General features: G+C 43.6%; 4 protein-coding genes across 4 annotated transcripts; 3 read left to right on the top strand and 1 right to left on the bottom strand.

Moving 5' to 3' along the window:
* Window positions 1–14,793: 14,793 nt before the first annotated feature.
* On the top strand, window positions 14,794–18,603 carry LOC121586032 (nuclear receptor coactivator 7). The gene is made up of 7 exons (XM_045208669.1): window positions 14,794–14,944; window positions 15,482–15,620; window positions 16,986–17,132; window positions 17,497–17,649; window positions 17,777–17,872; window positions 18,103–18,176; window positions 18,337–18,603. The coding sequence occupies exons 1-7, from the start codon at window positions 14,919–14,921 to the stop codon at window positions 18,470–18,472; spliced, it is 771 nt and encodes a 256-aa protein (XP_045064604.1). The 5' UTR covers window positions 14,794–14,918; the 3' UTR covers window positions 18,473–18,603.
* A 2,714-nt stretch (window positions 18,604–21,317) lies between these two features.
* LOC121586033 (histidine triad nucleotide-binding protein 3) lies at window positions 21,318–24,101 on the top strand. The gene is made up of 5 exons (XM_041902453.2): window positions 21,318–21,638; window positions 21,932–22,049; window positions 22,149–22,218; window positions 22,788–22,914; window positions 23,727–24,101. Exons 1-5 carry the CDS (start codon window positions 21,501–21,503, stop codon window positions 23,772–23,774), a joined length of 501 nt encoding a protein of 166 aa, XP_041758387.1. The 5' UTR covers window positions 21,318–21,500; the 3' UTR covers window positions 23,775–24,101.
* Window positions 24,102–24,725: 624 nt separating this feature from the next.
* Window positions 24,726–29,600, bottom strand: LOC121586034 (actin-binding Rho-activating protein). The gene is made up of 2 exons (XM_041902454.2): window positions 29,347–29,600; window positions 24,726–26,779 (listed from the first exon to the last, which is right to left on the bottom strand). The coding sequence occupies exon 2, from the start codon at window positions 26,707–26,709 to the stop codon at window positions 26,194–26,196; it is 516 nt and encodes a 171-aa protein (XP_041758388.1). The 5' UTR covers window positions 26,710–26,779; window positions 29,347–29,600; the 3' UTR covers window positions 24,726–26,193.
* A 384-nt stretch (window positions 29,601–29,984) lies between these two features.
* LOC121586035 (tRNA (guanine(10)-N2)-methyltransferase homolog) lies at window positions 29,985–49,519 on the top strand. Its single transcript, XM_041902455.2, has 13 exons — window positions 29,985–30,095; window positions 30,301–30,366; window positions 30,495–30,568; window positions 30,675–30,756; window positions 30,844–30,936; window positions 31,106–31,240; window positions 31,517–31,673; window positions 31,793–31,873; window positions 32,444–32,608; window positions 32,781–32,862; window positions 33,071–33,205; window positions 44,292–44,412; window positions 48,988–49,519. Exons 1-13 carry the CDS (start codon window positions 30,018–30,020, stop codon window positions 49,138–49,140), a joined length of 1,422 nt encoding a protein of 473 aa, XP_041758389.1. The 5' UTR covers window positions 29,985–30,017; the 3' UTR covers window positions 49,141–49,519.
* The last annotated feature ends 22,365 nt before the right edge of the window (window positions 49,520–71,884 follow it).

The following is a 71,884-nucleotide window of genomic DNA, read 5'->3' as shown; positions in this document are numbered from 1 at the left end:
GTCCTCAACTTAAATAATTTTCACAGCTCTATCGCCATTTCAGTTCGCTATTCAATTTCTTTAACTGTTCTCTCTGATTAGGCCCTATTTAATAAAACAAATACTTGCTATCGTTGATAAGCATACATTTAATTACATTCCTATCATTTGAACTATGTACTGTCTCTCACCCCCCCGCTCCTTCCTACACAACGGGGGAGGCGCGGGGACCTGCCCTAATCATCTTCCTTCTTAGGAAATAATGTCATTCGTACTTGTAACATATTTTCATAGACCTTTCTAGAATACTTCTAAACCTATCTAATTCAACTTTTCACATTTCTTAATCTACGTAATAATCTAGGTCCATAGCCCCAATGCGAAAGCTTTACCCACTGTCCCTACCTGGGTTCGAACCTGGGACCCTCTACATACATTGCCAGTCACAACTACGTCCAGTTCATAGAGCAAGTGACGTCACCAAATGAAAATCGCACTAGCTCTCACCTCATTCAGCAACACAAAAACTCTCTCTCCCTACACCCATTCCCTATTGAATAAGTGAGTCTTTCTATTTAACCCCAACCCCGCTACAAATCTTCCATTCAACATCAACAAACCAAATACTCAGTAGTATCCGGTTACCACCCATACCAGCCGTTGAATTCACTCATACACACAGATTTCACCTTATGCCATTGAAATGCCCAACAAAACATAATAGTTCAATGGAACCCTCTATTGGCTCTCTACTATTTATACATTACTTCTATAACCACATTAGTTATGGTCCGATTACCCATTAAACCTTATCACATGATCAAACAACGGCACAACCTTAAACTCATATGGGGCGGCAGGTAGCCCAGTAACCAAGAGCACCGTGTCAGCAACCGAGAGGTCGCCGGTTCCAATCCCCGAGCCGACCAGGCGAAAAATCTGCCGATATTCCCCCGAGCAAGGCACCCAACCCCAATTGCTCCTGCAAGTCGCTCTGGACAAGAGCGTCTGCTAAATGACCAAAAATGCAAATGTAAATATTCTCTAAGTTCATACGTATATATTGTTAGAAATGTATAGGTACCTCTCAAATAATCGCTTCGTGGTGTTTTTAGCCAATTCTTAATCAACACAAATTACTTCTTCAAACATTTTACCCTGGAACCAAAAAATAGACTGTCATTTCCCGGACACTGCCCTTTCCTTTATCTCTGCAGTCGCGATGGTTATGACCTGTTTTGTTACAGTATTTACACGGGGCCTTACACTCTCTAGCAAAATTCTCTAGTCTTTCCTGACTCTCCAAAAGCCATACTCTCGCTGTGTCTAGCCCCTCCCCTCGCTGTTTCTTCAAATCCGTTCCACAGTTTAGCCTCTAATTTCTCCACATCGGGATGCCCAATAAATCCATACCTCTTCTCCCAAATGGATCCATAAAATATATTTATTCGATCCCTTCCTAACATATACAGTGGGGAGAACAAGTATTTGATACACTGCCGATTGTGCAGGTTTTCCTACTTACGAAGCATGTAGAGGTCTGTAATTTTTATCATAGGTACACTTCAACTGTGAGAGATGGAATCTAAAACAAAAATCCAGAAAATGACATTGTATGATTTTTAAGAAATTAATTTGCATTTTATTGCATGACATAAGTATTTGATCACCTACCAACCAGTAAGAATTCCGGCTCTCACAGACCTGTTAGTTTTTCTTTAAGAAGCCATCCTGTTCTTCACTCATTACCTGTATTAACTGCACCTGTTTGAACTCGTTACCTGTATAAATGACACCTGTCCACACACTCAATCAAACAGACTCCAACCTCTCCACAATGGCCAAGACCAGAGAGCTGTGTAAGGACATCAGGGATAAAATTGTAGACCTGCACAAGGCTGGGATGGGCTACAGGACAATAGGCAAGCAACTTGGTGAGAAGGCAACAACTGTTGGTGCAATTATTAGAAAATGGAAGAAGTTCAAGATGACAGTCAATCACCCTCGGTCTGGGGCTCCATGCAAGATCTCACCTCGTGGGGCATCAATGATCATGAGGAAGGTGAGGCATCAGCCCAGAACTACACGGCAGGACCTGGTCAATGACCTGAAGAGAGCTGGGACCACAGTCTCAAAGAAAACCATTAGTAACACACTACGCCGTCATGGATTAAAATCCTGCAGCGCACGCAAGGTCCCCCTGCTCAAGCCAGCGCATGTCCAGGCCCGTCTGAAGTTTGCCAATGACCATCTGGATGATCCAGAGGAGGAATGGGAGAAGGTCATGTGGTCTGATGAGACAAAAATAGAGCTTTTTGGTCTAAACTCCACTCGCCATGTTTGGTGGAAGAAGAAGGATGAGTACAACCCCAAGAACACCATCCCAACCGTGAAGCATGGAGGTGGAAACATCATTCTTTGGGGATGCTTTTCTGCAAAGGGGACAGGACGACTGCACCGTGTTGAGGGGAGGATGGATGGGGCCATGTATCGCGAGATCTTGGCCAACAACCTCCTTCCCTCAGTAAGAGCATTGAAGATGGGTCATGGCTGGGTCTTCCAGCATGACAACGACCCAAAACACACAGCCAGGGCAACTAAGGAGTGGCTCCGTAAGAAGCATCTCAAGGTCCTGGAGTGGCCTAGCCAGTCTCCAGACCTGAACCCAATAGACAATCTTTGGAGGGAGCTGAAAGTCCGTATTGCCCAGCGACAGCCCCAAAACCTGAAGGATCTGGAGAAGGACTGTATGGAGGAGTGGGCCAAAATCCCTGCTGTAGTGTGTGCAAACCTGGTCAAGACCTACAGGAAACATATGATCTCTGTAATTGCAAACAAAGGTTTCTGTACCAAATATTTAAGTTCTACTTTTCTGATGTATCAAATAGTTATGTCATGCAATAAAATGCTAATTAATTACTTAAAAATCATACAATGTGATTTTCTGGACTTTTGTTTTAGATTCCGTCTCTCACAGTTGAAGTGTACCTATGATAAAAAATTACAGACCTCTACATGCTTTGTAAGTAGGAAAACCTGCAAAATCGGCAGTGTATCAAATACTTGTTCTCCACACTGTATATTTCATCCCCCATAAATTCTCAGACCTCTTTAGAATATTTATTTCCCATGGTAGAAAAATACGAAATCCCCCGTTTAGTAATAAATAATTTTCTCTGGGACTTATTATTTTGGTGCGACTTTCGAGCGAATGTTTATGATCTACTTTTTGTAATGAACCATTTAAATTATCCAACCCGTAACCCAGAGTTTTTTAAGACCGTAGTTTCATGAAACGGATGGGACAACCATTGTTTTCTCACGCGACCTATTTTAGTCCCTTCCTTGAAACAATTATCACGTATTTCGATGGATCATTAGGTCTCACACGTATACAACCTTATACGATTTTTTGCTAACACTATCCGTAACCTAGAGGTCGTAACTGCTCCAGTTTCATGAAATAGACAGAGTTAGAGCAAATCCCCAGTTGTTTATGACTCTTGACTTGTTTAATGTATCTATCTCACACGCTGATAATTATCTCCCTTCCTGTTTATATTGTAAAGACTGTATCTCGTACAATCTCAATATTAACTAGTTTATTTTGTTAATAGCCATTTACCTAGAGTAATTTTCGGACCCTTCTTCCTTCCTTTATACCCTTATGATAACTATTCTCTGCCCTTCACAAGAATTACTATTCTTATACAAGTTCAAATAATTACACCAAAATCCATGAATAAAAATTACTGACCTTCTCCTTGCAGTTCGGATTTAAATGGTTTTTCAAATCTCGGTTAACGTCTTTATCGTTCATAAGATTCATCACCGGCCTGTTTATGACCTTAACGTCGAAGGCCAGGTCTATTCTATACGGATGCTATCATCCGCCCGTGCACGGTTTTCGGTGTCCTCAGAACGATAAAGACGTATTTTGAGCTCCGCTCGAAGGACCATTTGTCACGAGAATTTCTATCTCTAATTAATCAAACTTAATGCTTTGAATAATTCCCAGAGGGTGTAAGGCTCTGGTTTAATCATGAGTTAAACGAAGGTCCTGCTACCAACAAGAATGATCTGTATGTTTTAATCATGGGGAGCTCTCCTGCCAAAAAATACATACACAGCCTTTATACCCCCTGACACACAAAGGCACTTTGCTCCGCCCACCTTTAAACAGCTTCTCAGTCCCCTTCACCCTGGAATGCTTTCTCAGCTGTTTCTAACTCCTCCCCCTCTGTTAGTGGGTTGACACTACATTATAACTCTAACACCGTTCACACATTTATACTGTATTTGGGGTGAAATCCTTTAGTCATTATTCTTAAAATACAAATTAATCTATCAAGCCCTCCATTTGGCAAATCTGACCATAATTCTTTCCTCCTGATTCCTGCTTACAAGCAAAAACTAAAGCAGGAAGCACCAGTGACTCGGTCAATAAAGAAGTGGTCAGATGACGCAGATGCTAAGCTACAGGACTGTTTTGCTAGCACAGACTGGAATATGTTCCGGGATTCCTCCGATGGCATTGAGGAGTACACCACATCAGTCACTGGCATCATCAATAAGTGCATTGATGACGTCGTCCCCACAGTGACCGTATGTACATACCCCAACCAGAAGCCATGGATTATAGACAACATCCGCACTGAGCTAAAGGGTAGAGCTACCGCTTTCAAGTAGAGGAACTCTAACCCAGATGCTTATAAGAAATCCGGCTATGCCCTCAGACGAACCATCAAACAGGCAAAGCGTCAATACAGGACTAAGATTGAACCGTACTACACCGGCTCCAACGCTCGTCGGATGTGGCAGGGCCTGCAAACTATTACAGACTACAAAGGGAAGCACAGATGCGAGCTGCCCAGTAGCACGAGCCTACCAGACAAGCTAAAATACTTCTATGCTCGCTTCGAGGCAAGCAACACAGAAGCATGCATGAGAGCATCAGCTGTTCCAGACTACTGTGTGATCATGTTCTCTGTAGCCGATGTGAGTAAGACCTTTAAAGAGGTCAACATTCACAAGGCAGCAGGGCCAGACGGATTACCAGGATGTGTACTCCGAGCATGCGCTGACCAACTGGCAAGTGTCTACACTTACATTTTCAACCTATCCGTGACTGAGTCTGTAATACCAACATGTTTCAAGTAGACCACCATAGTCCCTGTGCCCAAGAACACTAAGGAAACCTGCCTAAATGACTGCAGACCCGTAGCACTCACGTCTGTAGCCATGAAGTGCTTTGAAAGGCTGGCCATGACTCACATCAACACCATTATCCCAGAAACCCTAGACCCACTCCAATTTGCATACCGCCCCAACAGATCCACAGATGATGCAATCTCTATTGTACTCCACACTGCCCTTTCCCATCTGGACAAAAGGAACACCTACGTGAGAATGCTATTCATTGACTACAGCTCAGCGTTCAACACAATTGTGCCCTCAAAGCTCATCATTAAGCTAAGGATCCTGGGACTAAACACCTCCCTCTGCAACTGGATCCTGGACTTCCTGACGGGCCGCCCCCAGGTGGAAAGGGTAGGTAACAAAACATCTGCCACGCTGATCCTCAACAAGGGTGCCCCTCAGGGGTGCGTGCTCAGTCCCCTCCTGTACTCCCTGTTCACCCATGACTGCATGGCCAGGCACGAATCCAACACCATCATTAAGGCTGCCGACGACACAACAGTGGTAGGCCTGATCACCGACAACGATAAGACAGCCTATAGGGAGGAGGTCAGAGATCTGGCCGTGTGGTGCCAGGATAACAACCTCTCCCTCAACGTGATCAAGACAAAGGAGATGATTGTGGACTACAGGAAAAGGAGAACCGAGCACGCCCCCATTCTCATCGACAGGGCTGTAGTGGAGCAGGTTGATACCTTAAAGTTCCTTGGTGTCCACATCACCAACAAACTATTATGGTCCAAACACACCAAGACAGTAATAAAGAGGGCACAACAAAGCCTACTCCCTCTCAGGAGACTGAAAAGATTTGGCATGGGTCCTCAGATCCTCAAAAACTTCTACAGCTGCACCATCGAAAGCATCCTGACTGGTTGCATCACTGCCTGGTATGGCAACTGCTCGGCCTCCGCCCGCAAGGCACTACAGAGGGTAGTGCGTACGGCCCAGTACATCACTGTGGCCAAGCTTCCTGCCATCCAGGACCTCTATACCAGGTGGTGTCAGAGGAAGGCCCTAAAAATTGTCATGGACTCCAGCCACCCTAGTCATAGACTGTTCTCTCTGCTACCGCACGGCATGAAGTACCAGAGCGCCAAGTCAAGGTCCTAAAGGCTTCTTAACAGATTCTAACCCCAAGCCATAAGACTCCTGAACAGCTAATTAAATGGCTACCTAAACTATTTGCATTGTCGGACCGCAGAGTGAAGGAAAAGCAGCCAACAACTGCTCATTTTACAGTGGGGAAAAAAAGTATTTAGTCAGCCACCAATTGTGCAAGTTCTCCCACTTAAAAAGATGAGAGAGGCCTGTCATTTTCATCATAGGTACACGTCAACTATGACAGACAAAATCCAGAAAATCACATTGTAGGATTGTTAATGAATTTATTTGCAAATTATGGTGGAAAATAAGTATTTGGTCAATAACAAAAGTTTCTCAATACTTTGTTATATACCCTTTGTTGGCAATGACACAGGTCAAACGTTTTCTGTAAGTCTTCACAAGGTTTTCACACACTGTTGCTGGTATTTTGGCCCATTCCTCCATGCAGATCTCCTCTAGAGCAGTGATGTTTTGGGGCTGTCGCTGGGCAACACAGACTTTCAACTCCCTCCAAAGATTTTCTATGGGGTTGAGATCTGGAGACTGGCTAGGCCACTCCAGGACCTTGAAATGCTTCTTACGAAGCCACTCCTTCGTTGCCCGGGCGGTGTGTTTGGGATCATTGTCATGCTGAAAGACCCAGCCACGTTTCATCTTCAATGCCCTTGCTGATGGAAGGAGGTTTTCACTCAAAATCTCACGATACATGGCCCCATTCATTCTTTCCTTTACACGGATCAGTCGTCCTGGTCCCTTTGCAGAAAAACAGCCCCAAAGCATGATGTTTCCACCCCCATGCTTCACAGTAGGTATGGTGTTCTTTGGATGCAACTCAGCATTCTTTGTCCTCCAAACACGACGAGTTGAGTTTTTACCAAAAAGTTATATTTTTGTTTCATCTGACCATATGACATTCTCCCAATCCTCTTCTGGATCATCCAAATGCACTATAGCAAACTTCAGACGGGCCTGGACATGTACTGGCTTAAGCAGGGGGACACGTCTGGCACTGCAGGATTTGAGTCCCTGGCGGCGTAGTGTGTTACTGATGGTAGGCTTTGTTAATTTGGTCCCAGCTCTCTGCAGGTCATTCACTAGGTCACCCCGTGTGGTTCTGGGATTTTTGCTCACCGTTCTTGTGATCATTTTGACCCCACGGGGTGAGATCTTGCGTGGAGCCCCAGATCGAGGGAGATTATCAGTGGTCTTGTATGTCTTACATTTCCTAATAATTGCTCCCACAGTTGATTTCTTCAAACCAAGCTGCTTACCTATTGCAGATTCAGTCTTCCCAGCCTGGTGCAGGTCTACAATTTTGTTTCTGGTGTCCTTTGACAGCTCTTTGGTCTTGGCCATAGTGGAGTTTGGAGTGTGACTGTTTGAGGTTGTGGACAGGTGTATTTTATACTGATAATAAGTTCAAACAGGTGCCATTAATACAGGTAACGAGTGGAGGACAGAGGAGCCTCTTAAAGAAGAAGTTACAGGTCTATGAGAGCCAGAAATCTTGCTTGTTTGTAGGTGACCAAATACTTATTTCCCACCATAATTTGCAAATAAATTCATTAAAAATCCTACAATGTGATTTTCTGGATTTTTTTGTCTCAATTTGTCTGTCATAGTTGACGTGTACCTATGATGAAAATTACAGGCCTCTCTCATCTTTTTAAGTGGGAGAACTTGCACAATTGGTGGCTGACTAAATAGTTTTTTTCCCCACTGTATACACAGTGATCGAGTGGGGATTGGAACCAGGTTTGTGTAATGATGACGAGACAAGTCCGGGGTTGATGAGTGACAGGCGTTTGCCAGAAGCAGGTTCGGCAGCAGCTAGAAGGCCTGAGCTGGACAGGAGGGGGAGCCAAAGTGAAGGCTGGTGTGACAGTAATACCTCCTCGGCACCTCCTCGGCACGCTGGAACCAATCGTCCACCGCAGGAGCCTCAATCTGACTACAGTGCCAGGGTGCCAGGGCTGGCTGATAGCCTAGAACACACAGAAAGGGTGTGAGGTTAGTGGATGAGTGACGGAGGGAGTTTTGTGCATATTCTGCCCAAGGCAGAAATACAGCCCAATCCCCTGGCTGGTCCTGACAGTAACTACCAAGGTATCTACCCAGTTCCTGATTTACGCTTTCCACCTGCCCATTTGATTGTGGATGGTAGCCGGAGGTGAGGCTGACCGTGACACCCAGTCGTTCCATGAAGGCCTTCCAGACACGGTAGGTGAACTGAGGACCACGGTCAGACACAATGTCCTCCGGGATCCCGTAGTGCCGGAAGACGTGAGAGAAGAGAGCCTCCGCGGTCTGGGTGGCCAGACCAGGCAGAGGAATCAAATGACAGGCTTTCGAAAACCGGTCTACAACGACCAGGACGGTGGTGTGCCCCTCCGAGGGGGGAAGGTATGTGACAAAGTCCACTGAGTGATGGGACCAGGGTCGTTGTGGAACCGGCAGCGGGTGGAGTTTGCCATAGGGGAGGTGTCTCTGTGTCTTGCTCTGTGCGCAGGTGAAGCAGGAAGAGACGTAAACCCGGATGTCCCAGGCCAAGGTGGGCACCAGTACTTGGCGGAGAGACAGTCGATAGTACGGGCTATACCCGGGTGCCCCGACACAGGTGCTGTATGTGCCCAGGAGAGGAGATGGTCCCGCACATCAGAGGGCATGTAGATACGCCCCTCGGGACAGTGGGCAGGTGAGGGCTCCTGGGGTTCGGACGGATGTTCGCGTCCACATTCCACATGACAGGAGCCACAATGCGGGACAGGGGAATAATGGGTGTCACTTCCTCCCTCCGATCCTCTGTGTCATGTACCCGGGACAATGCATCGGCCTTAATGTTCTTAGATCCCGGATGGTAGGAGAGGGTAAAGTCAAACCTGGTGAAGAATAGGGCCCACCTGGCCTGATGCGGGTTCAGCCTCTTTGCTGCTCAAATGTACTCTAGGTTCCGGTGGTCCGTCCAGATAAGGAATGGGTGTTGAGCACTCTCCAGCCAGTGCCGCCATGCCTTCAGCGCCTTCTTGACGGCCAACAACTCACGATCCCCCACGTCGTAATTCCGCTCCGCGGGAGACAGCTTCCATGAGTAGAAGGCACATGATGGAGTTTAGGCGGCAATCCGGGTACGGTGGGAGAGAACAGCCCCTATTCCAACCTCGGAGGCATCCACCTCCACAATGAAGGGCAGAGACGGGTCAGGGTGAGCCAGAACCGGTGCATTTGTAACCGTTCCTTGAGCGCACGAAAGGCTTCTTTGACCTCCCCAGTCCAGCCCAGCTGTCGAGAACCTCCCTTCAGGAGGGAGGTGAGACGGGCCACCACTGTGCTGAAACCCCTAATGAAGCGCCTGAAATAGTTGGTAAAACCTAGGAAGAGCTGCACCGCCTTGATGTTGGAGGGAACATGCCACAACCGTACTGCACTGACCCTCTGTTCTTCCAACTCCACTCCCGCCGTGGATATCCGATAGCCTAGGAAGGAGACCGTCTGCTGGAAGACAAGGTACTTCTCTGCCTTGGCGTACAGGTGATGCCCTATCAGCCTTTCCAAACGGACCTGACATGAGAGTTCACATGTTGCTCACATGTGGTGGGGTACACCAAGATGTTGTCTATGTACATCACTACAGAGCGACCAAACATGTCTCTAAACACCTCGTTAATGAAGGATTGGAACACCAAGGGTGCATTTGTCAGGCCGTGGTGCATTACTCTAAATTCGTAGTGCTCGGTGCCGGTGCTGAAGGCGGTCTTCCATTCATCCCCCTGTCTGATACGCACCAGGTTGTAGGCACTGCGTAAATCAAATTTGGTAAAGTACTTTGCACCGTGCATCTGTTCGATCACAGTGGGTATGAGAGGCAGGGGATAACATAATTTTCTTATTCAGTGTCCGGTAATCGATACAGGGGCAGAGACCTCCGTCCTTCTTCGTCACGAAAAATAAGCTGGAAGAGGCTGGAGAGGTGGACGGATGGAGGAATCCTTGAGACAACGCCTCCTGGATGTGGACCTCCATGGCTTCGGTCTCTGCATGCGAGAGAGTGTAGATGTGCCCCCGCGGGAGGGTAGAACCAGGCAGTAGGTCGATAGTGCAGTCCCATGGACGATGAGGGGGCAGGCACATGGCACAATTCTTCGAAAAAGCCACCTGTAGGTCCTGGTATTCCTCCAGGATAGGGACGTAGGTGGCCTGGTCCGGACTTTCCACGGAGGTGGCACAGATAGACACCGAGAGACACCTCCCCTGACACTCCTGCGACCAACCCAACAACCTCCTCTCTGTCCACGATATGCTGGGGTTATGCAACTGTAACCAGGGGAGACCTAAAACTACGGGGTGTGCAGGTGGTTCATGGTGGTTGTGATCAACTGTGAGGGAAATGGGAATCGTGGTCTGGCTCCAGGGGTGGTCCGACTCCCCGCAGTAGGAGCAGAGATCCTGTTGACGTTGGTGTTGACGTTCCTCTGGGGAAGGTGCGTCGTGCCCACCTCCATGGGCTCAGTCTCGCTGGTGGTTCCTGGGAGAGACCCGAACCCCTGGGATGGGCGACGACGGGCACGCAGGAGATTATCCAGGTGGATGGCCATGGCGATGAGCTGGTCCAGCGTGAGGTCCTCATCGCGACAGGCCAGCTCAGTCTGGACGTCTGCCTATAGCCCGCTGTGGAAAACTGTAAACAGGGCCTGGTCGTTCCAGCCAGTGGACGCAGTCACCGTCCGGAAATCCAGAGAGTACTCAGACGCTGTCCTGGACCCCTGGCGCAGACGGAGGAGACGCTCACCTCCCTCTCGGCCCACTGTTGGGTGGTCGAAAACAGCACGGAAGAGTTGGGTGAAGCGCTCATAGGACTGTACTTCTGGACCGTCCCTCTCCCAGACGGCGTGCGCCCACTCCAGAGCCTGTCAGCATTGAAATCACCAAGGCCACCTTGTCCCTCTTGGAGGCCGTCCCAGCATGACGTGCAAGGTGGAGGTCACACTGCAGGAGAAACCCCCTACAGTGAGCTGGGGTGCCGTCAAACCGCTCCGGGAGGGGCAGGAGGACGTTGCTGATTGGACCGGGTGATGTAGATGGTGGTGGGGTGGCTGGAACACCCGTGAGGAGCTGGGAAGGTGGAGTTGTAGCCTACAGTTGGCGTATGGTCCGGATCACCTCGTCCATGGCAGTCCCGAGGTGCTACAGGTACGGAGAGTTCGTGATGTCCTGCTGCCTCCTGTTTTCTGTCACAATTGTAGAGAGGAGTAGGCAGGAGGCAGTCGCAGGTTTAGAACTACTGAATGTATTAAAGCACCATAGCTTAAGCTGGACAAAACCCACAGTGCAAAATATAAAGTACACAGGAAATAGTAGGAGAGATTCCTCTCAGGAAAACAAGCAACATTTACAATGACTGACAACGACAAACGACAGAGGGAGTATATATACAGTGATAAAGTGGGGATTGGAAGCAGGTGTGTGTAATGATGACGAGACAAGTCCGGGGTTGATGAGTGAAGGGCGTTTGCCAGCAGCAGGTTCGGCAGCAGCTAGAAGGCCGGTGACGCCAAACGCCTGAGCTGGACAGGAGGGGGAGCCAAAGCGAATGCTGGTGTGACACAACTCAACAAGTTCTTCTCTTGTGCCTTATAGCAGGACAGGTGAGGGTGACTCCTCTCTATAACGGGCCCAGAGTTGTCTTGGTAATGAAAAATGTTCCACTGCTGCAGCAAACCGAGAAAGAGACACATGAAACTACAGCATGTACAAGCTAAGCTATATTTAGTACTATATTTGTACTCCCGAGTGGGGCAGTGGTCTAAGGCACTGCATCGCAGTGCTAGCTGTGCCACTAGAGATCCTGGTTTGTGTCCAGGCTCTGTCGCAGCTGGCTGCGACTGGGAGACCCATGGGCGCCGCACAATTGGTCCAGCGTCGTCCAAGGTAGGGGAGGGTTTGGCCGGCAGGGATGTGGGTTCGTTTCCCACGGGGGGCCAGTATAAAAATAAAAAAATAAAATAAAATAAAATGTGGTATGTATGCTTTCACTAACTGTAAGTCGCTCTGGATAAGAGTGTCTGCTAAATGACTAAAATGATTTAGGCCTACTGAAGAAGAAGTACAAACTTTATTACTTGTTACCAAATGTTCAACTTTTTGGATACGCTCTAAATGGGAACCTCTGGCTGGTGAAGGAGCCTAGTGGTTAGAGTGTTGGGACAGTAACCGGAAGGTTGCTTGTTCGAATCTCAGAGCTGGCAAGATGGAAAAATCTGCCGTTCTGTCCTTGAGCAAGGCAGTTAACCCCAGCAACATCTGTTCCCCGGGCACCGATTACTTCAATTAAGGCAGTTCCCCGCATCTCTCTGATTCAGAGGGGTTGGGTGAAACGCAGAAGACAAATTTCGGTTGAATGCATTCAGTTGTGCAACTAACTAGATATCCCCTTTCCCTAATGGGTGGCTTGTGACAGACTGAAATAGCTGAACTGAGATAGATAAGGGAAATATCAGTTTTCATGTTCTCACACAGCTGATTGTAGTCACTGTCTATATTTGACAGTTGAATGGCAGCGTGCTTTTAGGTGGATAGTACTTCTGCATTTAATTCAATCCTCATAAAATTGGTATTTGCATGCATATATAGGATGAATAGACAACTCCCTATCAGAGGATACAGTAGTACAGTTTTGTTTTACAGTAAGGCAGTTCCTCTTTGTCAACATCTGTCAGTGAACAGGTGGACATCAGGTGTCCATCTTTAAAGAGGGCTGACACCTGCAGCTTTGCCCTTTACCAATGAATGCTGTTTACTCTTTCAAAACCTTTTGAACGGTCAATATTCTCCTTACAGTTTTGTTTTCACATGGTAGCCTAGTAACCATATTAGTTCTCTGACACCTCTGTAGAGTCTGTGACCTGTGTGTGAACCCTACTGTAGCTCTCCCATCCCAAATCAACAGTTATTCGTCACGTACACAATTTACAGCAGGTAAGACTGACTGACACAAGTTAGGAGTGATAGACAAATGTTTTCTACTGCCTATTATCACTCAGACACACACCACTATTGACATGAAAACACACAATAAGAGTTGGAATGATAACCTCTGTGTGAAACAGTAAGTTTTTGTTAATCAATGGGTTTCATTGATTGAGGTTGCGCTATACAACGTTTCAGTGGTTCTTACATGTAATGTCCCTAAGTCCAGTCAAAGTCTCGGTGATAATGGTCTGATAAAGTGTCAAGCTCGGTTTGTATTCTGGATGATAATTCCTCATCCTTCTACTCTATTGTTTTTGATAGAGGGCCTACCACAGGGTCTACAGCAGTCTACCACAGCAAACCAAACTAAAGACATACCATGACCTTCTTCCCCATCTCCCATTTAAATATACACATTTTCGCTTAAATACTTATTGCCTGATTTGCATTTTGTACACGATCCCAAAGCGGCCATTCAATTAGTTGCATTTAGTAGTTAAATGCAAAAAGGATGCATTTAGCATGTCCAGGTCCATGTGGGATTTTCCCATGGCTCGTCTTGAACATGCTGAGGCAGAGAGCGGATTTGCATGAATTGGAGGAGAGTTGAAGCAAGTACTAGAGGCTTCACTGCCAAGTGAAAGTTGTCAAACGGGTACAGTACAAACAGTAACTATTAAGCAATTATCCTGGAAAGGGCACACACTATACCAGATTGATAGTTCAGTCTGCATTTTCTTTTTAATATACAGTAGGTACCAGTAGATTACAGTAGATATTTAACTCACTGCTGTCTATTGGGCATGATTCATGTTTTTCACTCATGGAAGAATTGTCAATATTTCACAAAATAAAATACATTTCACATAGTCATGTAAATGTGCAACACCATCGACCATCGACCCTCCATGTGTGTCTGTATAATCAGCCCCCACGCAGTCTCATATGGATTTCTTCCATCCTATGGTTGGCAACTGTTGTGTAACCTCTTGGCCTCCACTGTGACCCCTGGCTTACTTTTAGACAGAGTTTCCAATTTGCCCCTTATCCCTTCCTCTTGACACTAACTCTTGGAGATCTGAAGACTCTGTACAGGGTCTGGATAGGTATAAGCAATGTAGTGGTGGCGCTTCCACCATATTGCTTCCACCTTACAGATCTGCACACCTTGAAGGGTTAGGGCCAAAGTGAAGTGGTAGGGAGTAAATTGGGACTGGCTGTGTTTCACACAATAGAGTGCTGATTGCAATAAAACAAAAGTATCAGGAAAAGAGACAGATAGAGATAGACAGTGTCCGTCAGCCAGACCTTTATCTGTTTGGAAATTAGCGTCTCTGCGAAAGGGAATTGACACGGTCATTTACTGACCCAGATCCAGCCCAGAGAGGCATAGCAAGTCAAGTTAATGTGTCACAGAGGCTATCTGACGCCATTGTGAAATCCTCCATGCCAGGCGGCCTTGAAGGACCTTAAGGGAGGGTTTTATGGTGAAAGGGGCTTACCTAAGGGAACGCTGGAGTATAAGAGGCCTAATGGCTGAGACGGCGTGGACATGCTGTTAAAGTACTGAGCCTCCAGACCATCCGCTCTCATCTTTACCACGTCATCCCGACTTCTTCACCTCCTTTTCCACCTCCAGCACCTCCTTTCTACCCCAGCTACTATTCACCATGGGAGTCGCTTACAGCATTGAAGAGTAAGTCACAATACTTACTATGGATACCAAACCTGGACGCTTGATTTGGAGAAATAAGGGTTTTGTAGACAAATCTTGTCCTTTCTTTGCCAGGTTAAAAATGTAGTTTAACAAGGGCAATAGGAGGGATTTTGATATTGCAGCTTTTGGGGATTTTCTTGATCGTGGGAATAGCTAGGTCTGTGTCATCTTCAGCTCCAGCCTCTTCTGCATGAGGCTTCAGGTCTTGTTATTGTTCATGCGGACAAAATGCATGTGGGTGGTGAGCCACAAGTAGAGGCTACGTATGATCTGATAGTGGCATTCCAATGGGCTGTAATCATATAGTTGGACCCTTAATTAGCTTTTTTCCTGTAAAAGTTATTTCTAGGAAGAAGCTAAAATACTTGTTTTTCCATGCAGAAATTGGTTCACTTTAGGCTTGTTTAAAGATTTCTGGCTTGTGGTTGTTAGATTAGATTGTGTTTTAATCATATTGAAGAGGAGTGTGGGGTTTTTTGGTGAATATAATATCATTGTATGTGATTGCCTCCTCAGGGTTGACCACCTCTACACCAAGGACAACAACATTAGACACCGCAAAAATCCCAGCTACCTGGTAGTGGAGAACGACAAGCTAGCTGTGATTGACAAGTTATTCCACGACCCTGCTGCCCCTGCCGCCAAAAACTGGGAGGTGAGTTCTGACTCAAGGATCTAAAGATGTGGCATTGCATTCAACCACCTCTATCTCTAATGCAATGAGAGCAGTTTCTCGTTATAAAGAATGGATTAGACAAATTATACACATATTAAATAATAGATTTAAGCAAGTTTGAAACTATTTTTATTTGACATTTATTTATCCAGGTTAGGTTTGTTGTGATGAAATATCTATGAACTATTGTTGCTGCAAGGCACAGATTTGTTAGCCATTTTGTTAGCCATTTTGGTACCAGTCTTCTTCTCCTAACATTCTACTCCTTGCCACTTCTTCTCATATGCTAAACATGTTTGGCATATGGCACGGAGTACAATGAGTGGAAGGTTAGCAAACACAGACTAGTACCCAGGCTACAGAATTGTTGGCTCACTGCCATGAGTAAAACCATGACCTATTTTGACAGTTAGCTCAAACCTGGTGAATACCCCATATATGGGCATACTTCCCGTAATTCAGTTCGCTGCAACTGCCATCCTGCTTTTTCGAGAAAGGAATCTGGAACACAAAACTAAGGTTTCCACAAGCAGGGCTGCTATCAGCCAATGAGATTTAGGGGTATGGAAGTTGAATGAAGTAAGAGAGAGCATTTGATGGGTGGATACAGGTAATCAGTTCACACTCTTGCCTGTGCCTGTGGTACATACAGTATCATATACTGAGGCTATTGTGTTACATTATTAGTATACATGAGTTGTGTTAGACTAAGAGGAATATTAGTAAACATGAGATCACTGCAGGAGAACATAAAGGTGCTTTACTTTGCAAACAAATGTATGGAGCCATATGTACAGGTGGGTTGCTAACTATACTCTGATTTTTGTAAATTGTCATGTTTAGCGTGAGATAATGTACTAGTATGTATGCTGTTTTTGTTCGTATTTTTAGAAACACACCTTTAGTATGACCTAAATCTGTGAAGAGTAGTTTTAGGGTTGTCTGCAAAAATGTTAATTTCTTGGTGATAGAAGGGTTGAAGAAATTATTGTATTTAGTCTTTTATCACCCACCCTCCCTCACTAGTACTGATTGTGGGTGTAATTTCATGTTTTATGTGTGTTTGTGTTTGAGTCAGTTAAGCACTCAGCCTTATGTTTTACAATATCAGTGTGGTTAAGAAACTCACAGCAGAGAGAAAAATAGTGTGTTTTAACAGAGATGTGGTTTCATGTCCAAATCATCCCAAAGTGTCTGAAATTGATTGTGTACCTTAATAAAGTTACTTTAAGATAATTTGAACATGAAAGCGAAAAATTATAATATCGGGGACATAACCAGTATGTCATTTTGTAATTTGGGTGAACTTTCCCCTTAACAGAGTTTGTGGTTATTTCCTTGCAGATCATCACAGTGAAGGATTCAGTGAAGCGTCGACGGAGTGTGTGCAGCTCAGTGGAGAGTAACCGCTCTGAGGACGAGGAACCTGAGGACTTCCTTCCTGTTCTCAGAAACCACAGCCAGCTCCTCAACGACCACCACATCGAGAGTGTGAGTTACTGTTAAACTACACTACAACAAAACACTGTGGCTAAAACAGTCAATTCTGGCACATTTACAGAAATGTTGATGAAGGTGCTTTGTACCTGTCAAATAAACCTAATGAAGTGTAGTACATGTAAAGTAAAAGTAAAGCAATCATCTCACAGCACTATATAAGCTACACTGCCAGCTCATGGGAGGAACTTAGTGCTTTGGTTTGTTTGATATGTACAAAGCTAAATATGGGACTTTTTTTTTGTTCCGGGCAATTAAAGTGCACATACTCATCTCAGCACTACACAGCTTTGACATGTGAGTTTAAATGGGACCTTTCCTCATCCTCCATATCATCCTCTGTTTCTGAAACCCACAGCTAGCCAATCACATGCCAGCAAGGACACAGGGGTATCCATGGAATCTGGTCTACAGCACAGCCATTCATGGCACCAGCCTGAAGACTCTGTACAGGCAAATGGCCCAAATCGATAGTCCTGTGCTTCTGGTCATCAAAGACATGGAAAAAAAGGTAGACCTCTCAACAACACACTGTTCTACATGACTGACATCTAACATACTATTACATCCATGTACTGCTATTACATTGTTATTACATCCCAGTAAAATGCTAATAGGTTTGTTTTCCTCTCTCTCAGGTGTTTGGTGCCTTCTCCTCCCATCCCTTCAGAGTGAGTGACTGTTGCTATGGAACAGGAGAGACTTTTGTCTACAGCTTCGACCCTGAATTCAAGGTAACACTGCATACTGTTGTGTGCACGGCTTTGTCCAAAACGGCATCCTATTCACTATATAGTCCACTTCTACGTTTGACCAGAGCTTACCTTTGTACTATAGGCAATAGGGTGTCATTTCAGAGACAGCCTCTGTCTTTGTAGTTAATAGGCTGTGATCCACGTCACAGTATCTTTCGCCTGATGGTTGTGATGGGTGGCTTTAATCTGACACCTCTCTCTTCACACAGGCATACAGGTGGAGTGGTGAGAACTCGTACTTCATCAGGGGCCATATGGACTCTCTACAGATTGGTGGAGGAGGGTAAGTGTTCAGAATTTCCTTTATCAGAAATACCTAACCCATTATCATCTAAAAGTAAATCTAGTTAGCTTCCACAAACTCATTGATGTCTACAGATCAGATAGGCTAAACCGCATCCTTTGGCTCTGGTCTGATATATGTTTCTCTTGTTGACCTCTAGGGGGCGTTTTGGCCTGTGGCTGGATGCTGATCTGTACCACGGTGCCAGCTACGCCTGTCACACCTTCAACAACCAGCCCCTGTCCACCCAGCAAGACTTCAGAGTGCAGGACCTGGAGGTCTGGACTGTCCAGTGAACAGAGCGAGACACTGAGAGACTCAGAAGCGGAAAAGAGAGAGAGAGAAAAGCCAGAGCCATGTCTATCTATCTATGGTTTACAACATGGCTTTACTTGTGTTCAGTGAGGTTTAGCCTGTGTTCAAGCGGTTAGAGTACAGTAAGCCTAGTACAATAATCTTGGTTTATCCAGTGATTGTATATGAATGGACAAAGCCATCAATCATGTGACACCAGTCATTGTAGCCTCCTGTAGCTCAGTTGGTAGAGCATGGCGATTGCAATGCCAGGGTTGTGGGTTCGATTCCCACGGGGGGCCAGTATGAAAAATGTATGCACTCACTAACTGTAAGTCGCTCTGGATAAGAGCGTCTGCTAAATGACTCAAATGTAAAATGTAATTCCTATGTGAAAACTCAATAGTGCATTTGAAGCCAAGGAAGTCTGTTATGATGGCGTCTCATGTGGGAGAATTACGTAGGCATAACATGCTTAGTTTGAGCTACTCCAGGAAGTGACGTTGCAGGCTAGCTCAGTACTGCCCCCTCTCATTGAGTATTTCACTTTAAAGGCAGAATGGGGTAATGTCCTGTAGCTCAGTTGGTAGAGCATAGTGCTTGTAACGCCAGGGTTGTGGGTTCAATTCCCACGGGGGGCCAGTATGAAAAATGTATGCACTCACTAACTGTAAGTCGCTCTGGATAAGAGCGTCTGCTAAATGACTAAAATGTAAATGTAATAACTTCTTCTGTGTGCGATTTTAAAATAATCGATTCAAGCACATACATATGGTGTAATATAAGCAATTATTAGTACCATTTTTTTTTTTTTTTGTGATTTTATTTACACGAAGATTGACCTTGAAGATTGCCATCTTTTCATTCAATATAATTTGGGCTCCCGAGTGGCGCAGCGGTCTAAGGCACTGCATCTCAGTGCTAGAGGCGTCACTACAGACCCTGGTTTGATTCCAGGCTGTATCACAATATGGCTGTGATTGTGAGTCCCATAGGGTGGCACACAATTGGCCCAGCGACGTCCGGGGTAGGCCGTCATTGTAAATAAGAATTTGTTCTTAACTGATATATAAAAAATAATGGGGATCCTGTGTGCTGCAATCAAGGCAGTACTGCGGTTGGTACAGTCTATCTCCCCTGGGTTTGACCTATGTATAACCTGGTCTAGTGACTTTTAGGCTGGTTTTACCAGTGCGTAACCTATTATACCAGCATTAACTCAGGTTTTATCTGTGTTTTGCCTGGTTAACTGAGGACTGTATGGTGAGAGATAGACAGGCTGTTTTACAGGGTCCTACTGTTTGCTGCTCAATACCTGCTACTGAACAAGCTCTGTCCAATACCAGCATTACAACTGGTTCTAGACATCTACGCTTTAAACCCTCCATCAATCCTTTGTTATGGACAGCATTTACAAACCAAAGCCCATTTTAGAGTAAGATCCTATTCTCATTACAATTCCATCATAAGCTTTAAACTTTATAGAGGCTAAGATGAACACACTACTGAACGACCCAACTAATTTAGACTACTATTTTGTATTTATTTATTTGTCTGTGTTACAAGGGTATAACATCAGATGCCCACGAGGGATTCCTCACACACACAACATTCAGGTCCACACACAACTACTCAGGCAGAGTACTGTCTCTTAGAGCTGCTAAAAGCACCTGTGGAAATAAAACCTTTAGAAATACCTGCAAGTCCATTCACCTGTGGCCTCTAATGGTTTGTACTAAAGGTATGGGTTTAAATCCCATGTTAAATGTTCTCTTACATTTCTAAAAGAGAATATGAAATTTGAATATAAGATAGACCAATTGTTTAATTTGGCGTCTTTTTCACATTCCCTTGATGTTTTTTTATATTTGCTATAAAAGTATATATAGATATATTGAAAGAAATGTTATCCAGGGAAGTATTGTGTTTTGTCTGCTTTGTTCTGTTCTGTTCTGTGTTGAGTCTGCAATGATGTATGTTTTTCTGTATGTGTGCTGTACAGTGCTGGCACTGTTAATGGTTCCTTATTAAAATCCTGTATTTCCAGGTGACAAAAAAGTTATTTAAACCTGTGTGATTATGTGACTGATTGCTATAAACTCAATAAGCATCATTGCCTGAAATAGTAATACTAATATTAATCTCATTAAAAACAATATAAAAGCAAGATTTACGATAACAAAAGGACATATTAAATGTTTTAGATTAACCCAGTAGTTTGAAATATCATGCTAGATTACCCAGTCCTTTCTGAATGTTGAAATGAAGCTAGCAATAGGTAGCCTAAGGCCACCTCAGTAATCACACATAAGTAATTGTACAAGTATTGGCTTTGAAAGAAATTATAAAATGTCACGGCATTTATTTACATCTTGTTGTACTGTCAAAGAAAGGATGTTTGTTTAATGAATCTTTATTACTGTAAATAGTAAAGAGGAGTTCGATAAACTAAGCTAAAGGCTATGACCAGTTCAAAGTTGCAGCCATGAGTCAGAATGAAAAATAAAGTTAATCTGTATCGTTATTTCCTAGGTCTGGCCGCTGCTGCAGCACATTGATAGGGATCATTCAAATTTCACGAAAATGGCTTACAAAATCCCATCTTTAAATAATTTGGGCAAACACAACAATGCAATATAACCGTTGCATTGACTTATAAATGTTGAAGAAGTGGCAGAAAATAGAAAAGCCTATCTGCTAAATGACTAAAATGTAAACATCATATCTAGACTGATTCAGTGAGGGAATGGTTTCATTGCCGCCATCAGGTGGTCATTAGTGCGTACTGCCAAGTTCGGTAATTGTTTGCTTTTCCCTTCGACTCGACGACGATAACTGCTTGATCCACTTGTATTCCTTCGTTGATGACAGGTCCCAGTCTCACCGACAATATGGTTTCCACTAGTTCCCACAGCCACAAAGTCAAAATTGGCTAGGCATAAGGTTAGGTTTAAAATCGCATTTTATGAAAATAAATTGTAGAAATAGGCGGGGTTTATCACTTTGTAGCTGTTGTAACGACCAATAAACATGGCAACCAACGAGGGGTCAGAACCTGCAAATGTTTATATTTCTAAAACAAACGTAGATCGAGGCGAAGGATACGACAAGAAATGCATATTCTGCAAGGTTGTCAACAATGAGATGGGCACGGAGCTTCTTCATGTTGTAAGTATGAGTGAATTATTGACACTAAACAAACTAGCTAGCTAGGCTACGTTGTCAGAAAACAGCGACGATGATGACCACTGACAGATAATGACATCTCATTTGAGCTAATCCATTATCCCCTTTGTTCCATGATCATATTTCCATAGCTATGTGGAAACAATATACATTATTGATCCCAAAAATGCCGTTTTTAGGCAGGTTAGCTTCCAAACTGAAAACAATGCTGATTGTGACGGACGTCCTAGTTAAACCAGCTAGTGACCACCCCATGTCTTTGTGTTGCTTGACAGGACGAGGAGGTCTCGTGCTTCAGGGACATCAAGCCTGGAGCTCCCCATCACTACCTGGTTGTGCCCACGAGACATGTTGGAAACTGTAAATCACTCAGTAAAGAGCATGTGTCATTAGGTATGCAACTTTAAAGTCCAGTTTTAAGTGGTGTGTGTGTGTGTGTGTGTGTGTGTGTGTGTGTGTGTGGACTGATTATTCTGCTGTGTCTGTAATCAGTAAAAAAGATGGTGGAGACAGGGATGGAGATCCTTAAGAAGAACAATGTCTTAGACCTCAGCGATATCAGGTATGATGACCAACATTCACTCCAGCCAATGTCACATGATTCAAATGAAGGAGCGTTTCTCAATCTTCAGATATTATTAGGGCTGTGACAATACCAGTATCAAGATATGTTTTCCATGGCAAAAAACTAATTCCAAAGCAGACCAAACTCGTTGGTCCTTTAAAAACCTGCTGTATTTAAAATATTGTGTGATATAGCTTGAAGAATGAACAAATATGACTAGATGACAACATAATGATGTCTGTTTACAACATTAGGGCTGTTTTCCTAAATAAGTTAAATACACTTTGTGTTTTTGTTTCTTTGCCACAATACTAACGAGTGTCGCAATACTGGTATCGTCCCGGCCCTTTTAACAAGAGGCTCCAATTGTATAGGCCAAATTTATTTCAACTGAGATCGTATTTGCTATGCATGCATAGTTGATAGGTTTGGCTCAATGAAATTACATACAACGGCAAATCGCATTCAGCATTCTGTAGATTTTAGCATTTTGAACATGCTGCAGTTGTCACAGCAGATCATGCAGAGACAAAAAACTAAACATTATTGTCTGCTTCTGTCTACAGGTTTGGCTTCCACTGGCCCCCATTCTGTTCTGTCTCTCACCTGCACCTCCATGTGTTGGCACCCGCCAGTCAGATGGGCTTCATGTCCCGCCTCTTCTACAGACCCAACTCCTATTGGTTTGTCACGGTAAGCCCCTTTCAAATGGCCATTGTAGTACATTAGCTAACTGACAGAATTTGTGTGATAAATGTTTCACTATTTACCCCACATTGTGTCTGTTCTGTGGTAATATTATCCACCTATTAAGTTCTGTGTTATTACAGTACCAAAGTTGGGAAAGAAAAGTCATTTTCCTGGCCTTGCTTCCTTGACAGCACCTGAACACCAACACATCAACTCCACTCATTTAGACTTGTCGGAGTAACTTTTTAGCATGGTGTTTGGGAAAGAGGGCTCTATTTTTAAACATGGAGGTAGACACTCTAGTCTGGCAGCTGATGAACAGCTCCATTGTTCCTCTCTTCTAACAGCTATTTTCTCTGTCACTCTGGCTGTTGTGTTGTCATCTGTTAAGAGTCAGTCAGCCAACACTGATCTCTCTGCATTATCACTGCCAGCTTTCATGGACAATTAACTCCCTGTGGAGACTACTGGGCTGGGGAAATCTATTGGGATGAGACGACGGAAGGTGACTAAAACCCCAAATACACCGGACAAGGAAACCTGTTTTTACCTGGGTCTGCCTTCGGTGTATATGGGTCTTCCCAGGTTAAAGGATGGCCATCTTTACAGTATGTCAGGGACACTCACCCATATCAGTCTATTCCCAACAGGTTGGTTAGCAGGCTCTCACCTCATGCAAGAGCCTTTGTTTTTCTACCTTTAGATACACTACATGAGCGTGACAATGGACTGGCAATTCAGACATCATAAAGCCATGAAGAAGCCATGAATTGTCGTTTATTTATTCCTGTACTATGTGTGTTTGTCTCCTGCAGGCAGACCAGTTGATTCAGCAGCTGAACTCTAAGGGAGAGACCAACTGAGTGGTGGGTTGCAGTCTAGGCTGGTCCAGTGAGAGACTGGGTTACCTTACTGGTAGTGAAGTGAGCAGGTCAGGACTGGTCTGGTCTCCCTCTGTGGTTCTCTGTGTGAGTGTACTGAACTCCCTAGCAGGTTACGGTGAGACTAGTGATGATGGTACAAATCAACTCAACTGAGGTTTTTAATTATAGTATCAAGCTGAACAGCCTAATCAGAAATGAAGCCAAGTATATTTTCCTTCCTTGTTATTTTATAGACTTATTAAAATGGCCAATAGCTACGAATTTTGTTTTTGGGCACAGAAAATAAAATGGTAATGACTGGAATGATTTTGGGGTCATTTTTCCCTTGGTAAAGAAAGATATCAAAAGTGATACAAATATACATGTTTGTGTATAGGCTACATTATTAATGTAAAGAACGATTAGTAACGTAAAGGCATTCCTAAGTGATCATAACCAGGAGACCTGAGAGTGGTAAGTGAATGGGATGGATTGGGACTGGGAAACATACTGTAAGTCTCATTGCAGGATACCTTTGATAAAGATGACTAATGCATGTGCATTGTGCCACTGGCTTGCATCCCAAAGGGCACCCTTTTCCCATAGGGCTCAAAAGTAGTGCAATATATAGGGAATAAGGTGCCATTCGCAATGCAGTCACTGTCAACAGGATCCCGTATTATGAGGTATAATAACTGAAAGCAGACACACGTAATGAGAAGTATGAACTTTTTTAGGCCCCAGTCAAGTGGTCAGAAAAGCAACTAATAATCATATATACGGTCAGTCTATACAAAGAGTCCAATGTAAGTATACCCTGGAGTGTGGTATACCAAATTGTAAAGTGGTTATCCCACTGGCTATAGGGTGAACGTACCAATTTGTGAGTCGCTCTGGCTAAGAGCGTCTGCTAAATGACGTTAATGTGCCCTTGAGCAAGGCACTTGACCCTAATTGCTCCTGTAAGTCGCTCTGGTTAAGAGCGTCTGCTAAATGACTAAAATGTAAATGTAATGTAAATGTGTGGAGGTTTAATATATGCACTGAATACCTACATTACTAATTCATCAAGATACATAATAGTAGGAGCTCAGTCATCCATAAACAATTGTTTCTTGAGTCACACATTCTTTTAACACAATACACTACATTAACTGTGTTATTTGATTATGAATGTTGAAGAGTGATTCTTAATTTTTTGTTATGCACTGCAGCCCGATGGAACACTCAATTAAGTAATGTATGTTGAGTGTATGCTGCGGCATGAAATGGAGAGCTTCATGTGTTTGTATTTATTGGTTGACGTGTCGCTGTAAAATAATCTCAACATGTATGTATATAATGGTTGTACATGGTTAGGTTAAATCAATTATTCATTGCTGCCTCCACTAGGGTATCACATTTCCTTCCTGCTCTGTCATTAATGGGAAACATAATTCAGTAACACTTAATGTAAAGTATGCTGTTATAAGTCTTTATGACTTGATATAACCATTTATGACCCTTTATAATGCCTTATAAAAAGTATATGTTATGCAGGCTTTAAATAAAGTGTTACCCATCATACTAATGGAATTGATCATGACTCAACAGTCATTTTTGGTGATCTGTTGGAAGACTTTATTGAAAGATATCAGTGCTTTGCTTTGTAAACATGTGTGTGGAATACAGTATATTAGTTGGTGACAAAATAATAAATAAAATGAGTAAAGTGTTACAGTACATTTAATCATATTGTGATATGAGTGCAAGTAGCTGCAAAAGCATTCTTCAAACAGCTCTTGTTAGATTGTACAGTGTACATTACACAAATGCCAGTGGACCAAAAAGTGATGTGCTATTTCTCCAGAATGTATATACAATTGTGATACATTTTGTTACATTCTCAACTGTGTATGTGGTTTCATAGCCTACTTCCAGCATTTCTAACAACCCTACTGTGTCAGTGTGTTGTATTTGTGCCCTAAAAAGTACACCTTTCCTCTGTGTCTAATTCCAAAGGTTGCTAAGGAACATTGTAAACGCTATGTAGATTACAGTGTAGCGGTGTGGTGTAACTGGGAATGCAACGCAAAGTCCATTCAGGCCAATAGGATCAGGTTAATCCTACAGCACCATATTGTGTGTCACTGCTGCCACATGTTGGTTCTCTTGGGCCCTGTCCAGAAACAACTACCCCTACTAGGTGCAGGTGTAAATATAAAATAATTGGATAGGTGTTGTAGCTGCACCTTGCTATCTAATGTAATTTTCACCATATTGCTTAGACCTATCCAATCCTTTCAGAACTACACGAGTGCCTAGTGACTAGAGGGCTAGGGGATGTTTCTGGACAGGGCCTTGGTTACTGTCTGGTCAGTCTGCTGCCTCATCCTGGTCACAGAAGCAGCATAATGACAACCCTGTCATCTCATCCTGGTCACTGTAGCAGTGTGATGAGGACCTTGTCATCCTGCCCCTGCCACAGCATCTCCCCTTCAAAGCTGATCAGGCCTTGTTTTCTGGCCCTCAGCAGGATCCCCACCACCTTGTTGGAGATGTTCACATAGTGCTCAAACAGCTTCCCAAACTCCACCGTCACCACAGGTCTCTCCCCGCCACCTTCGTCCCCACCGCCACGGCTCTCCCCGATGTCCCTGATCGCCTGGCAGAGCTCCTCCACCTCTCGGCTGATGTGGACGTGGGCGTCCCGGCCCCTCTGCTCTGTCAAGGAGCCCTCCAGGGGCCTCCCGTAGCCGTCCTGGTCCCGCTGGAGACCCTGCTGCTGGGCAGTCACACTCATCATAGCCCCCCGGTCGTTACTGAAGGGGTTGTGTTTCTGGTACTCCTGATGCTTGTTGGACCATCTCTGCCAGTTCTCCTTTAACCCTTTCACTGACGCCACACACACTGTCCTGTCATCGTTAAACTCGACGGGTGCATCGTTGTTCTCCATGGTGGTGTCTCAGGTTTCTTGTACGTATTAAGTGATCCGTCCACTTTTAGGCATAGTTCATTTTCTGTGGCTGTAATAAAAGTTTCAATGAACAACTGTTGAGAGCACAATTACATGTCTGTGTAATAGTAGCCTAGGCCTATTTCTAATTTATAAAGACACAAATGAATGCTCAGAAATAGCCTATTTAAACCCTTAATTACACCCTGAATAAAGTTATGATAAACTATATTAGTTATAATAAAGTTATAATAACACGTCATCATCCTACTAATGCACTGATGAAGTTGAGAGTTCTTCCAGATCAGAGGTGTTATGCCCATTGGGGGCACAGGGGCACGTGCACCCTCAGATTTGTCCTGTAAAAATTATAAAGATATACAGTACCAGTCAAAAGTTTGGACACACCTACTCATTCAAGAGTTTTTATTTGTACTATTTTTTACATTGTAGAATAATAGTGAAGACATCAAAACTATGAAATAACACATATGGAATCATGTGCTAACGAAAAAAATCTAAATATATTTTATATTTGAGATTCTTCAAAGTAGCCACCCTTTGCCTTGATGACAGCTTTGCACACTCTTGGCATTCTCTCAACCAGCTTCATGAGTTAGTCACCTGGAATGCATTTCAATTAACAGGTGTGCCTTGTTAAAAGTTAATTTGTGGAATTTATTTATTTCTTAATGTGTTTGAGCCAATCAGTTGTGTTGTGACAAGGTAGGATTGGTATACAGAAGATAGCCCTATTTGGTAAAAGACCAAGTCCATATTATGGCAAGAACAGCTCAAATAAACAAAGAGAAATGCCAGTCCATCATTACTTTAAGACATGAAGGTCAGTCAATACAGAACATTTCAAGAACTTTGAAACTGTATTCAAGTGCAGTCGCAAAAACCATGAAGCGCTATGATGAAACTGGCTCTCATGAGGACCGCCACAGGAAAGGAAGACCCAGAGTTGCCTCTGCTGCAGAGGATAAGTTCATTAGAGTTAACTGCACCTCAGATTGCAGCCCAAATAAATGCTTCACAGAGTTCAAGTAACAGACACATCTCAACCAACTGTTCAAAGGAGACTGCGTGAATCAGGCCTTCATGGTCGATTGCTGCAAAGAAACCACTACTAAAGGACAACAATAATAAGAAGAGACTTGCTTGGGCCAAGAAACACGAGCAATGGACATTAGACCAGTGGAAATCTGTCCTTTGGTCTGATGAGTCCAAATTTGAGATTTTTGGTTCCAACCGCCGTGTCTTTGTGAGACGCAGAGTAGGTGAACGGATGATCTCCGCTTGTGTGGTTCCCACCTTGAAGCATGGAGGAGGAGGTGTGATGGTGTGGGGGTGCTTTGCTGGTGACACTGTCAGTGATTTATTTAGAATTCAAGGCACACTTAACCAGCATGGCTACCACAGCATTCTGCAGCGATACGCCATCCCATCTGGTTTGTGCTTAGTGAGACTATAATTTGTTTTTCCACAGGACAATGACCCAAAACACACCTCCAGGCTGTGTAAGGGCTATTTGACCAAGGAGTGTGATTTAGTGCTGCATCAGATGACCTGGCCTCCACAATCACCCGACCTCAACCCAATTGAGATGGTTTGGGATGAGTTGGACCGCAGAGTGAAGGAAAAGCAGCCAACAAGTGCTCAGCATATGTGGGAACTCCTTCAAGACTGTTGGAAAAGCATTCCAGGTGAAGCTGGTTGAGAGAATGCCAAGAGTGTGCAAACCTGTCATCAAGGCAAAGGGTGGCTACTTTGAAGAATCTCAAATATAAAATATATGTTGATTTCTTTAACACTTTTTTGGTTACTACATGATTCCATATGTGTTATTTCATAGTTTTGATGTCTTCATTATTATTCTACAATGTAGAAAATAGTAAAAATAAAGAAAAACCCTTGAATGAGTAGGTGTTCTAAAACTTTTGACTGGTACTGTATATTATTTACTTTTTTTGTTAAATCTTTTGTTTTTTATCTGTAAAACTACTAGCCACCTAGCAATGTTATGAAGTTGGCTTTAGCTAGTCCAGATAGGTTCCCAATCACCCAACCTCATAACTATCTACCAAGAAGCCATTTCAGGCTATCAATCAAGTTAAGAGTAGCTAGCTTGTCTAACTATCTTCGCTGGCATGCCTGCTGGCAAGGTTGGTAGACTTTAGAAAAGTTAGCAATTACTAAATGTACTGAATAAGACTCACACTCCTTTGAATATTTTACCTAGATTTTAGCAGAGATGCAGAGAAGCATATTTAGTTTCTTTTTTTAAAAATACCACCAGTCAGGAGGATACAAAGAGCTCAAGAGGTATGCTTAGATTTGCAGAAAAATAAACATATATTTTTTACATAGAATTAAGCATAATGATTATGGCTCTAGATTGCAGAAAAAGCTCCTTCAGGTGTTTGAAAAATGGAAAATTCGCCAACTTCAGGAAGGGGACCCTACCATCTTCACATACTTTGTGCCCCCTCAGATTTTATGATGCCTCTGTTCCAAATTGATTTATAAATGAAAAACATTTAATGAATCTTGCACACAGATTAATTTCACAGTACAAGAAATATAGGAATGCAAAGTGAGCACACATCTGTAAACTGAAAGTGTCATACATACCATAAAGTGACAAGTGTCACTGCTACAATGTCAAAGCCGATGTATTGCTTATTCCGAGATTTTCTTCTTCTGTCCGTGTCGACCCGTTATGAATAGCTGACATTGGTCCTGATATTTGATTTTAGGTACCTTACACTTCTTGTCACGAACACTGATATAACCTGAGGAACATTTGTCTGTTAGCAACATTGTTCCATGCTATGGAACTTTACATTAGAACAGTGCTGAATCCGATACTTTTTCTACCCGCAGTGAAAAACACTGATGGGCATCCAAAGTAGCCAATGACAATGTGGTGATGATGCAAATAGCTAAATGTTGATCCAATCGTTGAGGAGGTGTCAGGTGCACTGTCAGTGAGCGATGTTCTGAAGTAAAGCGGCTTACCTTTGGGATATGTTTAGTTGGTGGATCATCTCTCTCTACAGTAAAATGATGCACCCGCATTTATGAAGCAGTTATGTAGCAGCTATACAGAATAATAAGCACATAATTATTTGGACGTTAATGACAAAACTAAAACAAACACATTTAAATTTTGCGTTGCCAAAATAAAGGCATTTAATGCACAATCATTGCTGGTAAACTGGTATTTCTTTTGAAACAGACAGGAACCAGTATTTGCGGGGACGCGGTTTCTGGCCGGATGTATTTTGGGTGGGAACTCGAACATGGCGATCCACTGTAGCAGAACATGCCTACAATATTTGATACATCTGGCCCACGACAATGTTGACTTCAGGCTACCGGTATGCATAGAAATTATACCAATGTCGTACCTCTCTGTCAAACTGTAAATGTTGTGTTATTTATCTCCATCTCTAAAGATCTGGGTGTCTCTATGTCATTTCTCCCCATACATTAGCTTGCTAGGCTAGTACTAGCTGCAAGCTGTCATGTTTGAATTCTATAGAAATTTTCTGATTTTATTTATTGTCCGTCGTAACATTACAGGAGGTTAGGGCGCTGCTGTCCCTCAGGGGCAAACCGTTTGATCCAGGTGAAAACTTCAAAGAAAAGGTAAAATAAGTTAGTGTCTATTTTTATTATTAGCCTGATAGCCATACCAATGAAGGGATGATTTGGCCATTATCAGGTGTCCATGCATAGGCTACTCAAAACCTAAAATCTGTAATAATTTTCCCCAGTCTCCATTCTGGCGCCTGAATGGCTTGTCAGAGGAAGATGTCAACAGCATCATGGCCAGAACTGTTTGTGCAAAGTAAGTGAGACAGATCAACAGTGGAGTTGCAATGAAAAGTGCTAGAGGGGTACTGCAGCACAGTAAATTGTAATGACCTTTTTGTGGTTATTTGTTTATCACCTAGGTCTGCATTTGAACTGTGGGGTCATGGCAGAACTCACAGTGAACTCAGGACCTCGCTCTTGAAATATCCAACAGAGAACATGGTTTGTGAAAAATTACATTACATCTAAATAGAGGGTAAACTAATCATGTGGAGTATCTAATGTGTGTAACTTTACCCCTCCCAACAGTCACCCTTCCTACAGAAGGACTCAACATACAAAATCAATGTCTACACTTTCAACAAGACTCTAGAGTTCGAAGATAGAATTAAGAAGATAGATGTGAGTATGATACACTTGACTTGGTCCCAGTAATTTGTACTTAAGATTGAACCCAGCAAAGTCGACTTACTCTACCTTTTGTACTGCACTATTGTGTTAAAGGCAGGCACTGATATGCAGTATGCACCATGACACCTGGACAAGTTACCCTGTGGTCTTCCTCCCCAAGGCAATGGAATATCTCTCATTCGAGGGAAGGGTCAATCTGAAGAACCCTAAACACATCTTCTGTCTGTTGGAGGACTATGGAACTGACCCTAACAACATCCCAGACGAGCCTCTCTACATCTACTTTGGGAGATGGGTGAGTCAGTGTGCTGTGTGCTCCTTCGTTTCCAAGTCATTATACAAATGAGTAATTACTATAACTCATGAATGTTATTTTCCGCAGTGGTTGTTAACCTTCTTTGGTTCCCAATCACATTTTGATCTGCCCGAAGTATTCCCTCTTGTGAAACTTATGATGAGGCCTATGTCCTTAAGTCTTCCCAAGTCCCCCGTGTATAAGCCAGGTACTAGGTTGAGAATGATAAAGCTAGGCCTATATTTGATCTTGTCTTATCAACTGTATGTTCCTTAGATTGCAGATGGCCAGCGTGAGTTGATTCGCTCTCACAGTGTGAAAAACAGGCACTTCATAGGTAACACCAGTATGGACGCTGGGTTGTCTTTTATCATGGCGAACCACGCCAGGGTCAAAGCTCACGACCTGGTCTATGACCCCTTCGTTGGGACTGGTAAGAGAAAAGTTGCTTTTGGTCTTTGAACTGACACTTGCAGAAATACACTGCGTCTTAGCTGAACCCAAGGCTAGTCTGTGCTTATTGGATATTTTCTCTCTCTCTTTCTCTCTCAGGTAGCCTCCTGGTTGCATGCTCTCATTTTGGTGCATATGTCTGTGGAACAGATATTGATTACAACACCATCCATGGGATAGGTAAGACCCTAGAAATGGCCTTGTTTACCTTCTCTTATTTTGGAACCCAGTTAAATATCTTGTGAGTTAATCCATTTATATGATGAACATTATGTTGATATTGCTCTTTCTATCAATCCATTTATATGATGAACATTATGTTGATTATGCTCTTTCTATCAATCCATTTATATGATGAACATTATGTTGATTATGCTCTTTCTATCATATTTTAAAATACTTGATACGTGACATGATTACAACTAGGACCGGGATGAGACCAGTATCTCAATATATTTTTTTCCATAGCATAAAATAAAACACGAAGTAGATCAAACTCTTTGGTCCTTTTACACTTGCTGTGTGTAAAATATTGTGTGCTATAGCTTGGCAAATAAATACATGTGACTCTGGATGACAACATAATGTGTCTGTTTCCAACATTTGGGCTGTTTTCCTAATGAAGTTAAATCTGCTTCGTGTTTTGTTTCCTTGCCACGATACTAACGAGTATCGCGATACTGATATCGTCCCGGCCCTAATTACAACCCAGTGTATTGCTATATAATAGTATTTTGGTTTGTTTTTCAGGCAAAGCGAGTCGTAAGAACCAGAAGTGGAGGGGTCCAGATGAGAACATCAGAGCCAACCTGCGTCAGTATGGCTCAGAGAAGCTGTATGTGGACGTCCTGGTGTCTGACGCCTCCAAGCCTATCTGGAGGGACGGAGTGCTCTTTGACGTCATCATCACTGACCGTACATTCTTATCCTAGAGCTCTGTGTGTTCTCTTCCCATTTAGGGTCCTCCATCCAGTCATTTCTCCTGGACAGTCATGCACGCATGTCCACATTCTTTGGGATTTGTTCAGATTTAATTCTGTTCAAATCTCTTATCTTTCATTTTTGTGTGTGTTTGTTTAATTCTCAGCGCCCTATGGGATTCGGGAGTCAACCAGGAGAACAGGCTCTCAGAAGGACAGTGTAAACAGTGCAAAGCCGTCTGAAGACTAGTACGTCTTCGGATTCCTCTGGAGTCTCAGTGTTGTATATCATGCGTAGTGCTTTGTATATTTGCTCAGTTTTGAAAAATACCTCCTGTAAAACTTGCAAGCAAGCACTAGATACACTAGAGATATAAAGTCCTCTCAGATGATGTTAAATCAGTTTATAAAGGCATCTTCACAGCAGTGACAGACTCTTTGTTTATCTTTCATCCAGCGTTGGAGACAGCCATGTCCCTGTTTCCATGGCCTACCACCTGAGTGACATCTTCACTGACCTGTTAAACTTCTCAGCTCACCACCTGGTCATCGGGGGGCGGCTAGTGTACTGGCTACCAATCTACAGGCCAGAGTGAGTATAGATGTGTTTGTTTATTTGTCAGGGACCGTTCACAACAACACCAGTATTGCACCAGAGTTATCTACATACAGGTACATGGTTAATATCCATCTGTGGTCCCTGGATACAGCACTTCTTGTTAAAGCTCTATAGTCTGAATTGGTCATATATTCACATCTGTTGGTGTTGAATGTAATGTATTGTCATGGTGTTTACATGGGTTTGAGCTCACAGATGTATTGTCAACACAGTCTCCCTCTTCTCTATGTGTAAACCAAATAGCACTGTCATCAACTATTGTGATGTCGAATAGATACAAACAGTGTTTGTTAAGACCTTATTGCACACAGGGTCAACCTCACTAGTCAGCTGTTTTTCCTGCTGATAGACCCTGTTCTTTTTCCCCTTTCCCCTTTTAGACCACTAGAGGGCAACAGTGACACTGGTGATTTAGCCTACACCCTGATAAAGTGTTGATACTGTACTAGATCTGCTTAACGAAGCGTTCTAGTTTAGATGAGGGCTTTTCTCCCTGCACTTCTTCCCCTCATAAGCATCATATTCTCCGTCAGGACCAGGTGTTTATTCCCATCAGTACATCCCATTCTCTGTCCCATAAAGTCTTCAGGCATGGGGTTAGTGGTGTTCTGGTCAGTGTGCAGGTGTCGTGAGGTATATTGGGTATATTGTTCCATACAGCTGGCTTACTGTGTGGACCACAGACAGGATACAGGCCCCCTGGGACTCCTGGTCACTGATTACAGGGCAGGGTCTGAGCATCAGGAAGATGAGACCAGACCACGCACCACAGCCCTGTGATGTTTCTATTACACACCTCCCGCTCACCTCCAGCAGTTCCCACTGACGGTCTTTGACACACACACTGGAGTTCCCCACCCTGACTGGCTGAGACAGGGAAAGGGAGAGAGGGCTACAGCCCTTAGCGCTGGTGGTTAAGAGAGAGAGAGAGAGCGAGAGAGAGAGAGAGAGAGAGTGTGTGTGTTTGTGTCTGTGTGCAACTGTGTGCCTCTGTCTGACTGTGTGCCTCTGTGTGTGCCTGTGCTCTGCTCTGCTCCTCACTCTGGGTGTATAACTACCTAGCAGTTCCTGACCCTGTCTCATTCAGGGCAGAGTGCCAAAATAAACCCATGAGGCCAGACATGCTGATTGGCTGACACCGACCAAACACAGCCTGTCTCCAGGTCCTGATCAGGAGGCTGTCTGGGGGCTATTGGGTTTCCGTCACCCGGCTATGGTGATGGGAGGGAGGGAGGCCGTGTGCACCCAGGCCGGGTTGGGCTGGGGTCCTGACAGTGTCAGTCAGGAGTCATGACCTCCAGAATGTATGGACTGGGTCAGAACAAAAATACCTCTGTGTTGGGCCTGAACTCTGACCCTTCCACTCATCTCCACATTCACTGAGCAAAGAATGGGGGTCTTAGAGAAAGAAAATAGATGGAGAGAAAAGGGAAAGTATGCAGTCTGCCACACTGCCACTGTGTAACTAGAGAGGTTATGAACAAGAGAATTAGGGGATGCTAATAAGACAAGGCATGTGGGTTATTGGTAGAGGTGTGAATTCGGTTGAGAGAGAATGTTGTTGCACAAAGTTGGTTAGTAACACTGTTGAAACATTAATAGTAGATGTCTAAGCTGATTTAGGTGGCCTAAGTCTGTCCTGAGATATACACTACCGTTGAAAAGTTTGGGGTCACTTAGAAACGACTCTTTCTATTCTGGTTAGAGGCAGTTTGCGCTGTTCTGTGAAGGGAGTAGTACACAGCGTTGTACAAGATCTTCCGTTTCTTGGCAATTTCTCGCATGGAATAGCCTTCATTTCTCAGAACAAGAATAGACTGACGAGTTTCAGAAGAAAGTTCTTTGTTTCTGTCCATTTTGAGCCTGTAATCGAACCCACAATTGCTGATGCTCCAGATACTCAACTAGTCTCAAGAAGGCCAGTTTTATTGCTTCTTTAATCAGCACAACAGTTTTCAGCTGTGCTAACATAATTGCAAAAGGGTTTTCTAATGATCAATTAGCCTTTTAAAATGATAAACTTGGATTAGCAAACACAACGTGCCATTGGAACACAGGACTGATGGTTGCTGATAATGGGCCTCTGTACGCCTATGTAGATATTCCATAACAAATTAGCAATTTCCAGCTACAATGGCCATTTCCAACATTAACAATGTTTACACTGTATTTCTGATCAATTTGATGTTATTTTAATGGACAAAAATTGCTTTTCTTTCGAAAACAAGGACATTTCTAAATGACCCCAAACTTTTCAACGGTAGTATGTGTATATGTGTATGTGTATGTGTATGTATATATATATATATATATATATATATATATATATATATATATATGTGTATATACCGTAATTTTCGGACTATAAGCCGCGCCTTTTTTCCAATTTTTCAACCCTGCGGCTTATATAACGGTGCGGCTAATCTATGGATTTTTACAGCTAACGGCCACTAGAAGACCTCCTAAATCTATGGATTTTACAGGTTACAGTCCACCAACTTTAACTCTATGGGCTCTATGACCGGTCCGCGCCCCCCACCTTTAAGCGGCGGGCTCCAGCAGGAAAAGCTGGAGGCCGGAAAAGAGTGAGACAGGTAGCGCGCAAAATGTAAAAGTGGAACCGAGAGTGGTACGAGAGACAGAACGAGAGACAGAACGAGAGCAAGACAGACAGACATTACGAGAGCGAGACAGTTTGTGCAAAGGAAGTTTTCATGCACAAACCCTCATTATGGAAAACAAACGTAGAAATGCATATGATGCAGCTTTTAAGTTAAAGGCAGTCAATCTGGCTGTAAAAGAAGGAAATAGAGCTGCTGCACGTAGCCTTGGCATGAATTAGTCAATGGTGAGACGTTGGAGACGCCAGCGGGAAGAACTGTCTCAATGCAAAAAGTCAAAAAAAGCTTTCATATGGTAATTAAACATTAAAACACCTGCGGCTTATAGTCCAGTGCGGCTTATATATGTACACATCATTCAATTTAGCTGCTGCGGCTTATACTCCGGTGCGCCTTATAGTGCGGAAAATACGGTATATCTATCTCAGCAAAAAAAGAAACGTCCTCTCACTGTCAACTGCGTTTATTTTTAGCAAACTTAAACATGTGTAAATATTTGTATGAACATAACAAGATTCAACAACTGAGACATAAACTGAACAAGTTCCACAGACATGTGACTAATAGAAATTGAATAATGTGTCCCTGAACAAAGGGGGGGTCAAAATCAAAAGTAACAGTCAGTATCTGGTGTGGCCACCAGCTGCATTAAGTACTGCAGTGCATCTCCTCCTCATGGACAGCACCAGCTTTGCCAGTTCTTGATGTGAGATGTTACCCCACTCTTCCACCAAGGCACCTGCAAGTTCCCAGACATTTCTGGGGGGAATGGCCCTAGCCCTCACCCTCCGATCCAACAGGTCCCAGACGTGCTCAATGAGATTGAGATCCTTGCTCTTCGCTGGCCATGGCAGAACACTGACATTCCTGTCTTGCAGGAAATCACGCACAAAACGAGCAGTATGTCAGGATGAGCCTGCAGGAAGGGTACCACATGAGGGAGGAGGATGTCTTCCCTGTAATGCACAGCATTGAGATTGCCTGCAATGACAACAAGCTCAGTCCGATGATGCTGTGACACACCGCCCCAGACCATGACGGACCCTCCACCTCCAAATCGATCCCGTTCCAGAGTACAGGCCTCGGTATAACGCTCATTCCTTCGACCATAAACGCGAATCCGACCATCACACCTGGTGAGACAAAACCGCGATTCGTCAGTGAAGAGCACTTTTTGCCAGTCCTGTCTGGTCCAGCGACGGTGGGTTTGTGCCCATAGGCGACGTTGTTGCCGGTGATGTCTGGTGAGGACCTGCCTTACAACAGGCCTACAAGCCCTCAGTCCAGCCTCTCTCAGCCTATTGCGGACAGTTTGAGCACTGATGGAGGGATTGTGCGTTCCTGGTGTTACTCTGGCAGTTGTTGTTGCTATCCTGTACCTGTCCCACAGGTGTAATGTTCGGATGTACCGATCCTGTGCAGGTGTTGTTACACGTGGTCTACCACTGCGAGGACGATCAGCTGACCATCCTGTCTCCCTGTTGCGCTGTTTTAGGCGTCTCACAGTACGGACATTGCGATTTATTGCCCTGGCCACATCTGCAGTCCTCATGCCTCCTTGCAGCATGCCTAAGGCACGTTCACGCAAATGAGCAGGGACCCTGAGCATCTTTCTTTTGGTGTTTTTCAGAGTAATTAGAAAGGCCTCTTTCGTGTCCTAAGTTTTCATAACTGTGACCTTAATTTCCTACCGTCTGTAAGCTGTTAGTGTCTTAACGACCGTTCCACAGGTTCATGTTCATTAATTGTTTATGGTTCATTGAACAAGCATGGGAAACAGTGTTTAAACCCTTTTCAATGAAGATCTGTGAAGTTATTTGGATTTACATTTACATTTTAGTCATTTAGCAGACGCTCTTATCCAGAGCGACTTACAGTTAGTGCATACATTATTTTTTATACCCCCCGTGGGAATCGAACCCACAACCCTGGCGTTGCAAACGCCATGCTCTACCAACTGAGCTACATCCCTGCCGGCCATTCCCTCCCCTACCCTGGACAACGCTGGGCCAATTGTGCGCCACCCCATGGGTCTCCCAGTCGCGGCCGGCTACGACAGAGCCTGGATTCGAACCAGGATCTCTAGTGACACAGCTAGCACTGCGATGCAGTGCCTAGACCACTGCGCCATATGCAAACAAACACTCTCGATTTACACAAATTATCTTTGAAAGACAGGGTCCTGAAAAGGGACGTTTCTTTTTTTGCTGAGTTTACAGTGAGGGAACAAAGTATTTGATCTCCTGCTGATTTTGTACGTTTGCCCACTGACAAAGACATGATCAGTCTATAATTTTAATGGTAGGTTTATTTGAACAGTGAGAGACAACATAACAACAACAAAAATCCAGAAAAACGCATGTCAAAAATGTTATAAATTGATTTGCATTTTAATGAGGTAAATAAGTATTTGACCCCCTCTCAATCAGAAAGATTTCTGGCTCCCAGGTGTCTTTTATACAGGTAACGAGCTGAGATTAGGAGCACACTCTTAAAGGGAGTGCTCATAATCTCAGCTTGTTACCTGTATAAAAGACACCTGTCCACAGAAGCAATCAATCAATCAGATTCCAAACTCTCCACCATGGCCAACACCAAAGAGCTCTCCAAGGATGTCAGGGTCAAGATTGTAGACCTACACTAGGCTGGAATGGGCTACAAGACCATCGCCAAGCAGCTTGGTGAGTAGGTGACAACAGTTGGTGCGATTATTCGCAAATGGAAGAAACACAAAATAACTGTCAATCTCCCTCGGCCTGGGGCTCCATGCAAGATCTCACCTCGTGGAGTTGCAATGATCATGAGAACGGTGAGGAATCAGCCCAGAACTACATGGGAGCATCTTGTCAATGATCTCAAGGCAGCTGGGACCATAGTCACCAAGAAAACAATTGGTAACACACTACGCCGTGAAGGACTGAAATCCTGCAGCGCCCGCAAGGTCCCCCTGCTCAAGAAAGCACATATACAGGGCCATCTGAAGTTTGCCAATGAACATCTGAATGATTCAGAGGAGAACTGGGTGAAAGTGTTGTGGTCAAAATCGAGCTCTTTGGCATCAACTCAACTCGCCGTGTTTGGAGGAGGAGGAATGCTGCCTATGACCCCAAGAACAACATCCCCACCATCAAACATGGACGTGGAAACTTTGCTTTGGGGGTGTTTTTCTGCTAAGGGGACAGGACAACTTCACCGCATCAAAGGGACGATGGACGGGGCCATGTACTGTCAAATCTTGGGTGAGAACCTTTTTTTGGTTACTACATGATTCCATATGTGTTATTTGATAGTTTTCTACTTCACTATTATTCTACAATGTAAAAAAGAAAGAAAAACCCTTGAATTAGTAGGTGTGTCCAAACTTTTGACTGGTAGTGTGTGTGTGTGTGTGTGTGTGTGTGTGTGTGATATATATATATATATATATATATATATATATATATATATATATATACTACACCACTAGATGTCGCCGACGACTGTTACTGCGGTGGACCTGTGAGATAGAACAGGGTGACTAAATGGTCCAAGGGGACAGGACTGTGTAGCAACATGCTTGTTTGTAAACACTGGTGTCACAAAGGGGGGTTGCAGTGCAGCTGCTGTAGGAAAAAACGATTTGTTGTGTTGTTTTGGGCTGGGGTCGGAACAGACGTCGGCCGATACGGGGTCCCCTAACACTGGTCACAGGCCTGGGCGATGAGGTCCCCCAAGCCAATTAAAACATTTCCGCCGTCGTCATGACGAGCACCACCTTGCACCATGCCTCAGCTGCCTTTCAGTGTTTCAATTAACTCTGCGGCTTCTCAAGCTCATTAGTCTCTCTTTGTCTTTCTTTCTTCCTCCCGCCCGTGATGCTGTGTTTGTTTGAACTAGTGTGTGGTCGGTTGTTTATGTTTGAACTAGTGTGTGGTCGGTTGCCATTTCCTCTCTGCTGCAGCGCCTTGGCAGGAACCAGACCCATTATCTCTGAGGCTAAAGCATAGAGATAGATAGAGGACTCATCTTTATATCTGTGCTATTATAGCATCTGTGACAGAATGGGAAGCACCATTGAGGCTACAACCCATAGGAATCCCCACCGAGTTGACTACTTTAAAATGGAGGAAGCATGGTGGAAGCCCTCAATGGCGCTGCTCATGCTAAAATGGCTTTTGGTTTCTATAATTTCTATGGGCTAAAGTCATCAGCCAGACGGCACTAATGAAGCAGAGTGCAAAGCTAACAGGAAGCTGATGGGGTTTGAACCCCCATTGTGGGTTTAAGGGATCATCGACTTCCTTTAGTCTACAACACTCCTGCTGCTGCCTGACTGAGAGACAGGTCCTTGTGCTTAATGGCAGTGTTTATCTGACCTACAGTATACCATCAGGGCTCTACAGTGCGACCATTTTACTCGCAAATGCGCCTAAATATTTTGCTGTGCGACCTGTATTTTCTTATTAGGAGCACCAGAGCGCCTAGAAAAACGTCACCCAGATGATAATTGTAGCAATGATTACTTCACTGTGCGGCAGCCCCTGAGTGCCATGGAGAAGACACTGAGTGCAGAATCATGACCGTCGTGCTTGCACCATTACTACAAAGAAAACGGCTTGTTACGTCAAATATATTTCATTGTGCTCCTAAATTTCTTTGTGTGCTCCTACATTTTTCAACTTAGGCGCACATGTGCTCCTTGTAATTAAAGGTCAGCGTTGAGCCCTGACCAGGCAATAAAGGTGGAAGACATTGGCTGGTCTACTGCACCTCAGCCTATTGGGCATAAATGACCTTACCCCCAGTCTGCCTGCCTATCACATGAGGTTGGTGGCACCTTAATTGGGGAGGACGGGCTCGTGGTAATGGCTGGAGCGGAATTATTTGAATCGTATCAAAAACATCAAACACATGGTTTCCATGTATTTGATGCCATTCCATTAGCTCCGTTCCGGGCATTATTATGAGCCGTCCAACCCTCAGCAGCCTCCTGTGCTGCTTATGTAACATCTTCACAGAGGTTTCAACTCTATATTTGTCTGAGAGGATGGAAAAAGCTGTATTGAAAGTGAAAGGCCCAGCCCCACCCGTCTTCAAATGAAACGGCCAATGTGGCACGTCCAGCTACTCAGTAATAAGAGGTGATTGGCAGGTAGAATTAACGCCGACTTTGGTCATGGTGCTGACCGAAGTGCACACACACACACCACAACACATTAGAGGCTTGTATTTCACAGTGGCCATGGCAACCCAGGAGACGAACAGTAGGGTGAAAATCTGACCCAACATCAGTGTGGTGCTTGTAGGAGAAAGTGCTACATATGCAAACAAACACTCTCGTAATCTACCTGTACTCATAACGGCTACACTGCAGTCATCCATTTAGTTGCTTACTGTTAGAATTGCAGGTCCTGATCGTAATCTCTCAGAACTAGCTATTCTGTAAACACTAGCAAGAATCTCACAACATTAGGAACCACCCGTGGCCTTGGTTCTCCCGTTTGACGTCAATACTATTCATAATAATAATGTGATTAATAGATGCTACTGAACGCAAGTGCCTGGAGAATACAGGCCTGTAGTGTGTGTGTGTGTGTGTGTGTGTGTGTGTGTCAGCTCTGTGACCAAAGCGAGGCCTAGTGGACTTTTTAGAGATCCATCACTCCACTCCGTCCAATAAATTGAAGAGTCATCATTATCATCAGATGGGCTTCACTTACGTCCTTCCCTCTGTCTAGTGCATAGAAATGAACTAAACCAAACATTTGCTGTGTTACATTCTACCGCCCATGAAGGGTTAACTAAGGTATATTATAATGTGTTACAGTCTACCACCCATAAAGGGTTAGCTAAGGTATAGTGTAATGTGTTACAGTCTACCACCCATAAAGGGTTAGCTAAGGTATAGTGTAATGTGTTACAGTCTACCACCCTAAAGGGTTAGCTAAGGTATAGTGTAATGTGTTACAGTCTACCACCCCTAAAGGGTTAGCTAAGGTATAGTGTAATGTGTTACAGTCTACCACCCCTAAAGGGTTAGCTAAGGTATAGTGTAATGTGTTACAGTCTACCACCCATAAAGGGTTAGCTAAGGTATAGTGTAATGTGTTACAGTCTACCACCCATAAAGGGTTAACTAAGGTATAGTGCATGGCCTTTGAACTTATTCATAAAATGAATAAAGTCCCCTTGATATGGAGTTTCCTCCGGTTCTCATACATTTGTTTTGCATTTCCATTTCCATTCCCTGCACCACACTCACATCCAGCAGCATCCACTAGTCACAAACAAAATAAGAATACACTTCAATAAAACTTTGCTCTACTGACTAACATCAGTAAGCTAACCAGACTATCATATCATATGGAGCAGTACGTCCTTACTCTACTGAGGCTTTGCTTACAGTTGCTTTCTCTGAGCAGGCCCTGATATCCTAATGCCAAGGACACATCTTATCTTTAACTTGAACCAAAACACCAGATGTGCTCTGGAGGGAGATGCTACAAGCTATTTAGGTCAGAGGCATTGTGCTGTGATGTGCTGTTTTATTTGTTTGTTTTTTTAAGCTACTTTTGCTGCTTGCTTGAGTGATTTGAAATGTCAGGGAGTTCCATGATATCATGGCTAAGTACAGTTTATTACTGTGCGTTGCCTTGAATTCGTTTTGGCTTTAGGGACTATGAAGAGACCTTTAGTTGCAAGCCTTGTGGAATATCTGTCAGAGCTGTATGTTAGTTGATTGAATAGACAGTTTGTCTGGATCACTTCTCATTTTTTTCATCTCCCCAGCAAACGGGGCATCCTAAGGATGTCCAGGAGACCATGACACAACCTCCAGACATTCCCGGAATGTCCTAAGGACTCATTGTAGTTTGCAGGGTCTCCTCTACTTTGAGCCAAGAAAAGTCAACATGCATTTTGTTGACATTAGCTCTCTTGGAACATTGCAGGGCAGCTGTAGCTTTACAATGTATTTTATTTTTAGCACCTGACCACATTACCGGGCAGTAGTCAGGATAGGATAAAACTAGAGCCTGTAGGACTTGTTTGGTCAGTTGTGGTGTTAAGAATGCTGAGCATCTCCTTATCACAGACAGGCCTCTCCCCATCTTGACAACAATTGAATCAATATGCCTTGACCATGACAATGTCTATCTGGCCTACAGTATACCATGCAATAAAGGTAGGTGGGCTAGTCTACTGCACCTCCGTTTATAGGGCTTAAATGGCGTCTAACCTGACCCCCAATCTGCCTGCCTATGTAACATCTGCACAGAGGTTTCAACTCTATATTTGTCTGATAAAGAAGATGGGAAAAGCTGTATTGAACGTGAAAGACCCAGCCCCACCCCCACCCATCTTTAAATGAAATGGCCCATGTGGCAGGTCCAGCTACCCAGTAATAAGACGTGATTGGGGCTAGAATGAACGCCTCGCTTTGGTCACAGTGCACACACACACACACACACACACTCTAGGCACTTGCGTTCAGTAGCATATATTAATCACATTATTATTATGAATAGTATTGATGTCAAACGGGAGAACCAAGGACACGGGTGGTTCCTAATGTTGTGAGATTCTCGCCAGTGTTTACAGAACAACTGGTTCTGAGAGATTACGATCAGGACCTGCAGTTGTAACAGTAAGCAACCGTAACAAAATGGATGACTGCAGTGTAGCCATATGAGTGCATGTTGTATGGATTGCTAAGGCATAAGAATATGAAAGTGTGTATTCTTAATTGATGTAGTTCTGTACCTGTCGATTAATGTTATGTATTATGTCATTTGATGTCATTCTGTCCTTCAGCTGTAACGGTCTATTAACGTCATGTGTTGTGTCTATTAATGTCATGTGACCCCAGGAAGAGTAGCTACAGCCTTGGTTCTAGCTAATGGGGATCCTAATAAATACAGTACCTTGCCCTGGACAGCTTTAGCTGAGGTGCTTGGCCGACATGTGCACGCGCGCACACACACACACACACAGAGCTCTCCTGACAAGACTACATTTTTCTGATATCTTTAATCTAGTTCACCTTTTTCACAGTGGCTTTTATCCACTTCAGTCAGATCATGACATGGTCAGTAAAGGCCTGGAGCTGAGAGAGAGCAGGCTTAGAGTTGGGAGCGGGAAAGAGGATTGAGTGAGTGAGAGGGAAGGAAGAGAGCGCTGATCTGGGTTGTTTAACAGAGAGAGAGCTGACCTGGCCTGGATGTAGTGTAATTTTGAGGGGATTACATGGAGGCTAAGCCTGGTCTACTCTGCAGGTGAGTGTATGATGAGATGCAGATATTGTGGTTTGGAGGATGATTTGGACCCATCAACCCTTTAGACTTATTGGTTCATGCTGTACAGTACAAGACTAGCTGTTTGAAAATGTCCTCAACCATGATGATTCACCAGTAGTGTGTTTGTGTGTCGTGACTCGTGTATGTGTATGTGTGTGTTTGTAGGTACTGTGAAGAGATGGTGCCCCTAAACCCCTGTCTCAGACTGGTCAGTAACTGTGAACAGACCCTTTCCAGCCACACCTCCAGACGTCTCATCACCATGGAGAAGATCAAGGAACCAGAGGTGGGTGTCTGTCTGTCCTTCCATCCTTGTGTGTGTCTCTCTGTGTCTGTGTGTGTGTGCTTTTCCTTCTGTACTTGTCTGGTCTGTGTGTGTGCATCTGGTCTGTGTGTGACTGTGCTGAGCATGAGCATGTGTATGCATTTGAGTGGAATGTCACCCATTTTGAAAAGGTAGATGGATCCCTTTGTGAATATGATTGCAGCACAATATAATTGTTGCTCTGGTGTGCTTACTATGAATTACTTACATGTATCTACAGAGTAAAGTACCCGTGTGTGCCACTGAATATGTTTGTGCCATGTTTGTATGTACGAGCATGCACATATGTGTACTATGAGTGTTGTCTGTGTGTGTTCTTTAAACGTACACGCGCAATACGACACAGTTACAGTTAAAGGGGATGTCGATGGTGCTTCCCTCAAGGTCTGCAGTAAACCTCAGCATCTGGCTATGATTGGCTTGTTTTATATACTGCACTTAAATGACTTAATCACACATTTTATGGAAAATAACCCATCTTTGGATTTGACAACCTCTTCACTTCCAAACCCCAAATTGTTCCCATAAAGGCAAGCCCTGCGCCAATCACTGCGTGCACACACACACACACACACACACACACACACAGGCATCTGTCTCTGACTCCCAGTGCCCCAAACCTGGAACATATATCTCATAGCATGCTACTATATATAGATAAACAGTTCCTTCAGAAAGTATTCATACCACTTGACTTATTACAGCCTGAATTCAAAAATGGATTAAATCGATTTTTCTTCTCCACCATCTACATAAATATCTCATTTACATAAGTATTCACACCTGTTTGCAATGACACTCCAAATTGAGCTCAGATGCATCCAATTTCCTTTGATCATCCTTGAAATGTCACTACAACCTGTGGCCAATTCAATTGTTTGGACATGATTTAGAAAGAAACACACCTGTTTATATAAGGTCCCACAGTTGACGGTGCATGTCAGAGCAGAAACTATACCATATAGTCCAAGGAACTGTCCGTAGATCTCCGAGATGAGGCATATACCTGGGGAAGGGTATAAAACTATTTCTAGAGTGTTGAATTTTCCAAGAGCACAGTGGTCTCCATCATTGGGAAATTGAAAAAATATGGAACTACCCAGACTCTGCCTAGAGCTGGCTGTCCGACCAAACTGAGCAACCGGGCAAGAAGGACCTTGGTCAGGGAGGTGACCAAGAACCCAATGACCACTCTGACCGAACTACAGAGTTCCTTGGCGAAGATGGGAGAACATGCCAAAAGGACAACAGTCTCTACAGCACTTTAACAATCTGGTCTTTATGGGAGAGTGGCCAGATGGAAGCCACTCCTGAGAAAATGGCACATGACCGCACGCCTGGAGTTTGCAAAAAGGCACGTGAAATACTGAGAGCATAAGGCAAAAGATTTTAGTGGTCTGATGAGACAAGAATTGAACTCTTTGGCCTGAATGCAAAGCGCTATGTCTGGAGAAAACCAGCTCATCGCCCGTCTAACACCATCCCTACCATGCTATGGGGATGCTTTTCAGCGGCAGGGACTGTGAGACAGGTAAGGATAGAGGGAACAATGAATGGTGCCAAATACAGGCAAATCCTTGATGAAAACCTGCTTCAGAGTGCAAATGACCTTAAACTGGGGCGAAGATGTACGTTCCAACAGGACAGTGACCCCAAGCATACAGCCAAAGCAATGCTTCAGAACAAGTCCTTGAGTGGCCCAGCCAAAGCCCAGACTTGAATCCCATTGAAAATCTGTGGAAAGACACATCTAACTTAACAGAGCTTGAGAAAATCTTCAATGAAGAAAATCCCCAAATCCAGATGTGTAAAGCTGATGCAGACATACCCAAGACGACTCAAAGCTGTAATCGCCGCCAAAGGTGCTTCTACAAAGTATTGACTCAGGGGTGTGAATGGTTATGTAAATGAGATATTTCTGTATTTCATTTTCAATAAATTAGCAACATTTTCTAAAAACATGTTTTCACTTTGTCATTATGGGGTATTGTGTGTATGATGGGTCAGACAAATAAATCTGGCTGTAACACAACAAAATGTAGAATAAGTCAAGGGGTGTGAATACTTTCTGAAGGTGCTGTATACAGTGGGGTCTGAAATTATTGACACCCTTGATAAAGATGAGCAATAATCACTGTATAAAATAAATAATTCAAATACTGAGCTATATTGTATGCAAAAAAATTAAATAAAGGAAATTATATTATTTTATACTAGTGCATGCAATTGCTGAGAGAAATAGATTTTGTTTAACATATCTTGGGGGCATGGTCTTTAACTTTCTCACTCATCATTATTGACAATTCATTCAGGATTATCTGTAATCATGGTAGCATCCACATTGTTGTAGAAGTGTTTCGAAACATATTCTATTCTTATTTACAATAAGTGACTCTAAAAAGACACAATACATTATTTACTATTCATTTCTATTGTGCACAAAATAATCTGAAAAAACCTAAACTAACTGCAAATGCATCCAACAAGTTTGTAGAGTATTTGAATTATTTATTTTATACAGTCATTATTTTTTATCAAGGGTGTCAATTTCGGACCCCACTGTTTTATCACATTTCCATAGTCTCCTCCTGGCAGGCTGTATCCAGCAGTGCTGCTCAACCCAGTCTTTTCAAAGGCTTCTGCTTCAGAGGCTGAAGTGGTAAGAATCAAATCAAGACGGGCATTCCCGACTGGGCCGTGAAAACTTGGCCCGTCTCCCCGTCCTCCATATGTTGTGATGTGATCTTCGCTCAAATTTCAGTCTAAATCTGAAATGGCTATTTATCCAATCAGAGGTAAGGATTCGCAGTAGCTAGAAAGCTAGAGAATGTAGGCTACCATTCATATTGAGATCAAATCAATTGGTCGCGTACACAGTTTAGATGATGTTATAGCGGGTGCATCGAAATGCTTATGTTACTAGCGCCTAACAATTCAGTACAATGTCAAACAAGTACACAAATAATTAAAATGTACATGCTGTTTCTCTCTCAGGCTGATACAGCGAGACTCATCCATGCTTTTATTACAAGCAGGTTTGGCTACTGTAATGCTCCTCTGACCAGACGAAGAGCGCACATTACACCGGTTTTAAATTCTCTGCACTGGCTGCCTGTGAGTTTTAGAATAAATACTAAGATTCTTCTATTGGTTCTTAAATCAATTCATGATTGTGCACCCCAAATTCATGTCAGACATGCTTTTTAGTTATGTACCCAGTAGGTCCCTCAGGTCCTCTGGTGCTGGCCTTTTAACTGTCCCAAAGCTTAGGACCAAGACTATGCCCCCAGCCTCTGGAATAGCCTGCCAGAGCAACCCAAATAGCACTGTAACAGTAATCCAAATGTAATCTATATGTATATACACCGGAACAATTTACACAAGATGTACTAAGAATGATATGTACAACTGTAGATATATTAGTGAGCTATGTCAATAATCCAGGATTTTAATAAATATGCTGTGTGTATAAACAGAGTAACTAAATACAAAGTACAGTATTAGAATGAGCTATGTCAGGAATACAGTATTTAAATACTCAGTGTGAAATGGGAAGTGTCCAGTGGTTCAATGTCTATGACATGGGACAGCAGCGTTGGGTGTGTGTGAGAGTTTGCTGTGTCAGTTTGTGTGAATTTAACTGCTTCCATTCAAACGTGATGGTTGTTTTTAACTCATACCACAGAGCACTTTGAAGTTAGTTGATGTGCTTTCCTATTCTGTGTTGAATGGTTTGGTGTATGGTAGTGTTGGGAAATGTTCAGACTTGAGACAGGTGTGTGAGCACTTGGCCTATCAATGCCTACCAGGTAGAAAAGAGAACCTGGAAAACTTTGACCCTCTGTGGTTATTGAATAGCCCTGCTCTATGGTACCTAAGGAAGTATTAGGAGCTTCATATCTGGGGATGCTCTTTAAGCTCTTGGATGTGGTGGAGACTGAAGGAAACCATCTCTAGGTCCAGGACAGGTTGCCTGGCAGCGGTAACCAGGGCCGACAGAGAGAGGTGGTGTTGACGAATGGCAGGCCGGCGGTGGAGTCATCCCTTCTAGCTCTCTGCATCCCGACACCTCGTTACTCCTCATCCCTCTCTCCATCCCCTCCATCCAACTGTCCGTCCGCCCGACACTTTCTTGCCTGCTGGCCTGCCAAACACTGCCAAACTAGCTGGCCAAAGCCCCAACCAGGAAAATATGATGAACTTAACACTCTGTTAACGTTTATTATTGTTACACTGAGCTTGTGATGGCAAGGAGGTATACAAGGTGAGAATTTTATCCTGTGGTTGTTTGGTTAGTTTAATGGGATACCTGGCAGAGGTCTGATATCATCTGGTTTCTTTCTTCCTTCGCCTGTGTTCAAAGGCATTTTTATTACGCAAATTTTGTTTACTTAACCGATGTTGCAGGTGAATTGGTTCCACTTTGTGAAGGCAAACCCTCACACTCTTTTCTCGCAAATTTAAGAGGTATAATTGTGCTAAGAAAACGTTCTGTCGTTGGTATATGGGGCTGAATTGTCTTTTCTATCTCTGTAGGAGACAGATGCGCTGGCCCACCTGTCAGACCCTCACTTTAGCCCGTACCAAGGCCACAACGCCTTCAGGGAAAAGTACTTCAGCGGCATCAGCAAGAGGACATTGACAGGAAAGGAGGAGACCAACAAGATGGCCGCCAACGGTGGGGAGTGATGTAAGGATCACAGGAAGGCCCAATCCCAAATGGACCCCTAAGCCAGTATGCAATTGTGGAGAGGATTTGACAGGTGCAATCAATATGGTAGTAACTCCACCTTGCTGTTTGATAGGCTAGGTGGAAGTTTCACCATATTGCATATGCAAATCAAATCCTCACAGATCTGCACAAGTGCATTAGGTGAAGGTTCTAGGGGTACATTTGGGATTGGGCCGATACCTGCCTATGGTTTACAATGGACTCCATGGGGACATAGGGCTCCTTGTTTTAAATGTCTCATTTTCTATTCAAATATGTTTTTTTTATTGTTTGATGTTTATTGCCCTTTGTGTAATGAGTGTGAATTGTGAACGAATAAACACCATATTCAAAGATTTTTTATTTATTTCTTGGATGCAGGAGATCGAAGGGCTCTCAATGTTCTACATCTTTCTGTGTTATTTTTAGTCTTATCCCAGCAACCACATTATCAGATTTGATTCAAGAGGGCCCTAAGTGTCCAGAGAGAACTGGCAGCTGTATCCATGTACCAGAGTGCATTTAGATACGTTTGGCAGTATCCCTGCAAGATTCCAGACGAGACAAGGGAGGAACTTGTTTCACACAAGTCCTTTCTCAAGCTTTTATATCCAGACATTATAAGAAACTAACGGTTCCTTATTGTAAAGACACTCAGAATATCAGTTTTTGAAGTGCTAGCCATGGTTCGTTTGTTGTTTTGCCATCACTGGCAGAATCTGGGACCTGCTCAACTGTGTTCTTTTGGTGAAGGTGTTGTTTATCTAACGTTGGCTCTGAGAAGTGATGCCATCATCTTGGCCACCCTGCATGGTCCAAGCCTTGGGGGTGTTGTGTGAAGTGATGTTTGTGTGACTGAAGGAAATAACTTAGTGGAGGGGGTAGTGGTGGTGGGGGGCCGTGCTTTTGAGGACTGTGGGTACGTCCTATACTGTATAGTGCTCTACTTTTGACCAGAGACCTATGGGCGTCTATATAGGAAATAGGATGCCATTTGGGACGCAGCCTGTGTCATACCAGTCTACCTTCGACAATATGGATAGAGTGAGAAGCAACCTAACTGTCTGTAGTTTCTGTCAGAAATCTAGACTCCGTCACAGCTGAAAAAGTGAGGAATAGTTTTAGATTAGGTTAATTTTACCTAGCCTCAGCGATCAGGCTGGTTCCACCAGGCTAATTTGTCAAATCTGATTGACCTCTTTCAAAGGGTTAAGCAACCATCAAAACATGGTCATGAAAAGTCATGGAATTTTAAAATGTATTTCATAATTTCTGTTAATGTAATTTATTTAGGCACAGTTTTTAAATATTTTATCAATAAAAAATAAATATCAGCCAGGATCGTAATGACACTTTAGCGTGTCTGTGTTTGCGTGCATCACCTGCATGTTCAATCGAACCGAATGTAAATCAAAATTATTATTTGTGAATCGCGAACAGTAATTTTACAAAAAAATATTTAGATGTAGCCTTTCTTTTGGATTATGTGGCTTCAAAACTTGTTTTGTAGATACCTCCAGTTGATTTGGGCATCCAGTGTATGGGACATTGCAACTCAATAGATGCTAGTCAGCAGAGGCAGACTGGGACCAGAAATCGTCCCTTGCATTGGTAACACATTGGCCAATTATTTTCCATGAGGCCCCCACACTGGCCCGTTTTTTCCCCTTGAGGCCCCCATTATTAGTCAGATAATTATAATTTTTGGAGAAAAAAATAAGTTAGGCAGGCCCACTAAACTAAAAATGGACCAGCCCATCTGGCATTTGCCCGAAATGCCAGATGGCTAGTCCGCCCCTGCTAGTCAGCCTGCAAAGTAAACACTTCTAAGGTAGCTAATATAAATATGACTAAACTAGAAAAGGTACTTGCATCAGGTGAATAAAAATATTTGTAGCCTACCATAGCCATTTGCTCTTTGATATATTAAATAAATTAGTGAATTATTTCAAAAGGCTTTTATTCCAGTCCCCCTCTAACAAACTTCATTTTAGAAATTAGCTGCTCAACCGGACCTTGATAAACTGGCTCTGATGTGTTTCAACAGGGCTTGATCAAATGCCTGCACACTCCAGACTGAGGTTTGACCACATGTGTTTTATGCAGTTGCCTAACAGGTATTTTACTTTGTGGGGGTTAAGTGACTTGCACAACTACAGGAGATGGTAAATGGGATCAGAGAGCAGCCTCCCAGTGTCAATACCACATTACGCTTACTTTTTTATACATTATGTACAGTGGGGAAAAAAAGTATTTAGTCAGCCACCAATTGTGCAAGTTCTCCCACTTAAAAAGATGAGAGAGGCCTGTAATTTTCATCATAGGTACACGTCAACTATGACAGACAAAATGAGAAAAAAATATCCAGAAAATCACATTGTAGGATTTTTAATGAATTTATTTGCAAATTATGGTGGAAAATGAGAATTTGGTCAATAACAAAAGTTTCTCAATACTTTGTTATACCCTTTGTTGGCAATGACACAGGTCAAACGTTTTCTGTAAGTCTTCACAAGGTTTTCACACACTGTTGCTGGTATTTTGGCCCATTCCTCCATGCAGATCTCCTCTAGAGCAGTGATGTTTTGGGGCTGTCGCTGGGCAACACGGACTTTCAACTCCCTCCAAAGATTTTCTATGGGGTTGAGATCTGGAGACTGGCTAGGCCACTCCAGGACCTTGAAATGCTTCTTACGAAGCCACTCTTTCGTTGCCCGGGCGGTGTGTTTGGGATCATTGTCATGCTGAAAGACCCAGCCACGTTTCATCTTCAATGCCCTTGCTGATGGAAGGAGGTTTTCACTCAAAATCTCACGATACATGGCCCCATTCATTCTTTCCTTTACACGGATCAGTCGTCCTGGTCCCTTTGCAGAAAAACAGCCCCAAAGCATGATGTTTCCACCCCCATGCTTCACAGTAGGTATGGTGTTTGGATGCAACTCAGCATTCTTTGTCCTCCAAACACGACGAGTTGAGTTTTTACCAAAAAGTTATATTTTGGTTTCATCTGACCATATGACATTCTCCCAATCCTCTTCTGGATCATCCAAATGCACTCTAGCAAACTTCAGACGGGCCTGGACATGTACTGGCTTAAGCAGGGGGACACGTCTCGCACTGCAGGATTTGAGTCCCTGGCGGCGTAGTGTGTTACTGATGGTAGGCTTTGTTACTTTGGTCCCAGCTCTCTGCAGGTCATTCACTAGGTCCCCCCGTGTGGTTCTGGGATTTTTGCTCACCGTTCTTGTGATCATTTTGACCCCACTGGGTGAGATCTTGCGTGGAGCCCCAGATCGAGGGGAGATTATCAGTGGTCTTGTATGTCTTCCATTTCCTAATAATTGCTCCCACAGTTGATTTCTTCAAACCAAGCTGCTTACCTATTGCAGATTCAGTCTTCCCAGCCTGGTGCAGGTCTACAATTTTGTTTCTGGTGTCCTTTGACAGCTCTTTGGTCTTGGCCATAGTGGAGTTTGGAGTGTGACTGTTTGAGGTTGTGGACAGGTGTCTTTTATACTGATAACAAGTTCAAACAGGTGCCATTAATACAGGTAACGAGTGGAGGACAGAGGAGCCTCTTAAAGAAGAAGTTACAGGTCTGTGAGAGCCAGAAATCTTGCTTGTTTGTAGGTGACCAAATACTTATTTTCCACCATAATTTGCAAATAAATTCATTAAAAATCCTACAATGTGATTTTCTGGATTTTTTTTCTCAATTTGTCTGTCATAGTACCTATGATGAAAATTACAGGCCTCTCTCATCTTTTTAAGTGGGAGAACTTGCACAATTGGTGGCTGACTAAATACTTTTTTCCCCCACTGTACATAGAGACACCATTCGAGACAAGTTTGGTTAAAAGTCATGGAAAAGTCATGAAATTCTATCTGTCAAAATGTGTATGAACCACAGGAGGCTGCTGAGGGGAGGACGGCTCATAATTATGACCTGAACGGCGCAAATGGAACGGCATCAAACACATGTAAACCATGTGTTTGTTGTATTCGATACCATTCCACCTATTCCGCTCCAGCCATTACCACGAGCCCATCCTCCCCAATTAAGGTGCCACCAACCTCCTGGGTATGAACCCTGTTATTGCTATACCATAAATCAATCAGGGATCTTATTTTGGTTGGCACCTTCCTTTAATAAAGATGTAATACTACTACCCTGTCTGTTGGTGAACTGTGACCTTTGAACTGAGACAGATAAATAAACCCATGACCTGAGAGGCTGTGCTCTCTCAGTGCTGGTGGTAAGGTGGAGGCCAAGTGTCTAGGGACTAGGGGTTGTTTCTGGACAGGGCCTCTCTCACCGTGTTGGTGAAGTTGAGGCCAAGTGTCTAGGGGCTAGGGCTTGTTAGGGGGATAGGGGCTAGGTTTTGTTTCTGGACAGGGCCTGTCAGCGTGTTGGGCTGAAATAACATTACTCTGGAGCCCTGAGAGTGGCATTTTGAGGTTCAGTATCAGTCCACTGACCAACCTCTAGTCCGGTAGGAAACCTGTTGTTAATCTGTTTCCAAGGTGACAGAGGGTCATGTTTGTTTATTTTATGTTTTTCAATGATGTGTTGATTTGTACTATAGCACTGTTGTCATGCTATGTGCCCGAGGACCTCTAATGGTGGTAGAATCCATATAAAAGGCCCAGTTGTAAAACATTCACCTGATACATCATTACATTCTAGTGTTTACACAGCGGAAGTGCAACAGGAAGTTCACTCCAGGGAACAAGACATTTCATTGGTTGTGAGTATGATGCCTGTCAACCCAGTAAAAGACACATTTACTAGAGCTATGAACCCAATGAGATATGATTTCTGGTCCCCGAGCAGATTAAATGCCATCTGTATTGAAGTCAGTTGAAGTTTTAATGAGACACTTGAAGACTTAGGAAAACTTCTCAGATTGAAGTGTTTATTTATACTCTGAAATGAAAGTATCTAAAATGTATCTGCAGTCAGTGAACTCCTTCCCTGTGTTTTTAAATGAGGTGTGTTGTTTAAATAGGGTGCCCACGAACAGCCCTTTAAACTAGTAAAGAGCAAAAACAATAACAGCAACACGTCTCCATTTCACAGCAGGGCTATTTTGGATGGAAGGAGGAAGGTGATGAGCACTTGTTTATGTGATACAGATGGTGGCAAAAAATACAGCCCTGGTTGGTTTACCCAGACAAAAGAGGACATGTTTAGATGAGTGAGGCACTCTGTCAGCCCAGGCCCAGACCAAATAACAGGGCGCCCCCACCTTTCTACCCCACTGCAGTTAGTCAGCAGCTTTCTGTGTTTTCCGACCACAGTTTACATGTGGCTGGGTCATTTTTCATCTCCAAAGCCCGCGTAGCAACCATTTATATACTTTACTCCTCAGCCTGTTTATCAACGGGGTTCAGCTGCGCCCATAATTCCCCCCAATTTCCCCAGAGGAAAAAGGGCAAAAACATGATCACACGATCGTTGTTTGCATCGTTTGTGGTGCATATCGTTTAGATTTCCCAACATGCCTTGGCCCATCAGGGGAAACTCAACCCTACCACACGACACACAGACCTCCCATCTTCCCTCTATCCCCCCAACCTCCTCCTCACCCCTTCATCACGTGTAAACAAACTATTCCTATGAAGAAATAGAAGAGCTCTTCTGGCTTGTTATTTTTACTGGTCTCTCCATGGAGTGTTGCCACCACGTAGTGAGAAAAAGTTTACTCAGAAACTTCCAGTGTGTGGCTGGAGACTATAATTAGGACGGGGTTCCTTCTTCCTTCAGACGTGTAGTATACACACACACTCTCGCTCTCACTCTCACTCTCTCTCTCTAATGCTGTCCAGACACAAGTAGATACAGGGTTGTTCCACTTCAAAAAGCACAAGAAATAGGATTTCAACACACACCATATCAGAATCGTTTCTGTTGTTAGAAATGGATAAGATTAGCGTTCCTTCAACATTATTTTGTTGAAATATAATTTGAAATTAGGCTAATTGATTGCACCCAAATTGGCCATTTTTATTAATAGGGTTCATATAATATTTAATAAATATAGTACCTAACATCCAATTTGGACCAGACATTTTTCTAACAATGAGTTAGACATGAGGAATCTAAAGAAATTGTCAAAATTCACCCACGGACCCCCCACAACCCACGCCAATCCCACCCCAACAACGAGTATATACAGTTTACATACAGTGGGGAAAAAAAGTATTTAGTCAGCCACCAATTGTGCAAGTTCTCCCACTTAAAAAGATGAGAGAGGCCTGTAATTTTCATCATAGGTACACGTCAACTATGACAGACAAATTGAGGAGAAAAAATCCAGAAAATCACATTGTAGGATTTTTAATGAATTTATTTGCAAATTATGGTGGAAAATAAGTATTTGGTCACCTACAAACAAGCAAGATTTCTGGCTCTCACAGACCTGTAACTTCTTCTTTAAGAGGCTCCTCTGTCCTCCACTCGTTACCTGTATTAATGGCACCTGTTTGAACTTGTTATCAGTATAAAAGACACCTGTCCACAACCTCAAACAGTCACACTCCAAACTCCACAATGGCCAAGACCAAAGAGCTGTCAAAGGACACCAGAAACAAAATAGTAGACCTGCACCAGGCTGGGAAGACTGAATCTGCAATAGGTAAGCAGCTTGGTTTGAAGAAATCAACTGTGGGAGCAATTATTAGGAAATGGAAGACATACAAGACCACTGATAATCTCCCTCGATCTGGGGCTCCACGCAAGATCTCACCCCGTGGGGTCAAAATGATCACAAGAACGGTGAGCAAAAATCCCAGAACCACACGGGGGGACCTAGTGAATGACCTGCAGAGAGCTGGGACCAAAGTAACAAAGCCTACCATCAGTAACACACTACGCCGCCAGGGACTCAAATCCTGCAGTGCGAGACGTGTCCCCCTGCTTAAGCCAGTACATGTCCAGGCCCGTCTGAAGTTTGCTAGAGTGCATTTGGATGATCCAGAAGAGGATTGGGAGAATATCATATGGTCAGATGAAACCAAAATATAACTTTTTGGTAAAAACTCAACTCGTCGTGTTTGGAGGACAAAGAATGCTGAGTTGCATCCAAAGAACACCATACCTACTGTGAAGCATGGGGGTGGAAACATCATGCTTTGGGGCTGTTTTTCTGCAAAGGGACCAGGACGACTGATCCGTGTAAAGGAAAGAATGAATGGGGTCATGTATCGTGAGATTTTGAGCGAAAACCCTCCTTCCATCAGCAAGGGCATTGAAGATGAAACGTGGCTGGGTCTTTCAGCATGACAATGATCCCAAACACACCGCCCGGGCAACGAAGGAGTGGCTTCGTAAGAAGCATTTCAAGGTCCTGGAGTGGCCTAGCCAGTCTCCAGATCTCAACCCCATAGAAAATCTTTGGAGGGAGTTGAAAGTCTGTGTTGCCCAGCGACAGCCCCAAAACATCACTGCTCTAGAGGAGATCTGCATGGAGGAATGGGCCAAAATACCAGCAACAGTGTGTGAAAACCTTGTGAAGACTTACAGAAAATGTTTGACCTGTGTCATTGCCAACAAAGGGTATATAACAAAGTATTGAGACACTTTTGTCATTGACCAAATACTTATTTTCCACCATAATTTGCAAATAAATTCATTAAAAATCCTACAATGTGATTTTCTGGATTTTTTTTTTCTAATTTTGTCTGTCATAGTTGACGGGTACCTATGATGAAAATTACAGGCCTCTCTCATCTTTTTAAGTGGGAGAACTTGCACAATTGGTGGCTGACTAAATACTTTTTTCCCCCACTGTACACCTTAACCAAATACATTTAAACTCAGTTTTTCACAATTGCTAACATTTAATCCTAATTCCCTGTCTTAGGTCAGTTAGGATCACCACTTTATTTTAAGATTGTATGTCAGAATAATAGTAGAGAGAATGATTTATTTCAGCTTTTATTTCTTTCATCACATTCCCAGTGGGTCAGAAGTTTACATACACTCAATTAGTATTTGGTAGCATTGCCTTTAAATTGTTCCCACAATAAGTTGGGTGAATTTTGGCCCATTCCTCCTGACAGAGCTTGTTTAACTGAGTCAGGTTTGTAGGCCTCCTTGCTCGCACACGCTTTTTCAGTTCTGCCCACAAATGTTCTATAGGATTGAGGTCAGGGCTTTGGGATGGCCACTCCAATACCTTGACTTTGTTGTCGTTAAGCCATTTTGCCACAACTTTGGAAGTATGCTTGGGGTCATTGTCCATTTGGAAGACCCATTTGCGACCAAGCTTTAACTTCCTGACTGATGTCTTGAGATGTTGCTTCAATATATCCACATAATTTTCCTTCCTCATGATGTCATCTATTTTGTGAAGTGCACCAGTCCCTCCTGCAGCAAAGCACCCCCACAGCATGAGGCTGCTAACCCCCTTGCTTCACGGTAGGGATGGTGTTCTTCGGCTTGCAAGCAACCCCCTTTTTCCTCCAAACATAACGATGGACATTATGGCCAAACAGTTATATTTTTGTTTCATCAGACCAGAGGACATTTCTCCAAAAAGTACAATCTTTGTCCCCATGTGCAGTTGCAAACCATAGTCTGGCTTTTTTATGGCAGTTTTGGAGCGGTGGCTTCTTCCTTGCTGAGTGGCCTTTCAGGTTATGTCGATATAGGACTCATTTTACTGTGGATATAGATACTTTTGTACCTGTTTCCTCCAGCATCTTCACAAGGTCCTTTGCTGTTGTTCTGGGATTAATTTGCACTTTTCGCACCAAAGTACGTACATCTCTAGGAGACAGAACGCGTCTCCTTCCTGAGTTGTATGACGGCTGCGTGGTCCCATGGTGTTTATACTTGCAAACTATTGTTTGTACAGATGAACGTGGTACCTCAAGGCGTTTGGAAATGCTCCCAAGGATGAACCAGACTTGTGGAGGTCTACCATTTTTTTCTGAGGTCTTAGCTGATTTATTTTGATTTTCCCATGATGTCAAGCAAAGATGCAATGAGTTTAAAAAGTAGGCCTTGAAATACATCCACAGGTACACCTCCAATTGACTCAAATTATGTAAATTAGCCTATCAGAAGCTTCTAAAGCCATGACATCATTTTCTGGAATTTTCCAAGCTGTTTAAAGGCACAGTCAATTTAGTGCATGTAAACTTCTGACCCACTGGAATTGTGATACAGTGAATTATAAGTGAAATAATCTGTCTGTAAACAATTGTTGGAAATATTACTTGTGTCATGCACAAAGTAGATGTCCTAACCGACTTGCCAAAACAATAGTTTGTTAACAAGAAACTTGTGGAGTGGTTGAAAAACTAGTTTTAATGACTCCAACCTAAGTGTATGTAAACTTCCGACTTCAACTGTACTATCAGTTCTCTATGTGTGACAAGTAGTATGGCGCTGCAACATGGAGTATTGTTTCTTCATCCTATGTAATGTATTTTTGTATTTGTATTTATTAAAGATCCCCATTTTCAGTGAATTTGGTGATGTTTTTTTCCCCTGTTCAGAGAGATTAGTCATTGACATTGTTGGGTTTATGTTCCATTCTACATCCTGATATTACCAGGTTTTGACCACTAGATGGTTCTGTTTCTGCTATTAGGTGATTATGTTTTAAAGAGCACGAAGATGCTAATATAGGTACATTTACATTTACGTCATTTAGCAGACGCTCTTATCCAGAGCGACTTACAGTTAGTGCACACATTTTTATTTTTTATACTGGCCCCCCGTGGGAATCGAACCCACAACCCTGGCGTTGCAAACGCCATGCTCTAACAACTGAGCTACCTCCCTGCCGGCCATTCCCTCCCCTACCCTAGACGACGCTGGGCCAATTGTGCGCCGCCCCATTGGTCTCCCGGTTGCGGCCTGCTACGACAGAGCCTGGATTCGAACCAGGATCTCTAGTGGCACAGCTAGCACTGCGATGCAGTGCCTTAGACCACTGCGCCACTCGGGAGTACCATTGACTTGCATTGAATTTGTGCCACAAATGCTAATAAGATTGCATTTGAAACAGTGGCCAGGTAAACAAAACCAAAGTTGCTGTCATACCTGATCCATAGACTGCTAACAGGTTAAGAAAACCAAAATGCAATACTCTGACCTACAGCTCCATAATACTTGTAATTATTGAATATTATATGAATCCTATAAATAAAAATTGCCAATTTGGTTGCAATCAATTAGCTTAATTTCTCAGAGATCAAATTATATTTCAACAAAATAATGTTTCTGGAATGCTTAACTTATGTTTCTAACTACAGAAACTATTGTGTGTGTCATGGCTTGCTGAAATGACATGGAACGACCCAACAGTGTATTTAGACCAGAAGGGAATTTTGTGTCTTCACTCTTCTTGCATACAGTCATATAATTGTTGTGCACATTGTTTATTGGGAATAGATGATTGTGTTGGTTGTGGTGATTCATTATCTGTACTGTCTGCTGCTGAGTCCTTTAAAATGTGATAATTTGCAGGATACTGAGGGATTGTCTATCTAACCTTATGGAGATATTGTTGGAGTGGCAGACAACACTTAAAGGTCAAAGGTACTACCATTACAAGTCACATACGCTGCTACCCTGTGAGACCAGAATGTCTAGCTTCCATGCCATCAAATCAGTCATGGCATCTCCTCTGCATCCCTAGTTCCTGGAGGTCTGCCGCTAGCCTGGGGAGGGGATGGGAGCTAGCCGCCCTACCAGGCCCGCTGTTCCAGAACACTGCTTACTCCTGATTACTTTCTCCAGCGTGTGAAAGTGCCCTCCAAACTGCTGAGTCAGGCTAGGTAACCAGACCGCGATTAGCATCATTAGCCAGCAGGCGAGAGAAGGAGGAGATAGAGAAGTAGGAGGAGGAGTGTCATCACCCCCCCCCCCCAGGGAGAAGGGAGAAGAAGACATTCATTATGGTGATGTCCCTAGCCTGGTCAGATAGATTGTCCCACATCTGTTTGTTGTTGACTGATGACGTGTGTTGGGGGAGAGAGAGAGGTGTTGGGTTGGCTGTAACACAAGGCATCGAACACTCCCAAACACACACACAATGACACTATATTTTTGCCCAGTGTATGTATTTGCATTGCGCATGTTGGAATGGGTTTGATTGAGCATATGTGGTGCAGGTGTAGTGCACCTGCCCCAAGCCAGAGGAGTTAGCAGCACACACACCTCTACCTTCTGCCCCCAGGTCACCCCAATGCCCCTTCCACCCCACCTCGACCTGGCCTCCCCTCCTCTACCCTCCTCTGGCAGTCAGCTGTGGAGCCATAAATCACTGCAGGAGACCATGGCTTGTCTTTATACAGCTGTGTGAAACTAAAACCACTGGAGGCTACTGCCTCAACATCAAGGACAGGCTACAGCTCTCAAGCTCTCTGTCTAACCTTAAAAAAAGTAAAAAAGTAAATGAGAACTGTCTATTCTTTTAAAAAGAAACCACTAGGTGACAGCCTTGAGTAAAGGATACACTAACCCACATGTCCTGTTGTATCGTGCCTCGCCCTGGATGGTGGATAGCCTAGATGAGTTGCTTCTGAGAAAAGTCAGTTGAACACAAGCCATGCTGTTAAATATACACGCCTGGACGTGGAGCGGGTCAGGTGACCTGGAAGTAGAAGAGGGCACTGACCACCCTGTCACCAAACTCATGCCCCACACCGCCGCCCACCCCACTTCCCTCAGCGCCTTTTATTCTTATCAAGGCCTAGGGTGCATCCCAACTGGCACCCTATATCCTTTATAGTGTGCTGTAAACAGGGCCCATAAGGAAATAGGGTCTACTATAGGGAAAAATCAGTTTGTTAACCTGGTTCAACCTCAACAATATGTAATTACACAACTATTAAAAAGCTAATCACTACCATTATACAACTGTAGCCCCTGCATATGGAAGATGAGACAGTGGAAAGATCATTCAATGGCCCCTTTGCTCACCCTAGTAAAGACTGCATTCATTCCTGTCTGGTAATTTGCATGCAATGTGTTAATTGGGTAATCACTTTATTTGACAGGTTTCTACAAAGAAATTGTCATGAACAGAGCAACTGAGAGCAGAACCAGAGTGAAGTGGAGGGTGAGCTCAGCTAGGGAGGGGGTTGGAGAGAGAAAGAGAAAATGGGGAGAGAAGGGAGAGAGTGATGTAGAAAGAGCGAGATAAGGATAGTGGGGAGAGAAGGAAGAGAGTGATGTAGAAAGAGAGAGATAAGGATAGGGGGAGAGAAGGAAGGGAGTGATGTAGAAAGAGAGAGATAAGGATAGGGGGGAGAGAAGGAAGGGAGTGATGTAGAAAGAGAGAGATACGGATAGGGGGAGAGAAGGAAGGGAGTGATGTAGAAAGAGAGAGATAAGGAGAGAAATGGAGAGAGATAAGGATGGGGGAGAAGGGACAGAGTGATGTGGAAAGAGAGATTAGGAGATAAATGGAGAGAGAGATTAAGAGAGAAAGTGAGAGAGATTGAGAGAGAAAGAGATGGGAGAGAGAGCAATGAAGAGAGAGAGGGATTCAGAGAGAGGAAAAAGTGGGTAAACTTTCAGTTTGGTCCATGCTTCTCAGCTCTGGGTTCGTTAACAAGACGAACCTACGGCCGGGTTCATAATGACCCAGCCCTTGTATAATGACTCTGAGGTGCCAAGTGGGCAACCAGGGTGGCGGTGACACCATCCACAACACATTTCCTTTTCCAGTCCATCAGGGGACTCAAGAGGAGAAGTGCTAATGCTTTTTAACAAAGCAAATTGGAACGTATACTATAGCCAGGGTCTTATTTCAGTCAAGGTTTCTTGTGTGTGGAAAAGTCGATGTTTTCTTCAAATCATTAAGCCTCACCAGTCCTTATGCTTCATATCAAATCAAATCAAATCAAATGTTATTGGTCACATGCGCCGAATACAACAGGTGCAGACATCACAGTGAAATGCTTACTTACAGCCCTTAACCAACAGTGCATTTATTTTTAACAAAAAAAGTAAAAATAAAACAACAACAAAAAAAGTGTTGAGAAAAAAAAGAGCAGAAGTAAAATAAAATAACAGTAGGGAGGCTATATATACAGGGGGGTACCGTTGCAGAGTCAATGTGCGGGGGCACCGGCTAGTTGAGGTAGTTGAGGTAATATGTACATGTGGGTAGAGTTAAAGTGACTATGCATAAATAATTAACAGAGTAGCAGCAGCGTAAAAAGGATGGGGTGGGGGGGCAGTGCAAATAGTCCGGGTAGCCATGATTAGCTGTTCAGGAGTCTTATGGCTTGGGGGTAGAAGCTGTTGAGAAGTCTTTTGGACCTAGACTTGGCACTCCGGTACCGCTTGCCGTGCGGAGGCCGAGCAGTTGCCATGCCAGCTGGTGATGCAACCAGTCAGGATGCTCTCGATGGTGCAGCTGTAGAATTCTTTGAGGATCTGAGGACCCATGCCAAATCTTTTCAGTCTCCTGAGGGGGAATAGGCTTTGTCGTGCCCTCTTCACGACTGTCTTGGTGTGTTTGGACCATGATAGTTCATTGGTGATGTGGACACCAAGGAACTTGAAGCTCTCAACCTGTTCCACTACAGCCCCGTCGATGAGAATGGGGGCGTGCTCAGTCCTCTTTTTTTTCCTGTAGTCCGCAATCATCTCCTTTGTCTTGGTCACGTTGAGGGAGAGGTTGTTGTCCTGGCACCACACGGCCAGGTCTCTGTTCAAACAGTTGCAAGACTGATTCGATTAAAGGGTTTTAAAAAAGATTTCATAACAGATATTGGGAGTATTATAGTCTTCAACCCTAAGGCCTCTCTTTGTTTTGTGATAATGAGGCCCACAGTGGAAGGATCCTCTCTGCTTGAAACAATAGTCAATAGAATCTATTAGAATATAATATAATCAATAGAATCTATTAGAATAAAGTGGAATCTATTAATTCGATAGAATCAATAGAATCTATTACAGTTCAGGTAACAGTACTGGACTTGCTCCTAACTTCAACTCCTGTCTGTACCATATGTACCTCCATCCCTGTCTACACGGTGCTTGCAGCCCTCACACTCATCTCACTCTGAGGACAAATTACATCTTTCAGGATGAGATGCTCTGCCTCTAGTCTCTCCAGGAACTGGAGTGTTGCCTGTGAGGGTCGTTGGGTTTGAATTTCGGCGATGCGCCTGAGTGCGTGTGGGGAGGGTGTGATTGGGGTGTGGGGGTGTGTGTGTGGAGGGGGGAGTAGGGTGGGGGGGGGGGTGCTCTCACGGCTGCCTTGATCACTGGAATGTGTTATCCATGGGGGTCTACGTTAGCAGGGGCCAGGAAATACGCATGGTGCTGAAATTTTGTTTTCTCTGCCTGCCTGGGCCCTTGGAGACAGTCACCCCTATTGGGGCGGATAGAGGAATCTGTGCCGGCTGATGGGTGTTGAGGAGCTATAGGTACAGGTAGAGCTGGCCTTGGCTGCAGGCACACCTGTCTGCTGGTGTACAGGTGAGCCTGCTGGATGCCCCCCTCCCTCAGCCCGCTCACCTGCATGCTATGCCTGCTCCCCGACTCAGGTACAGCCTTAGCCCAGGCTGGTCCAACTGTAACACTGGCTGCCAACAACTGGATGGAGCTCAGCTCATGCCCAATGAACCCAGCAAAGACAGTTGTATCATTTACTGTTGTAATCCATGGTGTATGTTAGATCAAACCTCCATTGAACTGGTGAGGGACTATGTACTGTACTGTACTGTATATATTCACATTGCCTGGTCATGATGGTGATTGTGAGCATGATGATAAAGTACCATGGGCTTTCAGTATCAAACATCATGTAGCTGTATGAGCCAGAAAATAAAACAAAGTTACTGCTATGTGCTCTGAGGTTTACTGTACTGTAGCTTGTAACTGAACTTGTTGTGAGTTAGATTGCTGAATCTGTGGAATAAGAGTGGTTCTGAACCACAGGACTTGGCCTTCAGTGGAGCTTCTCTGTGGAGAAAAGGTTAGATGTGGCAATGTAGCAGTCTATCAGACAGCCTTTGGAAAAGGAGGGAATCTTTCTCTCTTCCTGCCCCTCTCCCTCTCTCGATCTATTAATTTACTTTATCTGTAATTCGATCTGTCTCTTTCTCTGTAATAAACATATTTGGATGGGGCTTAGGGAAAACCACAGCACTGTATTTTCCTCTCTAGAAACAGAAGGAAAAGTAGCTACTTCAGGGACTGTAAATGGCTTGTGTAAAATCAAGTGTTATGGGCAGGTTAACAAGTTTATTTTTATAACTGATTTCAAGCGACTGCCAGAAATTCAGTTTATTTTTGCTCTTTTCAGTTTTACTGTTATTAAACAATGTTGCCATGCTACCCCTTTTTGCTATAAAATTATAAACAAACCACAAAGAAGCAGCGAGGCCTAGCCTGCAGTGCTGCTGGAGGTTGTCAGGTCTGGGTCTGAGTGGTTGGGAATGGGTTGTACACTAGATGTGTACAGTAGCTACCCTCCTGGTACAAACGCACCGTGCTTAAAGACAGCTTTCATCTGCATGTGGGCTGTGTGAATATTGGTTATGTGTATGGGGGTTGATTGGTTTAAATTTGTGGATGTGTGTGGATTGTTTGAGGCAAATTGTTTGTTGCCGTGTGTTTTTGTGCTTGCATGCATCAGTTTGTGTATGTATGTATGTGTGTGTGTGTGTGTGTGTGTGTGTGTGTGTGTGTTTTATGAGATTGAGAGAGGTTAACATATCTTTGCGGTTATGTGTCAAAGTGGGGTTTTCCAAAACCTGTGCTTGCTACTTTTTTCTTGCCCACACTGAAATCTGCTTCTCTTTTCTCTCTTGATGATTATCTAGTTTCACCTCTGAAGGTAATATAATGAATCAGCACCGACAGTGATACAGCAAACCCCACTGTAGTTCAACCAAGGTTTTATTTGAAAAATATCTATAACATGTGGTACCTTTGTTCTCTGGGATTTTCTGTTGGTTGGATGATCCATTCAGGAGAAATCCCATAAAAAGGTGTTGGATCAGAATAAACATTTACAGTAACTACAACGTAACTACTCTGCAGACTTCAGTAGTACTGGCCTACCTTGAATTAGGTATTTCATTTCAACCTGAGACCACGTGAACCCAAGCTTCCAAAAACCAAACCTACAACACAGGACATAGTGTAGTGGAGGTGATTTGGAAACACGCTCTCATGAAGACGTAGCCCTGTCTGAGACTTGGAACCCCAAATGTGGCCCTCAGACACATATTCGACCCTCCCGAGTTACAATACGAGACCTTGGGACTATAAGGTTCTGTCTGCACAAAGCATAGTTCTGAGATATTGAGCATCAAAGTGATCTCAGAACTGTTTTGTAGTGAATTATTCTTTCATACCCCAATAAGGTCCACACCTTAAAGGTACCTAAAGTGCAGAGTATCAAAATCCTAAGACATTTGTAAAACAGTTTTTTAGGGGGGTGCAATCGCAGATAGAAATGCCAATCTGGGTTCAGCCATAAGGCCACATAGCACAGAATGTTACAATTATTTAATAATTAAATAAAGAGAATACCCTTCCTTTTTTCTAATCAGATCATCAAATATATTAATTCATGTTCATCACACATTTGTTAAAGCGATTGTTCCCTAAAATGACAAATACACTACAGTGCATTCGTAAAGTATTCAGACCCCTTGACTTTTTCCACATTTTGTTACTTTACAGCCTTATTCTAAAATGGATTAAAAATATATATATCCTCATCAATCTACACACAATATCCCATAATGACAAAGCAAAAACAGCTTTTTAGAAATGTTTGCAAATGTATTAAAACTAAAAAACAGAAAAACCTTATTTACATAAGTATTCAGACCCTTTGCTATGAGACTCAAAATTGAGCTCAGGTGCACCCTGTTTCCATTGATTATCCTTGAGATGTTTCTACAACTTGATTGGCGTCCACCTGTGGTAAATTCAATTGATTGGACAGGATTTGGAAAGGCACACACCTGTCTATATAAGGTCCCATAGTTGACAGTGCATGTCAGAACAAAAACCAAGCCATGAGGTCGAAGGAATTGTCCGTAGAGCTCCGAGACAGGATTGTGTCGAGGCACAGATCTGGGGAAGGTGCCAAAATATGCCTGCAGCATTGAAGGTCCCCTAGAACACAGTGGCCTCCATCATTCTTAAATGGAAGAAGTTTGGAACCACCACGACTTTTCCTAGAGCTGGCCGCCCGGCCAAACTGAGCAATCGGGGGAGAAGGGCCTTGGTCAGGGAGGTGACCAAGAACCCGATGGTCACTCTGACAGAGCTCAACAAAGTACTGAGTAAAGGTGCAAAAATGTCTAAACACCTGTTTTTGCTTTTTTACATGATGGGATATTGTGTGTAGATTGATGAGGAAAAAAAACAATTTCATCCATTTTAGAATAAGGCTGTAATGTAACAAAATGTGGAAAAAGTCAAGGGGTCTGAATACTTTCCGAATGCACTGTATATCCTATGGATAACTAGCAACATTGCTAAAGCTTAGCTCTGGATGAGTAAACTGATATATATATATTTCTGGTCTCTGACACCCAAAGTCAGTAAAATACTTGCTATTAATCAATAAAATGTGGGAAGTTTGTAATGTTTGTGAAATACCCCCTTCCATGGAGGTTTCCGTATTGATATAGAACAGTGCCTCTCCTAAGGGCCTAAAACATGCTCTAAGGCACCTGTATTTATTTGTTTTTACCATAAAGAGCTTACGTTATGGCCATTCTTCTGTAAAAGTGGTGAAGAAAACCTAAGTAATTGAAAAAGTGGACCAGAACCTATGATATGAATAATCAAGGACTTGGGACTATAAGGTTCTAACTGCAAAATGTATAGTTCTGAGATAATTAGTATTTTTCAAGTCCCAGATCTCAGAACTGCTTTGTGATGTCTTCCTCTTTCATGACTCAATAAGTATATCACCTTACATACAATTATTTTTGATTGACAACCCATTATTGTGTGATTGGATTGCAGATAGAACCAAGTTCAAAGGTGTTTGCGCAGATAGAACTTTCAGATGTTTAATTTTTTTTCATAGTTCTGAAATATCTCACATGTAAAGGACCAACTAAAGAGTAACTCTATGGGCCCGATTCCAAATTTACGAGAGCATTTACGTATGAAATAAAGAAAACAGTGATTTGATGCATTCAGAAAATTGCGACATTCAGTTAATTAACCCATGGTAATGTTGGAAGATTAGTGTACATAGAATTATAAAAGGTAAAATAGTGTACAATAGTAGGCTATACCCTTGTCTATTGCCTGCACTATGAAACTGTGTGATGACACAGCCAAGTATTGCGCCATGCGTCAGGTTCAAACTGATATTGCTTGGTCTGCGCTCCGCTCCATAACGATTTAATTAGCCTTCATGTCTTTTTAAAATATGATTAGCTGTTACTAATGATCCTCAGCAACAACCACATTGCCGTGACGGTGTTTACAGAGGAAGCAAATAAAAGTAAACAAAACAATGTAATTAAATGGAAAGATAATGTAGGCTATACCAACTGAAGGGAACTAACAGTAAATTGGCAGTTGAGAAGTGGCGCCGGAGAAGATGGCTGCCGTTTTACAGCCCTCTAACCACTTGTACTATTATGTGTGTTTTTTCGCGTTATTTGTAATTTATTCTGTACATAATGTTTCTGCCACCGTCTCTTTTGACCAAAAAGAGCTTGTGGATATCAGGACAGCGATTACTCACCTCGTATTGGACGAAGATTTTTTCTTCAATGAGCCGGACGCGAAGGATATCCTACAGACACCCGACAAGGCCCAAATCCCCATCATTCGCATGAGAAAGAGACGGACATATCGTGGAAGTAGGTTGGGTGCCTTGTAAGGATCCGATGGCGAGCGAGTAAACTGCCTCTTCCATCAATCCTATTAGCCAATGTTCAATCATTTGAGAACAAATTGGACGACCTAAGATTATGGTTATCATACCAACGGGACATTAAAAACGGTAATATCTTATGTTTCACCAAGTCATGGCTGAACGACAACATGGACAACATACAGCTGACGGGATATACGCTACATCGGCAGGATAGAACGGCTGACTCCGGTAAGACAAGGGGTGGCGGTCTGTGTATATTTGTAAACAACAGCTGGTGCACAAAATCTAATACTAAGGAAGTCTCGAGGTTTTGCTCGCTTGAGGTAGAGTATCTCATGATAAGCTGTAGACCACACTATTTACCAAGAGACTTTTCATCTATATTTTTCGTAGCTGTCTATCTACCACCACAAACCGATGCTGGCATTAAGATTGCACTCAATGAGCTGTATTAGGCCATAAGTAAACAGGAAAATGCTCATCCAGAGGCAGCGCTCCTAGTGGCAGGGGACTTTAATGCAGGGAAACTTAAATCTGTTCTACTTAATTTCTACCAGCATGTTAAATGTGCAACCAGAGGAAAAATAAACTCTAGACCACCTTTACTCCACACACAGAGACGCGTACAAAGCTCTCCCTCGCCCTCCTTTGGCAAATCTGACCATAACTCTATCCTCCTGATTCCTGCTTATAAGCAAAAACTAAAGCAGGAAGCACCAATGACTCGGTTAATAAAAAAGTGGTCAGATGATGCAGATGCTAAGCTACAGGACTGTTTCGCTAGCACAGACTGGAATATGTTCCGGGATTCTTCAGATAGCATTGAGGAGAACACCACATCAGTCACTGGCTTCATCAATAAGTGCATCGATGACGTCGTCCCCACAGTGACCGTACGTACATACCCCAACCAGAAGCCATGGATTATAGGCAACATCTGCACTGAGCTAAAGGCTAGAGCTGCCGCTTTCAAGTAGAGGGACTCTAACCCAGACACTTGCCCACTCCTGCTATGCCCACCGACGAACCATCAAACAGGCAAAGCGTCAATACAGGACTCAGATTGAATCGTACTACACCGGCTCCGATGCTCGTCGGATGTGGCAGGGCCTGCAAACTATTACAGACTCCAAAAGGAAGCACAGCCTCGAGCTGCCCAGTGACACAAGCCTACCAGACGAGCTAAATCACTTCTATGCTCGCTTCGAGGCAAGCAACACTGAAGCATGCATGAGAGCACCAGCTGTTCCAGGTTGACTATGTGATCACGCTCTCCGTAGCCGATGTGAGAAAGACTTTTAAGCAGGTCAACATTCACAAGGCCACAGGGCCAGACGGATTACCAGGACGTGTACTCCGAGCATGTGCTGACCAACTGGCAAGTGTCTTCACTGACATTTTCAACATGTCCCTGACTGAGTCTGTAATACCAACATGTTTCAAGCAGACCACCATAGTCCCTGTGCCCAAGGACACTAAGATAACCTGCCTAAATGACTACCGACCCGTAGCACACGTCTGTAGCCATGAAGTGCTTTGAAAGGCTGGTCATGGCTCACATCAACACCATTATCCCAGAAACCCTAGACCCACTCCAATTTGCATAACGCCCCAACAGATCCACAGATGATGCAATCTCTATTGCACTCCACACTGCCCTTTCCCACCTGGACAAGAGGAACACCTACGTGAGAATGCTATTCATTGACTACAGCTCAGCATTCAACACCATAGTGCCCTCAAAGCTCATCACTAAGCTAAGGATCCTGGGACTAAACACCTCCCTCTACAACTGAATCCTGGACTTCCTGACGGGCCGCCCCCAGGTGGTAAGGGTAGGTAACAACACATCTGCGACGCTGATCCTCAACACGGGGGCCCCTCAGGGGTGCGTGCTCAGTCCCCTCCTGTACTCCCTGTTCACCAATGACTGCATGGCCAGGCACGACTCCAACACCATCAGTTTGCTGACGACACAACAGTGGTAGGCCTGATCACCGACAACGATGAGACAGCCTATAGGGAGGAGGTCCGAGACCTGGCCGTGTGGTGCCAGGATAACCTCTCCCTCAACGTGATCAAGACAAAGGAGATGATTGTGGACTACAGGAAAAAAAATAGGACTGAGCACGCCCCCATTCTCATCGACGGGGCTATAGTGGAACAGGTTGAGAGCTTCAAGTTCCTTGGTGTGCACATCACCAACAAACTATTATGGTCCAAACCCACCAAGACAGTCATAAAGAGGGCACGACAAAGCCTATTCCCCCTCAGGAGACTGAAAATATTTGGCTTGGGTCCTCAGATCCTCAAAAAGTTATACAGCTGCACCATCGAGAGCATCCTGACTGGTTGCATCACCAGCTGGCATGGCAACTGCTCGGCCTCCGACCGTAGGGCATTACAGAGGGTAATGTGTACGGCCCAGTACATCACTGGGGCCAAGCTTCCTGCCACCCAGGACCTCTATACCAGGCGGTGTCAGAGGAAGGCTCTCAAAATTGTCAAAGACTCCAGCCACCCTAGTCATAGACTGTTCTCTCTGCTACCGCACGGCAAGCGGTACCGGAGCGCCAAGTCTAGGTCCAAAAGGCTTCTCAACAGCTTCTACCCCCAAGCCATAAGACTCCTGAACAGCTAATCATTGCTACCCAGACTATTTGCACTGCCCCCCCCCCACTCTTCTACGCTGCTGCTACTCTGTTTATTATTTATGCATAGTCACTTTAACTCTACCCACATGTACATATTACCTCAATTACCTTGACTAGCCGGTGCCCCAGCACATTGACTCTGCACCGGTACCCCCCTGTATATAGACTCCCTACTGTTATTTTATTTTACTGCAGCTTTAGTTATTTGCTTTTATTTATTTTACTTAACACTTAATGTCTACACCTGTTGTATTTGGCGCATGTGGGAAATAAAATTTGATTTGATTTGAATATGTGTGGTTATTAGGCCTAATGACGGTCAATACTGATATTTGCTAATACTTAATATGATAGAAATAGGAAATAGACAAAGTCGGGTTAGCCTATAATTAATACTTTCTAGAGTGCCCATCCTTGCAAGTTAAAAGGATGTACAATTTAAATTCTGCATAATGACACAGCATTTCATGAACTTTACTGTGGAAAAAAGTGACTGGTTTCACATTTGTCTCCAGTGATTATAAGGGAAAATAGATCTAAAACAAGTGTTGTTTATATTTAGGCTACAATTCCCTTATCCAAACAGATTACACATTTATCTAGCTCTTATCAATAGCTCTTATCAATTTGTAAATTACAGTGCCTGGAGAATGGTGTTATTTCTATCTGAAAAATAAAGTAGGCCTAGATGTTTTTCCACTTGGAACCGGTAGGTTTGCTAGACCTTATTAGGTTTCCTCACGCATAAAGGTGGTGGAATTATTAGGGAATTAAGTCAAGGACATAATACGGCGTTTCTGTAGACACACTTCCACCACACCTTCATTTATTCGATCTCCACCCAAAACGAATAGCAGGTGAATAGCACGATATTCTCATGCTTAAGTTCAAGGTCAGAATAAGCATAGAGAGAAAAGTGCAGAAAAACTGAATTATGTTCCATTTACTCGCGCTTAACTCGGGTCGGAATCGGGGCCTTAGTGAATATATCATGTTTTACCAAAATGTCAGATAGAACCTTATAGTCCCAAGGCCTAGCATATTTATCCACCCAGGCTTCCCAAACCTACAAGTATGTTTATCTCTCTCTCCTTCCCCATACAGTCTGGTGTTTACAGCTCTGCTGTGTGAAGCGCTCCCCTGCGGCTCCATGCTCTCCACACATCACACGATTTGTCATGGATCACAGGCTTGAGCCAGAGCTATAGAACCAGTGCCAG

This window comes from Coregonus clupeaformis, chromosome 28, assembly GCF_020615455.1.
Source record: "Coregonus clupeaformis isolate EN_2021a chromosome 28, ASM2061545v1, whole genome shotgun sequence".
In the NCBI taxonomy this organism is placed as follows: Eukaryota; Metazoa; Chordata; class Actinopteri; order Salmoniformes; family Salmonidae; genus Coregonus; species Coregonus clupeaformis.
Note: the sequence above shows the minus strand (reverse complement) of the source record. Positions and strands in the feature narration are given on the sequence as shown.

Bases quoted from the DNA above. Each gene is read 5' to 3' on its own strand.
- LOC121586032 (XM_045208669.1), top strand. From the start codon at position 14,919: ATGGGAGTCGCTTACAGCATTGAAGA. The intron at 17,133-17,496 runs GTGAGTTACTGT...TGAAACCCACAG, and splicing joins ACGACCACCACATCGAGAGT to CTAGCCAATCACATGCCAGC. The intron at 17,873-18,102 runs GTAACACTGCAT...CTCTTCACACAG, and splicing joins GCTTCGACCCTGAATTCAAG to GCATACAGGTGGAGTGGTGA.
- LOC121586033 (XM_041902453.2), top strand. From the start codon at position 21,501: ATGGCAACCAACGAGGGGTCAGAACCTGCAAATGTTTATATTTCTAAA. The intron at 22,050-22,148 runs GTATGCAACTTT...GTCTGTAATCAG, and splicing joins TAAAGAGCATGTGTCATTAG to TAAAAAAGATGGTGGAGACA. The intron at 22,219-22,787 runs GTATGATGACCA...TTCTGTCTACAG, and splicing joins TTAGACCTCAGCGATATCAG to GTTTGGCTTCCACTGGCCCC.
- LOC121586034 (XM_041902454.2), bottom strand. From the start codon at position 26,709: ATGGAGAACAACGATGCACCCGTCGAGTTTAACGATGACAGGACAGTG.
- LOC121586035 (XM_041902455.2), top strand. From the start codon at position 30,018: ATGGCGATCCACTGTAGCAGAACATGCCTACAATATTTGATACATCTG. The intron at 30,569-30,674 runs GTAAGTGAGACA...TTTATCACCTAG, and splicing joins GCCAGAACTGTTTGTGCAAA to GTCTGCATTTGAACTGTGGG. The intron at 32,609-32,780 runs GTACATTCTTAT...TTTAATTCTCAG, and splicing joins TGACGTCATCATCACTGACC to CGCCCTATGGGATTCGGGAG.